At 37.2% G+C, this 72,089-nt stretch overlaps 2 protein-coding genes across 2 annotated transcripts; both read left to right on the plus strand.

Annotated features, from left to right (window-relative positions):
• The first annotated feature begins 9,642 nt into the window (after nucleotides 1-9,642).
• On the plus strand, nucleotides 9,643-13,016 carry LOC110685947 (protein trichome birefringence-like 40). The gene is made up of 4 exons (XM_021862507.1): nucleotides 9,643-10,225; nucleotides 11,273-11,447; nucleotides 11,549-11,733; nucleotides 12,365-13,016. The coding sequence occupies exons 1-4, from the start codon at nucleotides 9,804-9,806 to the stop codon at nucleotides 12,861-12,863; spliced, it is 1,281 nt and encodes a 426-aa protein (XP_021718199.1). The 5' UTR covers nucleotides 9,643-9,803; the 3' UTR covers nucleotides 12,864-13,016.
• Nucleotides 13,017-14,456: 1,440 nt separating this feature from the next.
• On the plus strand, nucleotides 14,457-35,530 carry LOC110686240 (protein trichome birefringence-like 40). Its single transcript, XM_021862863.1, has 4 exons — nucleotides 14,457-14,943; nucleotides 27,752-27,926; nucleotides 28,088-28,272; nucleotides 35,026-35,530. Exons 1-4 carry the CDS (start codon nucleotides 14,465-14,467, stop codon nucleotides 35,510-35,512), a joined length of 1,326 nt encoding a protein of 441 aa, XP_021718555.1. The 5' UTR covers nucleotides 14,457-14,464; the 3' UTR covers nucleotides 35,513-35,530.
• The last annotated feature ends 36,559 nt before the right edge of the window (nucleotides 35,531-72,089 follow it).

The raw sequence follows: 72,089 nt of genomic DNA on the forward strand, positions 1-72,089 counted from the left end.
CCCAGTTGGGAGTTAGTTTGCCAGACTCATTAGCCCTACCAACTACTTCCATTTTTCTAAGTACAAAGTCCCCTACTTTGAGTGGACGCCTGTGTACTTTTTTGTTGTATGATCTAGTCATTCTCAGGCGATAGATTTCATGGCGTAAGACAGCATTACCCCTCGTTTCAGGAAGTGAGTCTAATGCCAGGCGCATGGCTTCCCAGTTTGCCTCTTCGTCATATAGCATTACTCGAAGAGTCGGCTCGTAGTGTTCTTTTGGAAGAACAGCTTCCGCACCGTAAGTTAGGAGGAATGGAGTTTCTCCAGTCGCCCCTTTTTCAGTCGTCCTAATGGCCCAGAGAACATGTGGTAGTTCATCCGCCCATAGGCCGCCTGCTCGTTCAATCTTTTTCTTGAGACCGTCCGAGATGATTTTATTAAAGGCTTCTACCTGGCCGTTTGCTTGTGGTTGGCCGACAGATGCAAAGTAGTTTGCAATTCCTTGGTCACCCAACCAGCTTTTGAGAACAGGCGTCTCAAATTGGGGACCATTATCAAAAACCATTGACATGGGAACCGAGTGATGCCATTTTTCCAAATGAATGAAATTACATCTTTCGTCTTGATTCCCTTTACAGCCTCCGCCTCTATCCATTTAGTGAAGTAGTCAACGGAAACAAGTATGTACCTCCTTCCACCTGTAGCAGGCGTATATGGACCCAGAATGTCCATGCCCCACTTAGCAAACGGTAGTGGGCTATGAATGGTAGTGAGGTCAGTAGCCGGACGGTGAATTAGTTTGCCAAACCTTTGGCACTTGTCACATTTTTTCACCATCTCCATTGCATCTGCTTCCAAAGTAGGCCAAAAGTAGCCCTGCCGCCTTGCCCTTTGAGCAAGCGTCCTACCGCCTATATGAGAAACACAGTAACCAGAGTGAAGATCGTCTAGTATCTCACGTCCCTTTTCTGGAGTAACACACTTTAAGAAGGGTTGAAGGTACCCCCTTTTGTGAAGTTCTCCCTTTATCATTTCAAAACAGGTGGCTCGTTTTTTCAGTGCTGCCGCCTGTTGAGGATCATCCGGCAGTGTACCGTTTGTCAGATATGCCCTGATTGAATCCATCCAGGTTGAGCTTCTATCTAGGATTCCAATAGGGTTTTCCTCGATGCTTCTCTTCTCCATTACTTCCCAAAAAACAGTTCGAGGAGTATCAGAGGAGGCGGATGATGCTAATTTTGACAGTGCATCCGCCTGGTTGTTTTCTGATCTCGGCACTTGGATCAGATGGAAATCCTCAAGGGAGCCGACTGCTTGTCGGACTGCCTGTAAATACTTGATCATGGCCGGATGGGTTGCTTCATATTCGCCATTGTACTGACTCACTATCAATTGTGAATCGGAACAGGCGTCTATTTTTCTTGCCCCTGCCGCCTTGCACATGCGGATCCCGGCTAGTAAAGCTTCATATTCTGCCTCATTGTTTGAAGCCTGAAAACTGAAGCGTAGAGCATACTCGTACCTGTCGCCCTCTGGCGACTGACATATGACGCCTGCTCCACAACCATTTGAAGTAGAGCTTCCGTCCACATATACCTTCCATACTTGGTCTGGAACTTGAGAGTCAGGAGGACGAGTCATCTCTACAATAAAGTCAGCAAAGGCTTGCCCCTTCACTGCTTTTCTAGGCTCGAAAGTAACTTCGAGGCTCTGTATTTCTATGGCCCATTTGATCATTCGGCCTGACGACTCCATGATGGTAAGTGGCCGCTTGATAGGTTGGTCTGTATACACGACGACTGCATGTGCCAAAAAGTAGGGCTTCAATTTTTTAACAGCCATGAAGAGTGCAAGACCAAATTTCTCCACTAGGGGATACCTCAACTCGGCATTTTTCAGTACGTGACTGACAAAGTAGACCGGGAGCTAACAGCCGTCTCTTTCAGCAAGGAGAATAGCGCTTAACGCATGATCAGAGACGGCCAGGTACATGTAGAGTACTTCTTTGGGCAAAGGGCTGACCAGCCTCGGCAAGGAATGCAAGTGAACTTTCAATTTCTTGAAGTCGGCCTCAGCATCCGGCCCCCATTCAAACCTTGCCTTTTTCTTAATTGCCTGGAAAAAGTATAGGCATTTGTCGTATCACCGGCTTAGAAATCTTCCCAAGGCCGCCAGACAACCTGTTAACTTCTGAACCTCTCGGATGGTACGAGGCGACTGCATGTCAATGACCGCCTGCACCTTCTCAGGGTTCGCCTCTATTCCTCTCTGATTGGTAAGGAATCCGAGAAATTTCCCAGACTCAACTCCAAATACACATTTCTTGGGATTGAGCATGACATGGTGCCGCCTGAGTGTGGCGAAAGTTTCTCGGAGGTCCGACAGATGATCTTTCTGAAGTTTAGTCTTGACAATCATATCATCAATGTATGTCTCGACGTTTCTCCCAATCTGATCAAAGAACACAGTGTTTATCATTCGCTGGAAGGTAGCCGGGGCATTCTTAAGACCAAACGGCATGACCGTGTAACAGTATAACCCCTGATCAGTGACGAAGGTCGTCTTCTCCTGATCTTTCTTCCATAAAGGAATTTGATGGAAACCAGAATAGGCATCCATAAAGCTCATCAAAGCATGGTCGGCTGTTGAGTTGACCAGGTTATCAATTTTAGGCAGAGGGTAACTGTCTTTGGGGCACGCCTTGTTTAAGTCTGTGTAGTCTACACATATTCGCCAGGTGCCATTCGGCTTTTTAACAAGCACCACATTTGCAACCCAGTCTGGGAAGTAACATTGCCGAATGAACCCTGCATCAAGTAATTTTTTAACTTCGGCGGCTGCCGCCTGACTTCTTTCTTCGCCATGGTTCCGCTTCTTTTGCCGTACCAGCTTCTTTTTCGGATCCACGGCCAGTTTATGTACCGCCAGATCAGGACTAATGCCTGGCATTTCATGGACTTCGAATGCAAAGATGTCCTTGTATTCTTCCAATAGTTTGTGAAAGTCGTCACCTAGGACTCTCAGAGCAGTCGCCCCAACTTTGACTGTTCGGTCAGGACGTGAGTCGTCTAAGATCAGGTCCGCATGTTCACCAGCCGACTGAGGGCGGAACTCATCCGACTGTTCCTCTGCCAATGATTGCTATTTTCTTTCTTTTCTTGCGGCCCCTGTCTGGGATGCCTTTCTCTTCTTGCCGCCTGCTTCTTGAAGGTCTGTTTTTTCACCGCTTGACCCAGTGGCCATAATAGTGGGCTTGACATCCGAGAGATAGCACTCTCGGGCCATCCTCTGATCTCCCCTTAGGGAGCCGACTGTTACATTATCCCTCTCAAACTTGAGCAACATAAGAGATGGGATTATAACAGCCTTGGAATTATTCAGGGTTGGTCGACCCAGAATCATGTTGTAGGCCGAGAGTTCTTCTACTACCAGGAACCGGACTACCATGTGTCGTCCTTCCCCTTTTTCGCCCAGGAGGATGGGTAAATCCACTCGTCCCAGTGGGTGGACGACTCCTCCTCCAAACCCTACTAAAGGGTGGGAGGCCAGATGTATGCAATCAGTCTGATATTTTAGTTTCGACAGACATTTGCTACTGATGAGATCTGAGGAGCTTCCGGTATCTATGAGGATTCGGCCAACTCTCTGGTTGGCCACTTTACATTCAATAACAATAGGGTCGTCATGCGGCCCCCTTACCCCTCCTAGATCTTCTTCAGTGATGACAATCTCAGGAAATGAATATTTGGACGGCCGTTCTTGGTGAACGGAATTTACATCTAACCGCCTGATATTGTCTTTGTTGCCTCTAATAGTGGGGCCGCCTCCTGAGAAGCCGCCTGCAATGGTGTAGACGACTGCATCATCTGTATCGGAGCTGTCGGCCTGTTGATTCTTTTTGGCCGACTGCTTTTTTGAGGAAGTGTTCCCCGTAGATTTCTTGACATAAGTGTCAAGATCACCTTGCTCAGCCAAGCGGTCCAGATACCGCATGAGACTGATGCAGTCATTGGTGTGATGACCAACATCATCATGATAAGCACAGAATTTATCTTGGCTCCGGTTGTTTGCAGAACCCTTCATGGGGACCGGCTTCTCAATTGAGATCCGTCCCTTGATTTCTTTTAGGATAAACTGGTTATCTTTGTTAAACGCATACTTTGGGGAGTATGGTTTGAATTCTTTTTTCTTTTTCTGGGCCGGCTGTTTAGAGGAATCAGCCGCCCAGACCTCTTTTCTCTTCTCATCTTTGTTTGACGACTGTTTCTGTCGTCCTTCTCTTTTGTCGAACCTTTTCCCGTCCGACTGTTTTACCGTACAAAGATCAGTCGCCTGTATATAGGCTTCTGCTTCAATCAAGGCCTCTTGAAGAGTCGCCACCCTCTTTCGAACCAAATCAAATTTGAAGGTAGACCCGTCTTTGAGACCTCTGAAAAAGTCAGTATAGGCTACCTCATCCGGTAACCCTTGAATCTGTATTCTCATCAGGTTAAACCGCCTGATGTAAGAACGAAGCCCCTCCTTCTCGCCCTGCTGAATTGTTCCTAAATCAAGGGTCGTTTTCTTCGCAGGGATGTTCATAGCGAAGTTGGAGGTGAATAAGTAAGCAAGCGTCCTGAAGCTATTTACACAACCAGTCGGCAGGTTGCCGAACCATTGTTGTGCGATTCCTTTGAGAGTCGCTGGGAAACACTTGCACCAAGTGGGATCATCCAACCCTTGATGGTACATCAGGTTGGTGAATGCCATCAGATGGTCTTCTGGGTTAGTAGTGCCGTCATAGGCGCCTACTAGTACATTTTTCACTTTGGCCGGCCGAGCGGCTTCAGTAATTTCCTTGGAGAAGGCCGACGGCTGTTCACCAAGTCTAAGCAACCGGAGCTGCCAGTCCATAGGTTGGACGTTTTTTGCTGCAGGTCCACCAAACGGAGGTGGCTGCAAAAAATACTGTTGTTGCGGCACAAATGGTAAGTTTGGTACCGCCTGGTCGCTATGAAAGCCGGACTGACGGGAGGTGCCGCCTGACTGACTCTCATGATACGACTGAGTATGCCTCATCGAGGCATTTCGCAGACTGTCTTGAAAGTTTGAAGTAGAGGCCGACTCTGACAATCGGTCACTCTTCTTCTGCTCTAGCAGTAGCCGAGCGTCTGTGAATGTTTGCTTTGACCCGTCCGCCTGAATATGACGAACAGGTTTCCTATTTCCTGTAGGAAAACGGAATTTTGTGAAATCAAGGGCAGGTGGCTCCCGCTTCCTAGATTTAGGATGAGGAGTCGCCTCTCGCCCTTGAACTGGCTTCCTCTTCAGTGAAGTGGAGGGTTTCTTAGCCGACTGCTCCTTGACTGGAGCAGGCGGCTTCTTGTTGATCAATTCTTGAATCTCTCCCTTGAAGTCCCTCATGAAGGTCATGAGTTCGTTCCTTGTGATGGGAGCAGACCCATCAGTCGGCTGTTGCCGAACAGGCGGTGCGCCTGCTGGCTCACTTCCAGTTTGAAGATGTTCTCGTTCCCTCCTTTCGGTATGACGGGTACGTCGGGCCCTTAGGGTCCCGTCTGAAGCTGTGTGAGCTTCAACTTCAAATTCACTCTCGGTATCATGGTCCGACTGAACTTGAGGGTCGTCTAGGGGACGCCTCTCTTCAGGAGTCGGTACAGACTTGGATGCCATCTCAGAAGTACTCTCCCCACAGACGGCGCCAAATGTTTCGGGGTTTTCTTATGTCCTGCGGGAGAGTTACAATTCCGAGACTGGAACCGGACGCATGTACCTGCAAAATAACGGAGACTCCTGGTGGTGGGAGCTCCGCCTCCAACGGTCAAGTTAGTACTTGATTAAGGAGTAATTAATGCGGAAATTAAAGTAAATGGGTCTCTCTAGGTGAGAGTGTTTAATGTAGGTAATCTGCTTTGTTAGCCAGATCAGCCGGTTATTACTGTGTGTAATTACTGTGTTTTTTTCGTAATCCCCCTTAATGAGGATTAAGGGAGGTATTTATAACCTTGGGAAACGTGCCCATCCTAGGTTTAGGTTAACCTAGGGCCGATTGGGCTTCCCTCGGAAGTTGGGCCTGGGTGGCCGGTTTCTCCATTAGGCATGGAGTATGCCACATGTCATGACATAACAGGTCCAAGGTGGACGAATAAGCGCGTGCCACGTGGCAAGCCCTGACAGTTCCAAATGGGGGACACTTGGCAGGACCTGATTGGCCCACGTGGCGCATTCCGATTGGTGGGAGCAAAATCCCCTAATCAGAATTCTTACCTAAAAATATTGGTTACTTAGATAATTTAGAGTATAATAATTAATTAGAATTAAAAAGACCTGTTTCCCTGTGGAGTTCGACCCTACTTCCCTATCTACTGTAGTTAGTGATTTAGGTAATTATTTTTTTGATTAGGGGATACGACTTTACCCTGTCAGGGGGCCCAGATTATATCTCAGCTTCCCACTAATTTTTTGTAGGTTGTATGAGTTTTGGTTTTGAGATATAATAATAATAATAATAATAATAATAATAATAATAAAAAAGCGAGTTTAGAAGGAAAATTCCCTCCAAATTTTTTTTGGCTTTAATATACGATAATAGATAGATTCTACTCAAATAGAATAGTGTATGTACCCTATGTGTATTGTCCTTTTTGGTTTCTAGTTCCTTTCTCTTAGATTATGTTTTTTTTTTATTTCTAAATTTTGTTAAACATTTTTCTGGACAAAGTTAATTTTAAAATGAGCAATTAAGAAGACAATAACAAGAGGATCAAATCTCATGTACTATATCCGATCATATTATTTATAATGATTATACATTTTTTCTTTCTAGTTCATGTCAAATCGTTGTAAATAATATAAAACGGAGGTGGTACTTGACTTTTAATCAATCATTTGACGTTTGATGTTTGAGGTGTTAAATTTGTTTTCCCATTTTGTGGTCTTGGGCTTCTATTTTTTGTTTCATGACGTTTGATCTTGTGTCAAAGCCCAATAATATAGTGTATTAAAATTGAATATGATACAAACCCAAAAGAGAATTTCTAAACAAATCAATGGTGCATATTGCACTCAACCAAGGTGCTATTAGAAGACTTGTTTTGGGGATCTGAGAATGTATACTAGGGAACTTGGAGAAATGATTTTGACACACCTTAATTGATTTTGGCACACCCCTATGTGAGCACATTTTTTTATGTTCGTCTCACATAGGGCAAAAATCAATTAAGGATGTGCCAAAATCAATTTCCGGGAACTTGCTTTAATTTTCAACCAATTCTATTTCTTGGAAACCGTCTTATTGAGTTTAATATACTTTGTACTCTACTTAGAAGCACGTGTTACGCGATCGAAAGGAAAACAATGGTATTATCTGCATCTTCGGCAGTTGATTAACAAGACTATAAAATTATAAGTTATTACACGACTCTCTTACATCGTCAGAGACTAGAAAGTAAACGAAACAACCACTAGACACAACGTGAATCTAGCACATTCGGCTTAATGTTTCTTTACATTAATGAATAATTGGATCGCCCAACTTGGCCCTTGTATTGCAGTGGCCTGTTTAATGTTTATAGTGAGACTTTTCAGTATGTAGTTTTATAATATTTTTTTTTACGTAGTATGATCTTAATATTAATAATATGTAATTAAATAAATTGATGGTCAAATGTAAGTTTTGAAAACCATGTAAAATGAATACACTAGAGATGATCACGGGTTGTGCCTGTCTTTGGCAAAAAATAAGTAACCCATTTCAGGTCAATGGTTTGGGTCAGAAAATCATGCCCAAATCATACAAATTCTTCTATGGACCCTAGTCCATCTAAAATAGCTAGACCTCTATTGAAACACAACCTTATATAATGAAACACAACTTCATTCTCTTCTTCTTCCCACCATCTTTACAAAATTTTATTTCCTTTTTTTTTTTTTTTTGTTTTACAGAATCTCTCTCTCTCTCTCTCTGTTTAATATAATCTCTTTTTATTTCTTTATTGAATTTACTTCATTCTTTTTTTCTTTTTTTTTTCAAATTCCTATTTTCTCTCTCCTCTGTTCTTTGATTTTTCGTTTTTTCCATTAAACTTCTGCATTTAACGTGATGAAACAATTTCAAATTACCAAAGATATCAATCCAGGTTTGTTATTATGAACTTATTGTGATCCATATTAATTTATTTTTTTTGATTTTGAGATAATTTGTGGATGAAATAATTGTTTTAATATCAATTGAATTTGTGAAAGCTAATTTGATTAATTTCAATTCGTAATCGATTAACTGATTATTTTTACTGTTCTCATTAATTTGTATGTATTTTTTTGATTTTGAGATGAATTTGTAGATGAAATCATTGTTCTAATATCAATTGAATTTTTTGAAGTTAATTCGATCGATCGATTCGTATCTATTATGATCGATTACCTGATACTTTTGAACATTTAGTAAACAAAATTTGAACAATTACAAATTTTGAACTTTTTTTTACAAAAAAATCTAAACATTAAATTTTTTGAACATTTAGTGAAAATATCTGAACAATCTCAATGTACCACGCCTATACTTTTGAACATTCAGTAAAAAGATCTGAACAATTGCAAATTTTGAACATTTAGTAAAAAAATCCGAACATCGCAAAATTTGAACAATTAGTAATAAAATCTGAACAATCGCAATGACCATGCCTATACTTTAGAACATTTAGTAAAAAAATCTAAACCTCGCAAATTTTGAACATTTAGTAAAAATATCTAAACAATCTCAATGTATACCTGTACTGTTAAACATTTCGTAAAAAAATCTAAACAATTGCAAATTTTGAACATTTTGTAAAAAAATCCGAACACTGCACCACGTTCATACTTTTGAATATTTGGTAATAAAATCTGAACAATCGCCTGTGGTCTAGCTATCTTTGATGGATCAGGGTGCACAGTAGACTTATTGCCCAAATCAACTAATTTGGGTAAAAAATAGCGGGAAAAAATTATAACTAAAATGTAAATTTGTGTTACCCAAGACCTATATAAAATAAAATCTAGTTGGGCTTCACCTGTTTCAAATGGGCCCAAACAGTCTGCCTAAATTGAATTTTTTTTTGAGATCGGGTCAACTTTCATCAGGTCTAGAATGACATTATAATGAGGCGGTGAGGGTGGGAGTACTTGTATATGCCTCAAAGCTATTAAGCTGTTGGTTTGTAATTTGGGATACGAAGTTGAGTAAATTTTTTTTGAATTTTGATGATGACACATAAGTTTTAATAAATTTCCAAGATGTGCAAGTTAGGCATATTAAATGTACATAATATGAATCAAAAAAAATAAACATGTGAACCAGTTACAAAAATGAAACAAGTCAAATTGTTTGCTGCAAGTTTACTAGAAACAATTAATTTTTGATAAGATTTCCACGAAATGCTCCAATTACTAAAATTTTAGTCTTAATTCTTACTCTACAAATTGGACCTACCCCTAAACTTTTCAACACTTACCAAAGCAATTTGAGAAGTGGAGTGAATCTACGGAATTCTTCACATGAAACTAAAATTACACGTTAAAACACTGAAATAATTAGAGTTGTGAGTTGAAACTAAGACCACGATGACAACAAGTAGGAAATAATCTAGCAGTGATTCCGCTTAGAGATTTGAGCTAATTAAAGTACACTGACTAGAAAACTTAGTACGTCGTATTATACCAATATACCACATCTTCATTTATTAGGCCTAAGTTGACCTTCATCATAATTTATAATGTAGCATATCAAATCTAAAGCATAAATGTGATTAACCAAGCAAAATACAATTTGGTTTATTTTCTAAGTCATGGAACAAAAACCTTCCATTGTTGACAAATGGAAATCTTTCTCACTTGGAGCCTTACTCGGCTTCCTCGTCTTCTTCATCTACCTCGACAAAGTCCATCAAGACATAAGTTTCTTAGCGGCGAAACAAGCCATGGTAGATTTGGTTCCTTTTAAATTACTAAATCCATCTACTAGTGTTATCAAGCCTAATATGTCATCGGATGTTTTTCTCAATGACATTGATAAATCGACGAAAAAAGTTGGAAAGAAGTGCAACATGTTTGATGGGAGATGGGTTTATAAGCCAAAGGAGAGCCGTTCTAGTTATGATTCAATCAAGTGTCCATTCGTCGAGGAAAAGATGAGCTGCCAAGAGAATGGAAGGCCTGAGTCAGAGTATGAGAAATGGATATGGGAAGCTCGAGATTGTGATATACCAACGTAAGTGCATAGGTAGTTTACATTTTATATTTCTTTTGTACAAAATTGTTATGGAGTTTTGACCTAATTAAACCATACAAACATTTTGAATTACACCCCATTATATTAATTGAGCTCAATGTCATTTTAAATTGTTCCAATTACGGTCTCTAGCAGTCTAGCTTTGATCATCGATGAATTTATTCAAGTACAAAAAAAAAAAAAAAAAAAAAAAAACCAAAAAACCAAAAAAAAACAGCAGACATTATACGCTTGGTAACAGATATTACAATGATCTTCACATTACAAATCAATTTCATATTTAGGTTAAAAAATTATGACTTGTCACAAACTCACAAATTACATACCTTCATACATCGCAATTAAAAACGAAAAAATAGAAAGCTGATGCATGCATGCGGAGAATTTTTTTTTACAACATGTTTATTTTTCACCTGATTTAAGCAATCTATGTGAATTGATTAAGATCTAGTGATTTGATTAACCGTTTTTTCTCCCCATATTCCTATTTTATATACTAATAACTAATTAAATTATGTGAAAAAATAAAATTGATAAACAAAATCAAGTCCAATTCTAATGGTTAACCTTTTTGGTTTGCTCTATTGTAATAATGTAACATAATCATTTTCCTGTCAAAAAAAAAAAAATGTAACATAATCATTTACAATAAATTATTATTAGGTACCTTTGTTTTGATGATCAAAAGAGAGAGATCAATTAATTAAACAACATTTCGCAAAAAAAAAAAAAAAAAAAAAAAAAAAAAAAAAAAAAAAAAAATTAATAATAATTATAATTATAATAATAATAAAACACCAATTAGTCAGTACTATGTGTAAGTGGATCGGATACACATATACATGTGGAAATTGCTACAACATTGCGTTTATTGCTTACATTCTAGATCTCAGAGATGTATTAATCCGAAAATAATGGTTTATTTACTGAACACACTTGAATACTAAATCTTGTGAATAAATTATTGAACATCACTTGATTAATTATGATCAATTTTACTTAAATTATGTTCATTTCATCCTTTAGGTTTAATGGAACTGACATGCTAGAAAGGCTAAGAAATAAGAGGATGATCCTAGCTGGCGATTCGCTAAACCGAAACATGTGGGAGTCTCTTGCTTGCCTTCTGTTCACTTCCATTCCTTCGAATGCAGCTCAGGTCAAAGAAATAAAAGGCTACCAAAAATTATGGAAAGCCAAGGTATAATAATTATTAGTGTAGAAATAAAACAATGCCAAACTAGAAATTTTATTTAACAAATTAATATGGTTATCTAATTATAATATATGGTTTTATTGCAGGATTATAACTTTACATTAGAATTTTATTGGAGCCCATTTCTTGTTGAATTGAACAGTAAACATGAAAGTGGCAAAAAAGTTCTAGTGCTGGATAAGCTTTCTTCTGACTCGGAAAAATGGAAAGGGGCGGATATTATGGTATTTAACTCCGGTCATTGGTGGGATTTACGTGGAAAAATGAGAGCGTAAGTTTTAATTACTTTTCTCTAATTTATTGAAAAACATTTCATGCATTATTCTCAAGTATTGTTTAGAATCAACATTATAGTAACATTATATCAAGTATATACATAAAAATGGCTAAGTGATATATGTGCTAAACTTTGACCTTTGCTTGTTTTCTTGGTTATTTATTTATTTTTATCTGATCTAGATTTTTTTTTTATCTAATCTAGTTAATATTTTAAATAGCATATAAAAAGAAATTTGTGATAAAGAGTGTAAAAAGTCAAAATATTGGGACTATACCCTGAAGTGGAGTGAATCTTATATTATTTTAGCTAGTTGACGACAATAAGTTAAATAGTAAAACCTTAATTTTTTCTTATATTGCTTAGATAAATATTGGAATTTGACTAATAAGAAAGTGATATGAAATACTAGACGAGATTTGTACCTACTTTATTGGATTCCAAAGCTTATCATAATTAAACTTGAAAACATGACACCTAACAGCTAAACTTATCATAATTAATTAATCAAAAGAAATCTGTGTACTCCATATTATGTATCCTAAGAGTATATATATGTAAGCATGTAACTGAAGCATGTAGTAATAATATCAACACGTACGTCCTTACATATTTTGTTTTTCAGGTGGGAGATGTTCGAATTTGAGGGTAAAGTAACAGAGGATATGCCTATAGATGTTGCGTACGAACATGGCTTGAAAACATGGGCGACATGGATAGAGAAAAACGTAGATCCCAAGAAAACAAAAGTCGTGTTTAGAAGCAATTCTCCTTGGCACCAATATGATCAATGGTGCTACAATAAAACTCAACCTATGTTGGACGAACCATATAAACAACTCTTTACAAAATCGTTGGTTAATGTCGTCGAGAGACAAATAAAAGGGATGAGAAAGCCACAAGTGATCTACTTGAATATTACCAAGCTTTCAGAATACAGAATTGATGCACATCCGTCTATGTACAGGTACAAGGACTGGAATACACTTGCCCAAAAATATGGAAATAATCTTAATAACTATGTTGATTGTAGTCATTGGTGTCTTCCCGGTGTTCCAGATACTTGGAATAGGTTGTTGTATGCTTCTCTTTTCTTTGATATTTTAGCAAATTCACCTAGTTAAGGAGTTCTTCATTAGGGATTATTACATCCAAATTTATGTCACCTACCATTATTGTATGTAGTATTTGTAAACAATGCCTAATCTATCACTATATTTATGGACTTTGAAGGACTTGTGTATTGTGACAGGAGGACCCAACAAATATTCATCCTATTTGGAGTTCAATTTAACTCTTTGTTGATAATGTAACATGTTTATTTAGGCCAATAAATGATAGAAGTGCAACGAATCAACAAATACAAAACAGACTATAGCATAAAAAGGTTGGCTCCATTGATATATCTTAAACTTTATACGGGGAGACATCTAAGTGAATAGCGCGAGCACCATATATAGCACGCCAATAAAGCATTCATTGAAGACTCGGTGTGACACACAAGACTTTACAATAATCTCTCTACTTTATTCTCCTTCAGTATTTGCTTCCAAAGTTCCAATACACATTGGTTAGCTCAATTTTTTAGCAATTGGACAATGTTTTCCTTAGCTTGGTTAACCCCCAAGGGCAGTTGACAATAATATTTTAGGATCACACATAGCCTGAAACAATCAAAGAAATCCTCTATACCTAGAACTACTTCAATCTCCAAAATTATAGTAATTTTTTATTATACAACGAAAAAATTCCGATTTATTATCCAGAGCAAAACGAAATACGAAGTAATTTAACTCTTATGGTTTCAAAAAAAAAACTCTTATTTTAACCACAGACCAGGAAAATATTGGACCACCAGTCCGATTTGGTCCTATAGTGCACACCAGTTGATTAATGTTTGCGAAATTTACTTTGGGTTTTTGGTGCCTACCTCTTATGGTGCGAAATTTACCCGTTGTGCATGGGATACAATATAATTTAACCGTTTTTTCAAAGTTTGGTAGATAAGTTAAAAAAACGTAGATTCAGTTTTGATTCAAATTTGGTTCCGTTTCATATTGTATCATGCACAACGGTAGACACGTGGGCTACAATTGTAATGAAATTTTAACCTTCTTCAAAATTTGTGAGTAGCTAGATCTTAAATTATGGGTTTGATGAGTTAGGAGGTTACCCATAACCTGATTGAAACTGAACTAAAACAATTGACCCGTTTGCTACATATGGTATTTGCAAAAGCATTTGCTAAATTAGTACTCGTATTAATTTAATGAATAATAAGTACTAGTAATGACTATTTTCTATTTAAATTTCCAATATATGCCTCAAAAATTGATGAATTGACTTAACTCTTACTCCAAGTTTTGGACTATTTGTTCATCAATACAATTACCGAAGCTATTTGTGATTTGGAGTTGAAACTACGGTATTCTTCACTCGATTACACATGCACGTATTGTATTACAATATAACATGCACGAAGCCAACAAGTAGGGAGTTTTCACGTATAGATTGCACTTAGAGATTTGAGCTATTTATGGTACTGACTTGGAAACATTACTATTTCATATTTTACTATTTATTCACATCGCCTTTTAATACTTAAATAAGTCTATAAAGTTGACCATATGTTTGTTATAAAATATTCTAAAAATAACCGTAATATATACTCGTAGTAAATAAAATCCAACCAAAGTATAAGTGTTACCTTTTTTTATTTTCTGTTATGGAGCAAAAACCCTCCATTGTTGAGAAATGGAAACCCTTCTTACTAGGATTCTTACTCGGATTCCTCGTCTTCGTCTTCTATCTTGACAAAGTACATCAAGATATAAATTTTCTAGCTGCTAAAAAAGCTATGGTAGATTTAGTACCTTTTCAATTACTAAATAATCCATCTACTAGTGTTATTATAAAGCCTTTGAAACCATCTACTTCCATTGTTAATCCATCTACTAATGTTACTATAAAGCCTTTAAAAGCTTCTACTTCCATTGCTGACAACATTGAGAAATCGACGAAAAAAGAAAGAAGGAAGTGCAATATGTTTGAGGGGAAATGGGTCTATAAGGCAGAGGAAGGTCCTCGCTACGATTCATTCAAATGTCCATTTATTAACGAGAAGTTTAGCTGCCAAGCTAACGGGAGGCTTGATTCTAAGTATGAGAAGTGGAGATGGGAAGCTCGAGATTGTGATATACCAGTGTAAGTATGTAGTTTTCATTCAATTGTTTTAAATATGCATGACATAATTCCTAATTAGCTAGCAAATTGTATTATTGCACCTGTAGAGCACAATTGTAGAACTAACAATTGTAGTTCCTATATATGTTGAACACAATTGTAGAACACAATTGTAGAACTAACAATCTACAATAATGACACATAAGGTAATTAGGTAAATGGTGGTAATGGAAACTAATTAGTAAAATGAACTCTTGTGTCATTACCATACTAAATATCTAAGCAAGATCACTCATAGGATAGTTTCATTGATTTATTGACATAAGTTTAATTTTGTTATCGTCCATTGCTACTCTAAGGCCAGGGATGCTATTGCAATAATTTCAAACCTTTTGATGAGTTCAAGAGATTAAATATTACTCTCTTTGTCTTATTCTTTTGCCCCTTTTGACTTTACACGGTCATTGAGACACGCCTTAAAATGCTATATTGTTAGGAAAGATATTATCATATCTTTAGGATATATTATTTGATTATGCAAGATATATTTCTAGTTTATCTTAGGAAAGGTTTGTTAGTTTCCTAAGCTTGATAGGTTTTGATATGATCTCTTGCTTGGAGCCCAAGGGGCAAGACTTGTATAAATATCCATGTTGGTCGAATGTTTTGATCAAGAAATACAATTCTAAATTCTTCTAATTCTCTTAATATTATCATGGTATCCGAGCTAAGGTAATAACAAAATTAAAATTTTTTTTAGACCACCATGGCCGAAACACCACCACCACCACCTCCTAAAATCGAGTCTAACTCGCCCTATTACCTTGGACCTCAAGATCGTCCGGGTGATTTTATAACTTCTCAAAGACTTAAACTTGACGATTACAATGAATGGTCTCACGCAATCTATATTGCATTATCTTCTAGACGCAAATTTGGTTTTCTTGATGGCACAATCACGAGCTATGCTCCTCCTTGCACAAAGGATGATTGGGTTACGATACATTGTATGCTCGTATCGTGGCTTATGAACATCATTGACCCTGAAGTTCGTTCTATGCTTTCGAACTATGACAATGCTAAAAAGCTATGGGATGATTTGCAAGAACGCTTTGGACTTGTGAATGGCCCTCGTATACAACAAATAAAATCAGAAATCAGGCGGTGTGAGCAGCCGAAATCCATGCCTGTTGCGGTTTATTTTAGCAAATTATCGGTCTTATGGGATGAGCTTGATAAACATAAACCTCTAATCAATTGCAAGTGCGGCAAGTGTACATGTGATAAAGGAAAGCAGCATATTGCACGGCGCGACGGTGACCGACTCCAGCAATTCTTGCTCGGGTTGTATTCGAATTTCTATGCCGCCTTGCGCTCCACTCTTCTTTCTCAAGATCCCCTGCCTTCATTAAACAGAGTGTTTCAAACGATCGCTCAAGAAGAACGTGTTACAGGAATTGCCAACCATAAAGAAGAACCCCCTGAGATGGTCGGCTTTGCAGTCCGGATGGAGAATAAACCGAAGCCACGCCTTTCGCGTGCGGAGAAGGCAACCCTCGTATGCACCTATTGCCAGCAGAAGGGTCACGATGCAAGCACTTGTTTTGCGAGACATGGTGTGCCCGAGTGGTATACCGAGAGATATGGGTCGAAGGAGCCCAACAAACGACCTGTGGGACGCAGCAATAATACCTCTGATCGAGGACAGACACACAAATTAAAGCCAATGCCACGCCTCCTACGACTGCCTCTGTTTATCCACCAGCCGCTGCACAAATCCCACCACTCTCGGCCGAACAGTGGCAGGCAGTCATGGCTGTCATGGGGAACACCCAACCCCCACCCCATCGTGTGAATGGTAAGTGGATTATTGACACCGGATGTTCTCATCATGTCACCGGAAATCTTTCATGCTTGACCGATGTGCGTGAAGTGTCTCCTTGTAATGTGGGCCTTCCGGATGGACAGAATGTTATTGCCATGAAGGAGGGAGTTGTCAAACTCACTGACAAAATCACTCTTTCTAATGTTCTTTTTGTGCCTAAATTAAATTTTAACTTAATTTCGGTTTCACAATTGTGCTTTACTAGCTCTTGTGAAGTCATAACTAACTCTCTCACATGTACTATACAGGACCAACGCACGAGGGAGGTGATTGGCACGGGTGATCTAAGGGATGGACTATACTATTTTTGGGAGGAGGCATCCATAGCGGCCGTTTCTATTGAAGACTCGTCCAATTTGAAGCTTTGGCATAGACGATTGGGACACCCTTCCGAGAAAGTTGTAAAGCTCCTTCCTTTTCTTAGCAACTCTAGGGGTCATTTAAATAAAGATTGTGAAGTGTGTCATAGATCTAAACACACTAGGGACAAATTTCCTTTAAGTGAAAATAAAGCTTCTCGTATTTTTGAAATTGTTCATTGTGATTTATGGGGGTCGTACAAAGAACCCTCTTCTTGTGGTGCACACTATTTTTTGACTTTGGTTGATGATTATTCTCGTGTCATATGAATATATTTATTGAATGATAAAACGGAGGTGCTTAAGATGTATATGTCCTTTATAGCCATGATTGATAGACAATTTTCTCAGAAAATTAAAATAGTCCGTAGTGATAACGACACTGAATTCTTTTGCTTGAAAAATTATTTTTTGGCTCAAGGCATTATTTTTCAAACATCTTGTGTGGGAACCCCTCAACAAAACGGGAGAGTAGAGAGAAAACACCAACACATTCTCAATGTTGCTCGTGCCCTTAGATTTCAGGGGGGTTACCAATTTATTTTTGGGGAGAATGTGCTCTTGTGGCGGCTCATCTAATTAATAGAACACCAACTGTCCTTCTAAACAATAAAACTCCATATGAAATCTTATTTGGCACCCCACCATTGTTTAGTGAGTTGCGGGTTTTTGGGTCCTTGTGTTTTGCTCATAATCAAAGGGCAAAAAGTGACAAATTTGCGAGTCGTAGTCGAAAGTGTGTATTTGTTGGGTACCCTTTTGGTAAAAAGGGATGGTATTTATATGACTTAGACAAAAAGGAGTTCTTTGTCTCAAGGGATGTTCGTTTCTTTGAGGATGTGCATCCATACTTGGATGCCGACGGTACAAATATTGATGTTTCAACACCTAACATGGATGCTAGTGTTGACTTGGGAGGGGACTTGGATGCTACATACATACTCGATGAAGACCAAGCCACCCTCGACGAACAAAGGCAGCAGCAGCCGCCTGTGGTTACGGTGCCGCCACATCCGGCTGTGGCTGCTGTTCCGACCCCCGAAGCTACGGGCCAAGAGGACCCGACATCAGCAGCCACGACCCCTGATGACATGGGGCGTGGTCGTCGACAAAAATTTGTGTCGACTAGACTCAAAGGATTTGTGACTCATGCTCAGGTTACCCGAAATATTCCATCTTCTTCACCTGCTCCAGTTGCTCCACCTCCCTCAGGTATGCCGTATCCTATAGCACATTATGTTAGTTGTGATAAGTTTTCTACGAAACATCGAAATTTTGTTGCAGCTATAACAACAGGTAAAGAGCCTCGTTCCTTCAAAGAGGCAATGTGTGATGAAGATTGGAAGCAAGCAATGAGGGAAGAAATGAGTGCTCTTGAAAGCAATGGCACGTGGACTTTGGAAAATTTGCCTCCCGGGAAGAAGGCCCTTGGTAGTCAATGGTTGTACAAAATTAAGTACAAACCTGATGGTAGCATTGAGCGTTTAAAATCTCGATTGGTTGTCTTCGGTAATCATCAAATCGAAGGTATTGATTATGATGAAACATTTGCTCCCGTGGTCAAGATGACGACTGTTCGTGCTTTCCTTGCTATAGCTGCTTCGAAAAATTGGGAACTACATCAAATGGATGTGCATAATGCTTTCCTTCATGGTGATTTGACTGAGGAAGTTTATATGAAACTCCCACCAGGTTTTACTACAGATGAACCAGGTCTTGTTTGTCACCTTCGCAAGTCTCTATATGGTCTCAAACAAGTTCCGCGGTGTTGGTTTGCCAAGCTCACTACCGCTTTGAAAAAATATGGTTTTGTACAATCATACCCGGATTACTCTCTCTTTACATATACCAAGGGGTCTATTCATCTCAACGTTCTTGTTTATGTTGATGATTTAATTGTGTCCGGCAATAATTCAAATGCTATAAAATTGTTCAAGCATTATTTGAGCACTTGTTTTCACATGAAGGATTTGGGTGTACTAAAATATTTTCTTGTCATTGAAGTGGCTAGGAGTAGTAAAGGGCTATTTTTAAGTCAACGCAAGTATGCCCTTGACATCATATCAGAGACGGGTCTTCTTGGGGCCAAGCCTGCTCACACGCCAATGGAGCAAAATCATAGATTGGCGCATGCTAAAGGGCCTCTACTGACGGATCTGGGTGCCTATCGATGCCTTGTTGGGCGCTTGGTTTATTTGGGTGTCACTCGACCAGACTTGACTTATTCGGTCCATGTATTATCTCAATTCATGAAGGCTCCTCAACAAGAGCATTGGGATGCCGCTTTAAGGGTGGTTCGATATCTTAAGTGTACTCCAAGTCAAGGTATCTTACTTAGCTCGGATAGTGAGCTCTTGTTACAAGGTTGGTGCGACTCCGACTGGGCAGCGTGCCCTCTCACTCGCCGCTCTCTGTCGGGGTGGTTGGTGTTCCTAGGCAAGTCACCGATTGCGTGGAAAACAAAGCAGGCCACGGTTGCCACTTCTTCTGCCGAGGCTGAGTATCGTTCTATGTATGGCATTACTTGTGAAATTAAATGGTTGATAGGCTTACTTCTAAGCTTGGGGATCCAACATTCCCGAGCAGTCCCTATTTATTGTGACAGTCAAGCAGCAATACACATTGCTCAAAATCCCGTGTTTTACGAACGCACAAAACATATTGAAGTGGATTGCCACTTTGTTAGAGATGTCGTGCAAGAAGGACTTATTGCTACTACTCATGTTCGCACCAATGAACAATTGGCTGACATATTTACGAAAGCCTTGGCTCGTCCTCAATTTGACTACCTTCTTAGCAAGTTGGGCACATTCGATCCTAGTGCTCCAACTTGAGGGGGGTGTTAGGAAAGATATTATCATATCTTTAGGATATATTATTTGATTATGCAAGATATATTTCTAGTTTATCTTAGGAAAGGTTTGTTAGTTTCCTAAGCTTGATAGGTTTTGATATGATCTCTTGCTTGGAGCCCAAGGGGCAAGACTTGTATAAATATCCATGTTGGTCGAATGTTTTGATCAAGAAATACAATTCTAAATTCTTCTAATTCTCTTAATATTATCATATATCTTCATTTCTATAAACGTATAAATTTTAAAATTAAATACTAATAAAATATACAATTAAATGAATCCAACAAAATCCACATAACTATATCATCTCTTATAACTAGATTATTGTGAAGTTGTGGTAAACAGTTGACCCAAACATTGGTTATGAATATAAAAAATATAGGGTCAGAGGGAGTACAAGTTAGCACTGCAAGTGGTATTTTCTTTGCACATTAGTACATTATAAAAACAATCATGGGGTTCTAACCAAAAACATTATCTAATTATTAAAAATTGTTTTTTTTTTTTTTTTTTTTTTTTTTTTTTTTTTTACCATATACCTCTGAGTTTTTTGTTTATTAACCATATACCCCTGAAAATTTTAAAATTCACCATATACCCGCGAGTTGTTACAAAATATACCACATAGCCCTAATAACAACAAGATGAATGGAATTTGGTTAATTATACATCGAAACCACCTTCAATCTTTCTCCCTCATCCCCGAAACCACTCCTCTCCTTTCTCCAACCCTCGAAACCACTCCTCTCCTTTCTCCAACCTCTGAAACCACTCCAAATCTCCATAATCACATCCTTGTGATTGATTTTGAGGTGTTGAGGCTGAGAAAAGGAAATTTGAGGTGGTTTGGAGGTGAAAAAAGGAATGTGGGTGGTTTTGGAGATAGGGTAATGTATTTAAATTAAGGTGGTTTTAGGTTATAATTAACCCTAATGACTGGCGAAAATGAAAATCATTAGTCATCAAGGGTATATGATGTATTTTTGTGAAAACTCGAGGGTATATGATGAATTTACAAAAGCTCAAGGGTATATAATGAATAAATAAAAAATACTCGGGAGTATACGGTGAAACAAAACTATATGGTTAATTATAGCCCTAAAATTCGTTTTATACTTTAACACTATAGACAACCTCTTCACATTAAATCCCTTTGAACGTGTTTTGTGGAGGCACAATCAGCCTCCTTAGACATATCAAACTAACCAATATACCTGATTTTCCAAATTTATCACCCGAAATTGATCAACAAGTTGAACCAATTTGAACTTACTCGAGATAAACCTTCCAACCCGTAAATAAATGTTTTTATTAATAAGTACTCCCTGAATTTTTCTTAAGCATCCTGACTTAATTTCACAACATTCATCTGCACTAGTGCACCACTATGCCGATTGTTGGTGTATCATAATATTAAACATGGTCAAGTGGGTAGTCAAATCTTCTCAACGTATATTTTGAACATCAACTTTTCACTTTTTATAATCTAGACAACATATTTATAATTAAGGAAAATTTGAAAATTACCCTCTACTATTGTTTTTATTTTAGCAATTACCACATATTATTATTTATTTTAAATTACCACCTACTTTTTTTTTTAAACATCAAAAATTCCCACATGGTTGGCTCTCAACCACTTTATGTCGTCATGTTGGCCCACATAATACCTGTTAAGATCTTCAACCTCGAGCTTGAGGTTCATCAATGGCGCAAAAAAACAGAGAGAATTGAGAGGTTTCTAGAGAGAGAAAATGAGAAGAAATTGGGGAAAAATATATTGAATGAATAATTGAGAAGCAGCTTACAGAAGCGTATTAATACCATAATTAATTAGCTACAACAGCTACAAGAATCTAGTAATAAATGAAATAACAGAATTAGTTGAGCTGGCAGTCTTCATAACTAACTTTCACTAATTGCTGACGAAGAGCTCTGAGTGGCTGAAGGAGATAACTCAACATCCCCCCTCAAACTAGGCACTGCATCAGACATGCCTAGTTTGGACTTCAAAGAGTTGTACTAAGAGGAAGACAGCACTTTGTTAAAAATATCTACAAGCTGAGATTTAGAAGGTAAATACACAATTTCAATGAGTCCTTCAAGAACCATGTCACGAGTAAAATGCACATCTATCTCAATGTGATTAGTGCGTTCAAGCTGCACTAGATTTTTAGCAATGTGAATGGCACTTTTATTATCACAGTGCTAAGTCACAGGCTGTAAATCAGAAAGACCAAGCTCTTCTAGCAAACAAACAAGCCAAGCTACCTCCCCTGCGGCATTAGACATGGCTCTGTACTTAGACTCTGATGAGCTCTTGGACACCACAGCTTGTTTCTTAGATTTCCAACTAATAGGAGATCTACCCAAGAGTAAAAAATAGCCAGAAATTGATCTTCTGGAGTCTTGACAAGCACCCCAGTCAGAATCAGTGAAAGCTTGGAGAGTAAGCTTAGCATCAGCGTACATAATTATCCCCTGACCAATGGTGCCTCCAACATATCTCAAGACATGCTGGAGAGCAGCAAAATGAGGAATTCTGGGAGCTTGCATGAACTGGCTCAAGTGCTACACTGTGAAAGCCAGATTAGGTCTGGTGCTAGTCAAGAAGTTTAATTTTCCAACCAGACATCTATAGAGAACAGAATCTTCAAATAATTCACCATCAGTTGCACTGAGTTTCATGTTCAGAGGAAGAGGAGTGACAGTAGGATGACAGTCAGACAAGCCACAGTCAAGCAAAAGCTCTTTAGTAAACTTTTTCTGAGTCAAGCATACCCTATAAGACAAATATCCAACTTCAATCCCCAAGATATAGCTTAAAACACCCAGATCTTTAATGTTAAACACCTTGTCCAAGTGCATTCTCAAGTATGTAATCCCATCAATATCATCACCAGTTGGATGATATCATCCACATAAACTGCAGCAACTATGTAAGAAGACCACTCCTCTTTCTAAGAAAAAGGGAATAATCATTTTTAGACTGAGAAAATCCCAAAACATGTAGCTCAGCAACAAGTCTAGCATACCACTGTCTGGATGCTTGTTTCAAGCCATATAAAGACTTTAGAAGTCTGCATACCTTCCCTTCTGCACCAAAAAAAATCCTTATGTAGGTTTCATATAAACTTCCTCATGCAAATCTCCACGGAGAAATGCATTATTGACATCTAATTGGAACAAAGTCCACCTTCTGCTGGCAGCTAGAGCAATAACACATCTCACAGTTGAAAGCTTCACAATAGGGCTAAAAGTTTCAGTGTAATCCTCACCAAATTTCTGAGTGAAACCCTTGGCCACAAATCTAGCTTTAAATCTTTCAATGGTGCCATCATACTTACGCTTGATTTTAAGGACCCACTTGCAGCCTATGGTCTTCTTACCAACAGGAAAATTAACAAGAACCTAGGTCTTGCTGACCTCTAGAGCCATAAGCTCCTTCTGCATAGCCTCAATCCATCTAGGATCCTTAACATCTTCTTGATAAGAAACAAGCTCAATAAAGGACTCCAATTGTGTAACAATAGCTTGATGAGGGATAGGCAAGTCAGAAAAACTAACCAGATTGCACCAGTGATGGGAAACTGCATTACAGTAGTACCCCTCCATCCAAGAAGGTGGCTTCCTTGTCCTATCTGATCTCTGTAACTGAGGTGGATCAGAGAGAACAAGAATAGAAGAAGAAGAAGAAGAAGAAGAAGAAGAAGAAGAAGAAGAAGAAGAAGAAGAAGAAGAAGAAGAAGAAGAAGAAGAAGAAGAAGAAGAAGGCTGAGAAGGTGATGAAGTATTTGGTGGTGTGGGTATGGGTCTGGTGGTGTGGGTATGAATATTTCTGGAAAGTTATATCATGAAAAGGTATAAAATATGTAACTGTAGGAAGAAAGAAGGATAAAGGAGAAGTAGAGTGGGTTTTAGAAATATGAAAAGGGAAGTGTTGTTCTTTGAAAACAACATCTCTGGATGTATGAATGGTTAGGGTTTCAAGATTCAGAACTTTGTAGCCTTTTTGACCAGGAGAGTAGCCAACAAAGACATGAGATGTAGCCTTAGGATCAAGCTTGCTTCTACCTTGCTTGGTTGTTGAAACAGAACACAAACAACCAAAAACTCTTAAATAGCTCAAATCAGGTGGTTTCCCAAAAAACATCTCATAAGGACTCTTATTATTTAGAACAGACAATGACATTTCTATTAATAAGATGTGTAGCACACAGAACATACTCATTCCAGAAAGAATTAGGCAACTTAGACTGAAAATAAAGTGCCCTAGATGTCTCCAATAAATGCCTATGTTTCCTCTCAACATCCCCATTCTGTTGAGAGGTGTCAGGACAACTTCTTTGATGCTGAATCCCTCTTTGAACCAGAAAAGATTTCATCTCACCCTCACAAAGTTCTTGAGTATTGTCAGACCTTACATTCTTAACAGTAAAACTAAACTGATTTTTAATGTAAGTGACAAAATTAGAGAAGACAGTAACAACATCTGATTTGTATTTCATGAAAAATACCCAAGTCATCCTCTAAAAGTCATCCACAATAGTAAGAAACAATCTACAACGAGTATGTGTTTCTTCTGTATAGGGTCCCCAAACATCAATATGTAACAACTGAAATGTTACAGTAGTTTTAATGGAACTAGAATGAAAAGGCATTCTACTTTGCCTAGCAATACGGAAAATCTGACAAAAACAAGTACTCAAAGAAGGCTTATTGCTAGAAGTGAGGAAAGTGGAGACATACCCAAGTTGAGAAATAGGGAAATGGCCCATCCTCAACTGCCACAGCTTAGTGTGACTTTCTTGCTGTGAAGAAGGAACAACAACAGCAAGCACCTTATTCTGAGAGTTGATCAAGGATTCTTCAAGGTAGTATAACCCATTCTTCAGCTTACCAAGAACACGTGTCTTCATTGAAGATGCCTGAAGAACACATGTATCATCAGTAAAAATAGCATTACAGTTCAGATCATGACATATCTTAGGGACAAATATGAGATTTAACTTAAAATCAGCTACATATAATACATCCTGTAGCACAATATCATTTCCTTGATTCACATTTCCTTTATGAGAATGATCACTTTCCTCCCATCTGGAATGGCTATGTGCTTATCAGCTTCAGTGAACTCATACCAGGAAATAAAAGCATCCTTATCATGATATATGTGATGAGAAGCACCACCGTGTATTATCCAATTAGAGAATTTATTGGATAACAAACAAGCTTTACCTACAACATTTGCAGATTTGGCACTAGCCTCTCCTGTATGATCATTTATCAACTTCTGCTGTGCCATATGATCAAGAAACCGCTGAGCAAACCCTGATGGAATCACCAAGTTTCCACTATCATCAGTTGAGAAATTATGTCTATCTTTCTGAACATATGCCGCTACTCTTTTGTTCTTGTCAAACTTGTGATCAGGATAGTAGCCATTTAGCTTAAAACACCTTTGCATGATGTGTCCAGGCATTTTGCAATGATCACAATAGTAGTTGACTGTTCTTCTTTGTTCAAAATTCTGTCCTGCTCCACCAAAATTCTATCTAGGTCTGCCAAAATTCTGTCTAGTTCCTCCAAAATTCTGTCTCTGATTAGAATCTTGACCTTGATTAGAAGAATTAGCACCATTCTGATGAGGGAAAGAAGACCTATTATTATGTACCTCCCTTTAGTTACAGCCAAAGCAACTGCTTCATCAGAAATATACATAGAACCTGCTTTTGATCCTTTGAACAACTGTTTGTGCTTCTCTTCTTGCGTTATCAATCTGTATGCATGTAATAGAACTGGCAGTGGCTGTATTAGCAGTATATTGCCCCTAACAACCTCAAATCCATCATTCAACTTCATCAGAAATTGTACTAGTCTTTTGTCCTGCTGAGACTTAACCAAACGCTGAGCAATGGTGCAAGTACAATTAGCACAATGATAGTAAGGCAATGGATCAACATTATCTAACTAATCCCATAATCTCTTAATTTTTGTGTAAAAAGCTGAGATATCATCTTAACCTTGCTTAATTTCAGTGATAGCCTGTTCTAAAGCAAATAGAACAGTTCCAGAAGAAGCTTCATACCTCTCCTCAAGATTCTGCCAAATCTCTCTAGCTGAGCTAAAGTAAAGTACACTTCTAGCTAGGTTTTGATCAAAAAACTCCTAAAATCCATGAAATGATCATACTATTGCACCTCTCCCAAGCCTTAAACAAATTCGAATTAGGTAGAGGTTTCTCAATTGATCCATCAACAAATCCTAATTTATTCTTAGCAGATAAGCTAATCAACATCGATCACTTCCAATCTCCATATCCATTTCCATCGAATTTATCAGAGACTAGTTTCATTCCAAGATTGTCAGACGGATGCAAGTGATAAGGTGAACTAGGATCTTGAGAAGGTTTGAGAATAGGCATTTTATTTTCCATTGTTTTTGTCTTTTTAACAATTGAAAAAGTAAGAAATCAGCAGAAAAATTGCACAAGAAACTCAGGTAACTTAAAATTGAAGCACAAAAGACGAACAATACGATGATCTGAAAAACGAAGAACTAACCGAAAACTGGAGAAATCAGAAATTAAATAGCAAAGAACTTTGAGCGAACAAATGAACAACGAACAACCTCAATTGAAGCGCAAGAATTAGGATCAAATGATCGAACACCTGGTTTGCTCGGATACCATGTTAAGATAATGAACCTCAAGCTCGAGGTTGAAGATCTTAACAATACCTTCCCTCCTTCCCCCCCCCCCCCATTTCTTATTTCTCACTCGATACTTGTTCAATTTTTTGTTGAAAGAAATCGAAAACATTGCGAATCACTTCTCAAAACCAAAATTAAGAAACAAGAATTGTTGTTGCTGCAACATGACAATGATTCCACGAATAAGTAACGAGTGAAAATAAGAAATGGGAAGGAAAATGGGAGGGAATGTATTATGTGGGACCCTCACATGACGTCATAAGGTAGTTGAGAGCCAACTAGGTGGGAACTTTTGGTGTTTTAGAAAAAAGTAGGTGGTAATTTCCCAAAAAAAAAAATAATAGTAGGTGGTAATTGCTAAAATGGAAACAATAATAGGTGGTAATTGTCAAAATTTCCTATAATTAATGATATTTTTGTTCAAAGTTCCGCGTTGATATATGTGTTGGTCACACATTGGTAATTAAAAATTCACCAAAGAGGATATCTTAATAATAAGCATCTAAGCATCTTAGCGATGTAACTAAAAAGGACTCCACCCTTTCCAATAAATCAAACTTGAAACTGAACCCAATAAAAATCATGCGATCCAAAAAAATCCTATCAGTAATCAATTTGAATGACCCAATAATTGTCGGCCCACCTTGAGGTTTCCTCTATTATCAACTAAATAAATATTCCACTTTGAAAGGATCATTCCATGCATGAAATTTGAAATCGTTATCATTTTTTCACTGTGACTCTTATATTTAATTGAAGCATCGATTAAAAAATGAAGCTGATGGTTAGATCCAAGATTAGTTTTACCTACCTCTATCATATAATAATTCCGTTGTGCTTGTTCTCTATTATGTTCTTTGATTATTTAATTGTACCATAATGAGGTATTTAGGTAGATTAGATTGCAAGATCAAATGAACACCAAATTGGATACAAGTATACAACATAGCCTCGATTGTACTTAACATGCATGGTATATTTCTAACCTTAATAGTTTCTTATGTGCACTTTATTCTTAGGTTTAATGGAACCAAGATGCTAGAAAGGCTGAGGAACAAGAGGATGATACTCGTAGGGGATTCGCTGAATCGAAATATGTGGGAGTCTCTTGCTTGCCTTCTCTTCACTTCAGATCCTTCATACATAGCCAAAGCCGACGAACACCGACGCTACACAAACACCTGGAAAGCTAAGGTACGAATCAAAACCATATGAAATGAAATGGCTAATTCTATAGTAATTTCATTCAAAATTAAAGATATATATTGTTCTTGTCAAAAAAAAAAAAAAAAAAAAAAAAGATAGATATTGTTAAAAATTTCTTTTATAATAGTATAAGATGATTGTTTTTGCAGGAATATAACTTCACTCTAGAATTTTATTGGAGTGCATTTTTGGTTGACATTAACAAAAACCATGAAAGTGGTAAAAAGGTACTAATCCTTGACAAGCTTTCAGAAAATTTTGAGAGGTGCAAAGGAGCAGATATTATGGTATTCAACTCAGGCCATTGGTGGGAACCAAAAGGAAAATCAAGAGCGTAAGTTTAATTTGCTATACTTATGTTGTCAATTTTACAATCACATGTCTTATATGTGGCTAGCCACATGGTGTGACCACTCCATATAATCACATAGTATAAGGCAATTAATTAAGTAATAGGGGTTATATTAACGTATGTAAGTTACTTAAATGAGAAAAAATAAGTTACTCTCTTAAATAAGTGGAATTATTCATTTATTTTTTAAAACAAAAGAATATGGATTAATCGGATGAACAAATGGGGTTACTTATTTTTAAATATTTTTTTTTAAGAAATATTTTTAAATTACTTGATTTCACTCGTATAATGAATTTGGGTTACTTTTATGAACAACATGTGATTACTCTTACTTTTGTGGACAACATGTGATTACTCTTATGAAAAAAGTGACGTTACTCAATCATACATATAAGTGAAGATTGTTCTAATAAATCAATGTGGACATACCTTGTGGCTAGCCACATACAAGACTTACCTTTTTACAATAATTTAATTGACAACCTTAGTTTTCATTCATAATCTTAATATTTATCTTAATAATAAGTAAATGATTATACCTAGACATTGGGGCACAACTTTTGGAGAAGGAGCTAATTAGCTTAAAGTGGAAAATGATTGGTGCATTTTGTTCACGTATTTCTAAATTAATACCAGGAGGTGTTTGGCAAGTGGAAATTGAGGGTGGGATTGAGAATTTTAATTCAAATTGAAAAAATAAGCTTTGTTTGTTTGGTGGGAATGGTAATAAAAAAGGGTTAGGGAATGGGATTATTTATGGGTGAATTCCCACCATCTTATTACCTAGGAAGGGTAGGTAATAAATGGATAGGAATGAGAATAAGGGGAAAATGACATTTTTACCTTTAATGAAAAGAATGAAATAATAATCTTCGTAAGGGTATTTTTGTAAAATTGTTATTTATTCCCTACATATTCTCACCCACTATCCAAACAAGGTATTGAAATATTTTTATGTAGTCCCATCAATTAATTCCCAATCCCATTATCACATTTTAATCCCCAAACTCCCATTCTCACAATCCAAACACCCCGCCAATGTATTATATGTGGAGTGTGAGATAGAAAAAAGAAGAACAAAACTTGTATTCAATCTGTTGAAATACGAACAATATATAACATATATAGTGCAAAATAAACTAAGCTAAAAGTAAGGAATACCGGTAAGACCTACTATTAATGACTCCTAACACGATCACTCGGGATGGAGAGCGTATTCCTATAGATTAGAAGTGAACAAACCACAAACAATCTGAAGCAAATAATCTAATAACTTTTCTTACATGTGGTTTAGCTAAATAAATTTTTACATAATATGAAATCGTTTTGGGAACGCTAGGTATCCTTGAAATATAGAGTATTTAACATGACATATATTAAAAGTAGAGAAATTCTCATTGGTAGCCGTCAACTTTTGCTTATTTTCATTGGTAGCCACTTTGTATGAATTATCTTTGGTAGCCTTCAACTTTTAAAATGTTACTTCCGTTTGCTTATTTGGTTAAATATTGTTAATTAGCCGTTAAGTTTAACTGAGGTTAGTTTTATAAAAATTAAAAAAAAAAAATTAACTAAGGTTAATTATATTATAATTTGATTAAAAAAAAAAGAACACCCTCCCGCAACCAGTCCAGCCACCCCTTCTCCTCTCCCCTCCGCTGCCGGCAACGACCCACCCTTCCCCGCTGCCTCCCTTGCTCCCTCACGCACCAAACCTAAAACACCAGCCAACAACCGGGCAACTCCTCACAACCGTCACATTGTAGCTGCCGAACAACCAACCACCGTTGCACCAACCTGCAGCCAACAGCACCAAACCGCCGCAGTACCGAGCAACACCGCAAGCTCCAATTATAGCCCAATCAATCCCACCCAGCAATCGAATCAAATATCACAACCATGCCCCAGGGGCGGAGCCACGGTGGGTTCAAGTGGGTTCATTGAACCCACTGATTTTTTGAAAAAAATTAAAAACTTTTTTTTTTTAAAAAAAAAAAATCAAAATAGGTTTAAATAGAATATTTGTGTATTATATGGCAACAAGTAAAGTTGTAGCCCAGTGGTTATTTTTACCTCTCATCATACAATGATACAAGAGTTTGTGGGTTCAGGGTTCGAAACCCATAACTCACACTTTTATTTTTTCATTTTGTTTCCTTTCATCCTGCTTCCCCTAATCCCCTGCTTCCAGCTTTCCTCTTCCTCATTCCCCCAAATTGCAAAACCCTAACTTCTTCCTCCTTCTCTTAATCTCTTCCCGTTCTTCCTCCTTGGCTCCTTCTCTTCCCGTTCTTCCTCCTTGGCTCCTTCTCTTCCCATTCTTCCTCCTTGGCTCCTTCTCTTCCCGGCGCACGGGCGCAGCACCGCAGAAGTCCGCAGCAGCCACTCAGGCACTCAGCCAGCACCGCAGCACGGCAGGTCGGCAGTAGGCCAGTAGTCGCTAGTCAGCCACTCAGCTGACCACCGTAGCTCCGCCCCTGAGTGGCGCCGTGGCGGAGCAGACCCACCGTATGTAGGGGTAAGTGAATTTGGGGATTTTTTGCTAATATACATATGCTAAATTGCTAATATAGTAATATACATATACATATGCTAATACTTGAAAATTGAAATTCATATGCTAAATTGCTAATATACATATACATATGCTATTATGCTAATACTTGAAATTCATATGCTAAATTGCTAATATACATTACAAATTGCAGAATTTTTTGTAAATTGCTGAAATTTGGTTATAATTATCTTATATTTCAAGTATAAATATTCTCTTGAAAAATTGTAAGAGTGTTAAATTGGCTTGACTTTGTTAATTACCTCTGAAAAGTTGTAAGAATGTTGAATGGGCTAGACTTTGTTAATTACCTCGTAGCATAAAAACATTCTCTTGAAAAGTTTCAACATATGGCCTCACCTTGCTCAATATCTTATCGTAAACATTCTAACTATTTGTTGATCAAGAATAATAAACAATCTAATTTCTACCTTCTAATTAGCTAGAGTGGTTGATGTTATTGCTTGGATTGGTATGATTTTATTTAGATGATTATAATTAGTCTTGTACCGACTAAGAATTAAACGTGATAATACAACTCCTCTACATAAGGTAGAGCTATAGAGGTATAAGTACACTTCTATAAGAGCCAGGAGAAGTCACAGCATTAGCCCGGCTATTCTGCCTTCTAGTTTTCATAATTTCATATGCTATTTCGTTCATTCATTGATTTCCTTCTGCATTTATCATGTGTGTGCTGTGTGCAGCAGACTAGTTTTCATTATTGTATTTTTATTCCTTTGTTAATTATGATTTCAAATTTCGGAAGTTTCGAACCCACAGTTCGAAAATCCTGGTGACGCCACTGCCATGCCCTCACCACAATCGAACCACCATGGAGAACATGGATTACGCTTCAAAGGAAAATTGTTATTCGATGATTACAAAAATCATCTTACCTCACAAACTATTTCAATGGAAGACAAAAGGCTCAAAAGTCGTTTCGATGGAGAACTCAGAAAGTCAAAGTAAGCTATAATGAGGCTTAGATCTACCTTTCATCAAACAATCTGGGGGAGAATTCTAAGAGATAAAAATAATTAATTAGCAAAGGGAGGAGAGAAAGAGGAACAGTACGGGGGTGGAGGAGGAGGAAAGATGAAAATATTTTTTTTTAATATTAGAAAAATTTGTCAAAAAAAACCTTTTAAATTCACCATTTTACGAAAAAAAAAACCTTTTAAAAGTTTTTTGGCTAAACGAAACTCGATTTTTAACATTTTGGCAAAAGAAAACCCTAATGTAGAGTTTTTTTGTTGAAGAAAATCAAGTGCCTCTAATCCACTTAATTAACTTCTAATTTATTCTAATTATCCTTTTAACACTCACTTAACCATTTTATAATTAATTTAATTTATAAAAATAAAAAAAACAACAAAAACCACCACCACCCATCACCTTCCTCCCTTTACCCCTCCCCTTGCAGCAGCCCTCTCCTTTTCCCCTTCCCTTGCAACAACTCTCCTCCCCTACGCCACCTACAATCCCTCATCCTCGGCGAACCACCTCCACCGTTGGTCGACTCCCCTTCCCCCTTTACCTCCGGCCTGCTGCAACCCTCCACCTCCCCCTCCTTTCGAACATCTACCTCTCATTTCTCCCACAAACACTCTCAAACACACTACCAAAATTTGCTATAGAAGCTTCAAATAAAGTTCTCCCACACATTCAATGTATTTTAGCTTCAATTTTATCTTATAATATGCTTGAATTTTGTAATTTTTAATTTGTTCGTAAACCCTAGAAAAATCAATTTGGGGGTTTCTAATTTTTTGCATCTTGTTTGCAATTGATGCTTGTTTTGGTTTTGATTATGTATGTATATGTTGCTAGGATAATTTAGAAGCAAATTGCAATAAATTTCAGCCAAATTAGAGCCAAATATTGAAAATTAGAGCCAAATATTGATGAGGTAAGGGATGGTTGGCCGACGGTAAAGGGAGGTCGTCGGGGGTGGGGGATCTGGGTGGGGGGTCCGATGGGGGAGGGGGTGGTTGGGAGGTGGCGGTTGGCTAGTGGTTGAGAATTGGGAGGTGGTGGTTGGCTAGTGGTTGGGAGGTGGTGGTGTTTTTATAAATTAAATTTAATTGTTAAATAAAAAGGTGGGTTAGAGAATGATTTAAAGAAAGAAAAAAAAAATTAGAGACTAATTAAAAGATTTTTTTTGACAAATTTTCCTTAATATTAATTTTAAAGATTAAACAATTAAAATGACTCTAAATCAAAGTTAACTTTTATTTTAACGTTTTTATCCATATAAGGTTACGGAAGTAACATTTTAAAAGTTAAAGGCTACCAAATATAATTCATATACAAAGTGGCTACCAATGAAAATAAGCAAAAGTTGATGGTTACCAATGAGAATTTAACCCATTACATTTTGGAGATCACCCCCTCTGGCTCTCTGTGATCAGAACAGGACCTTCCACTGAGGTTATTCGGAGTCTGGCCCTCCGTAAATTATTGTAATTAATTAGTTGATGAACTAAAATAACCTATATTTACTAATAAAATTTTTGGATATAATGATACTTTTGAGGAAGAGGTTAAATATTTAAATTCCGGCCCTACTAATGTTTTCGGCCAAGATCCGCCACTGTCTGTGATGCGTTTAATATAAAACAGATAGAATATTTAAGGAAATTTTGTGAAAGCCTACCTATTACAGTCCATAATTTGCGAGAAACTACCTATTAAAAAAATGTTATAATTGACTACATGATTTTTGAAAAATGTTGTAATTTACTCCCTTATACCGGAATATGAAGTTTGACCAAAATTCTCCGACGTTGACTTGATCATGTGACATTTAATGATTCTTTTCATTCCTCCCTTTTTTCCCCAAAATTGCCCACCACAACTACGACCAACCTCCATTACCAATCTCCAATTGATGCCCTGCTCCACCGCATACACCAAGAAGCACCCACAACACAAACCGCAACCCTAGCCATCTCTGTTCTCTCGCCCATAACACGACAACAGCAGCAACTACTGCCACCACTCACCACCAGCAATTAACTCCATCTCACATCACAGCCACAACTACTCCCACTCATCCGCCATCCCGCAATAATCGCACGTCCATTGCAGCACACCCATCTCAACCTCTCGCCACCAAACGCTGCTGCTCACCACCCCAACAGCCACAAAATCATTATTAGGCCAAAAAATTAGAGCAAAGCAAGAAGTTTAGTGTTCAATCTCATGGAAACGAATTTTTTGGGAACAAAATCAACAATTGTTAAAGGGTTTCAATCAAAATCATTATACAAAACTAAATTAAAGAAGAAATACCTCAATCGCGCACTACAGAGGGAGAGATTGCCTCATACTTCAAACTCAAATTGGGGGGTTTTGGGAAACAATGGTGAAATTAGGGGTTATAGTGGGAAAATTTTTGGGGGAAATTTGGGAAGAATAGCGTCTTTAAATGTCACGTGAGTTTCACATGACCAAGTCAATGTCGGAGAATTTTGGTCAAATTTCATATTCTGGCCTAAGGTAGTAATTACAACATTTTTCAAAAATCAGGTAGTCAATTACAATATTTTTTTTAATAGGTAGTTTCTCGCAAATTATGGACTATAATAGGTAGTTTTTCATAGAATTTCCAATATATAAATTAATAGAGTATCTAAATTAGGGTCTGTTCACATTTACTTAATTTCAGTTTAGTTCAGTTCAGTTCAGTTCAGCTCCAATCAGTCGAGTTCAGCTCAAATCAGTTCAGTTCAGCTTCTAATCTCCCTCTCTCATAAAATATTCATTTCAGCTCAGTTCAGTTCAGTTCAGTTCAGCTCCAATCAGTTCAGTTCAGTTAAATTCAGCTTAGTTCAATAAATGTGAATAGACCCTTAATCTTGACTTTTAGTTATCATATCAGTTTGAACTTGTTTGATACCTTTAATTGCATTAATAATCTTGGCCGTTAATTGCATTAATAGAGTATCTAAATTAATATTTGGGCCAAATTGATCAGTGGGTTTATGTAAGGGGAGCGAGTGTGAAAATGCACTTAATCAGGTAACAAGGCCAAGATTATAAAATACATTTACATACTCTATTAAACTCGATGAAGTATAAAATTGTGTTTAGCATAGATCTTTGAATGGACTTACATTAATGTTAAATTCACAATTTATCTTGCAATATTATTCATATATATGTGTTTACAGGTGGGAGGTGTTCGAGTACAAGGGAAAATTGAAAAAGAAAATGCCAATTGAATTAGCATATGAACGAGGCTTGAAAACGTGGGCAACATGGATAAAGAAAAACGTTGATCCAAACAAAACAACTGTGTTCTTCAATGGATATTCACCCGTGCACCGACTTAGAAAACATGATCAATGGTGCTTTAATAAAACACAGCCTATAAGGGATGATTCCTTTGTGTCGGGCTTCCCAAAATCCATGGTAGACGCCGTTGAGGGAGTTATAAAAGGGATGAGTAAACCTCAAGTGAAATACTTGAACACTACCAAGCTTTCGGAACATCGAATTGACGCTCATCCATCTTTGTACATTACTAAAGATGAGAAAAATAGCAATAGTTATGCTGATTGTAGTCATTGGTGCCTTCCTGGTGTTCCAGATACTTGGAATAGGTTATTATATGCTTCTCTTTTATTTGATATATTAGAAAAAAGTCCAAGCAACTAAAAAACAATTTTATTTCAATGTTTTTTTTGTTGATTTTGTTAGGTAATTTTATATGAATGTCACAATATTAACAATTCATGTCATTGTCACTAATGGTTTTTGAACTTGCTAGATGAAGAAAACCAGCTCAAATACGCAAGTATATATGTATTTTTTATGTATAGCGCCTCTGTATTTCTCTGCTTTGTACAACATATTCTTGTTGTCTTTTTTGTCTTTTGTGCAGCCTAGTTGTAAGTCTGTTAGTGGCTTGCTTGTTGTATATATTGTAACCTTTTATATTTGCTAATCCCAAGTTGGATTGAGCACCGTTTTACTGAAATATCAGAGAAAACATTCTCTAAATTATTCCTTGAGAGAAAGGAAAACTCAACCTAAAAATCGAAGCTTTAGAAGAAATCTGAACAAAATATTCAGTTTTCTACATGGTATAAGAGCTACTAGGTTAAAATCTTCCTGAAATCTCAAATTTTTCTCCTTTTTCCTCGATCAGTTTCCTTTTTTAATCTTCCAAAATGCCAGAAAATGAATCTTCTGATTCTCTGATGAACTATCAAGACCCTTTGTTCCTGTCACATTATGATAATCATGCTTCTTCCTTGACACTAATGTTATATGATGGAAGTAACTTCATGATTTGGAGCAGAAACGTGAAGCTAGCTCTAGGGGCTAAGAACAAGAAAGCTTTCATTGAGGGTAAGATACCAATACCAGCAAGTGGTCACAAAGATTACAACAAATGGGAAAGGCATGATGAGGTTGTAGGAGGTTTGAGCTTGGTTCAAACTTCCAAACAGCTATGGGATGAGTTGAGTGAGAGATATTCAGAGAGCAATATACCTCTCTTGTATCAGCTCAAGAAGGACCTTAGAAAACTCGAGTAAGGAGACATGTCTATGGGAGATTATTACTATAAGATGAAGAAATTTTGGGATGAAATATACAACATTGAAGCAATACTAGAGTGTACCTGTGGGATTGTAGCAAAATGCACATGTAGCATGTACAAGAAAATGTTGTCCATGGTTGAGACAAATAGGGTGATTCAGTTCTTAATGGGATTGAACAGAGGATACCATAATGTTAGAGAGAACATTCTCAATATGGATCCTTTGCCTAGTGTCAACAAAGCTTTTCACATGGTGCAACAAACTGGGAAGCAGAAGAAAGTGTCAGGTAATAAGCAGGATATTGCAGAGGCTTCAACTTTTTAATTTCAAAAGGAAGCAAGGCAATATGTTTCATCCAAGAAGAGTGACAACAGGTACCAGAGAAAGGAAACGAGAAAACCAAAACAAGATGTGACTTATGATCACTGCAAGAAAAAAGGGCATGATAGGTCTGGGTGCTTTAAGATCTATGGGTTTCCTGATTGGTACAAAGGGAAGAGGACAACAACTAATATAATGTTGGCAAGCTGGAAGCAGAAATGGACTCACCTTTGGATGAAGAAGAGTATGACACTGGAAGTGGGTCTATGAGTAAACTTGATGCAGGAATGATTTCAGCTGTGGTCAAGGAAGTAATGAGGGATTTTTAGGAGAAGTAAGGAGCAGGGAGCAATCATGGAAAAGGGAATGCTATGAGAAACTTTGCAGGTATAATCTCCTACTCAAATTTTGCTAGTTTTCAGGAAAACTTTGATTACAACTCCTGGATTATTGACTCTGGGGCTTCAGACCATACGACTAGAAACAAGGATCTGTTTCATAGCTTGAGAAACTTACCTAAACTTGTTAAAGTGGTCTTACCAGATGGAACAATAAAGAAGGTGGTTCATATAGGAACTGTGAAATTAGGAAAAACAATTGTTTTGTACGATGTCTTATATCTGCCAGAATTCAAGAACAACTTATTATCCTTATGTAAGATAATAAGATGCAGTAACATCAAAGTAATTTTTGATGAAAATGGGTGTGTGTTTCAGGACCCTACTAATGGAGAAAGCTTAGCTTTTGGGGAGGTTACTAATGATCTGTACAAGTTCACTTTAAGTAAGCATTTGAGGAGTAAATCATCAACAAGAAGGACTGTCTTAACAACAAGCTTGGTAAATAATTCTGAAATTTTATTTTGTTATAATACAGTTTCTCTAGATGTTATGCATGCTAGGCTTGGGCATGGATCTTTGTCAAAAATGAAACACTTGGATTTTTGTAATTGCTAATCTGTCAAGAGGTTTGCTGTACTGTGATACTTGTTTAGTATCTAAACATCATAAACTTACCCTTCCTGCTAGTAATAGTATAACATCTGCAATCTTTGATCTCTTGCATGTTGACTTATGGGGTCCATGTAGAACTCTAAATATAGATGGATCAACATACTTTTTGACCATTGTAGATGATTATAGTTTTGGGTGCATCTATTAAAAAAAAAAAAAGAAATTGTGAGAGATGTGTTATAAAAATTCCTTGCATACACTGAGAACCAATTTGGTTCTTGAGTAAAGATTATTCGGTCTGATAATGGGACTGAGATAGTCCAATCAGAATGTAGCTAAATCTTTGCTAGAAAGGAAATAGCACATCAAACAAGCATACCTGGTATCCCACAACAAAATGGGAGGGTAGAGAGAAAGCATAGACACCTTATTGCAACATCAAGAGCTTTGAGAATTCATGTAGGGTTGCTTAATAGATTTTGGGGAGAATGTGTCTTGGCAGCAACTCACAACAACCACTACAAGAAAACAAGCTAATTCCGACGCAATTTTTTCGTCGAAAACACCCTGTTTTCCGTCGGAAAACCCGATTTCGACGGAAATTCCGTCGTAACTGGTTATCGGAAAAGTTGTTGTCGGAAAAACACCTTTTTTCCGACAAAATTCAGTCCATTGGAAGTGATTTTCAAGCTCGTCAAAGTCCATCAGAAAATTCCGACGGACTTGAATTCCGTCGTAAATTTCCGACGGAATTTCCATAAGAAAATGCTTTAAAAAAAACAAAAAAAAAAAGCACACCGCCACCCCGTACCATCGCAAGCCGTCGCCCCACACCACCTACACACACCTCACACAACCAGCCAAACCCCCACCAAGTCACAAGACCCACACCCAACCCCACCATCCGTATCACCAGCCCACACTAGCCCGTTGCACCACCCACACCAGAACCCTACCCACCTTCCACCTAACCAGATCCACCACCCCACTACCCACGTACAACCACCACCGCTACAACCACCTAACCAGATTACCCCACCACCCACCTAAAATCACCACCGCCACCCCCGAAAATCATCACAACCCAAAAATAACAAAAAAAAAAAGGAAAAAAAAATTCAAATCCAAACGCAACCCCCAAATGCGATCTCTCCGTCTAACAGCCACCACCCTCCACCACAATAAATTGTAAAAAAAAAACCAATAAAACAACAAAATAAAGTCAAAATTGAAAAAAAAAAAAAAAAACAGAAATACATACCTTAATTAACTTCATATAACCTCGAAATTGGGTTTAAGAGGTCAAATTCGACCATGAAAACTCTAGATCTAGAGTTTTCATGGTCGAATTTGACCAAAAAACCTTTAATTTCAGCCTGAGAAGAGAGCAAAAGGGCAAAATAAGACAACCCCTAACCTTCGTTGTTGTTGATGTCAGTGATTACTTGTTGATGTCGTTGTTAATGTTGTCGTGGTGGTGGTTAAAGAGGGGAAAGTGGAGGGGAAAAAGAGAGGAGATAGAAACAGAGAGAAGGAGACAAAGGAGAATAAGAGAAAAGGTGAATGAGAGAGGAGAAGAGGAGAGAGGAGATCGAGAGAAGAAGAGGAGATACAGAGAGAAGGAGATAGAGAGAGAAGAGGAGAAAGGAGAGAAGAGGGAGAAGACGAAAGACCAAGATAGGGAGAAGAGGCGGATTGCCTTTAGAATTTAATAGAGGTAATGTGTTTTATTTAAAAAAAAAATTTCGACGGAATATTTCGTCGAAAATTTTCGACGGACTATGAATCCGTCGGAAAAAGTTCATTTCCGACAAAAAATCCGTTGGAAAAAGCTACATTTCTGACGTATTTTTATTCCTTCGGAAATTTTCGACGGAATTTGGACGGAATTGATGAATTCGTCGGAAATTTTCGACAGAATAAAAATCCGTTAGAAATTTAGCTTTTTCCGACGGAATATTGGGTCTGTCAGAAGCAGTCCGTTGCAATTAGCCTGTTTTCTAGTAGTGAACAAGGTGCCAAGTGATGTCATAGGGTGGAAAACACCTTTTGAAAGATTATGGAAAAGGAAACCTGATTACAAGCACCTCAGAACTATAGGTTGTCTTTGTTATGCTAGTGAAGCAAAGAAAAATAATGATAAGTTTGTAGCGAAGGGAATTAGAGCTATCCTGATTGGATATTTCGTAGCTTAGAAGCATTACAAGTTTTATGATTTGCAGAAAAGGAAAGCTTTTAACAACATACATGTGAAGCTTAAGGAGTAAATCTTTCCTTATTTGCACCTTAAAAATGATCTAAGTGAAAATAAAGGGATTTACAACAACATTCCCTTAGTCAATGAAGACATCCAGGCAGGTGGATCTAGATGAAGATGGAGATATGGAGGATGAATAAGTACAGGAAGAAACAGCTGAAAATGTGTTTTCTTAAGAAGAAAAGCAACCAAAAACTGAAGAAAATTTGCAGGAATTCCTGCAGGAAACAGATCAGTTGACCCTTGCAATCTAGAAATCTTCTGGGGACAAAAAGGTTCCAAGAAAATTTAAGAACTTTGAGGTTGATTTACCAAGCAATACAACTGACCATGATGATCAGTCCCCCTCCTTTAGTGCTCATAAGCTCACTGAGAGTGAGTTCTATGATAGCAGTGACTTCATTATTTCTCTTAATAATGTGATGAAGGTTGTTAAACCAACAAATTACTCTCAAGCTTCAGCCAACAAAGAGTGGAAAGAGGCCATGGAGGAAGAATTGAGTGCCCTAGATAGCAACATAACTTGGAAATTTTCAGACCTTCCTACAAATAAAAAAGCATTGGATTCAAAATGGGTGTACAAGGTAAAATTTGATAGAAATGGGAAAGTTGTCAGGTTAAAGGAAAGATTAGTGGCAAGTGGAGACAAATAGTTGAAGGGAAAGGATTACAAACATACTTTCTCTCTATTTGCAAAGTTTGCAACTATAAGACTTCTTATTGGTCTGGCAACTTCTAAAACTGGAAGCTATATCAACTTGACATCAATAATGCCTTTCTACATGGCTTCATTGATGAAGATTTTTACTTAAAACCACCACAAGGATATAAGAAATCTCCTGCTAGGATAGTTTGTAAGCTTAAAAAGTGCTTATATGGGCTTAAACAAGCTTCGACACAGTGGAATAAGGAGCTTACAAAGTTTCTAAAAGAAAGAGAATTCAGTCAGTCTACTAGAGATTACAACATGCTCTCTAGGGTGAAATCAGGGAAGCAGACCGTTGTATTGGTCTATGTAGATGATCTCCTTATCATAGGTGATGATGAAGATTATATTGTTCTGTTTAAGAAACAATTGGATAAGGAATTCACCATAAAGGACTTGGGTGAAATGAGATACTTCCTTGGATTGGAAGTTTCTAATACTTGCGAAGGAATTATCTTGAACCAGAGAAAGTATGTACTTGATGTGCTGGATTTTATTGGTTTGAGTAGGTGTAAGCTAAGTCTGTTACAACACCCTTTCCTAAGCATGTAAAATTATCAACGCATGAAAGGACAATTATGAGTGATCTTGAGAGATAAATGAGTTTGATACGAAAGCTGCTTTACCTTAATCTCAGCAGGCCTAATATTTCATTCTTTGTACAACATCTAAGTCAATTCATGAGTTTTCCAAGAGAGACACAGTGGAATGCAGCTTTACATGATGTGAAGTATTTAAAGGGAACTTTAGATTGGGGTCTCTTTTATCCCAATAACTTTGGTTTAAGAGTAATTGCATATAGTGATGTTGATAACGGATCATGTCTATTCAGTGGAAAGTCTTTAATAGGTTACTGTGTCTTTCTTGGAGGATGTTTAGTGTCCTTGAAGAGTAAGAAACAAGCAACAGTTTCAAAGTCTTCTTGTGAATCTGAATATAGAAGTATGTCAAAGACTACAAGTAAACTTGTTTAGGTAGATGGAATTTTTGAGGACCTAGGATTTGTCATTCCTAAGCCAATTCCTTTATACTGTGACAACAAGTCTGCTCTACATATAGCTTAGAATCCTGTTTTTTACGAACGTACCAAGCTTCACTCTAAGGATTGTCACTATGTTCGAGAACGCCTTGAAGAAGGTTTTCTGTCAACAGCTTTTGTGAGGTCAACCCTTCAATTAGCAGATATCATCACTACTAAAATCCGGCTAAATTGCGACCGTTTTTCTACGACCTTCTGAAAAACGGTCGCAAAATTCATATTTTGCGACCGTTTTTTATGCGGTCGCAATATTACGATTACTTTGACAACGGTCGCAAATTTGCGACCGTTTTTAGCCGTATAGACGGTCGTAGGGCTGTTTTAACAATTAAAAATAATTCCAAATTAAAATAAATTGTTTGCGACCGTCAAAGAAACGGTCGTAAATGTCAAAATCTGCAACCGTCTCTGACGGTCGTAAATGACATAATCTGCGACCGTCAAAGAGACGGTCGTAAATGTCAAAATCTGCGACCGTCTCTGACGGTCATAAATGACATAATCTGCGACCGTCAAAGAGACGGTCGTAAATGTCAAAATCTGCGACCGTCTCTGACGGTCATAAATGACATAATCTGCGACCGTCAAAGAGACGGTCGTAAATAATCATAATCTGCGACCGGCAAAGACGGTAGTAAATGTCATAATCTGCGACCGTCAAAGAGACGATCGTAAATGATCATAATCTGCGACCAGGAAACCGGTCGTAAAAGACCCTTTTTTAATTAAAAAAATATGGTATAAAAGCATACCTTATTCACATACCCTTACTACATCACCCTCCGATCATTCTGCAGCCGCTCCTTCTCTCTTTTATCTTTCTCTCTCCTCTCTCTCTTCTCATAGTTGTTTCTGTCTCCTCCTTCGCTCATTCTTTCCTTCTCGCCATTCCTCTTCTCGTCCTTCATTCCTCCTCCCCTCCTTCATTCCTCCTTCATTATTAATTGACTTTTATTTCCGGAAATCAGACACACTTCAAAGAAATAGATCGAAAACACTACAAGAAAAAAGGCTTTTCGTAGCGATTATTTCGTAGCGATTGTTCATTCGCTACAATATGCAAGTATGTTTGTGAAATAATTAAGGAATTCGTATCATTTTACAATCGCCATGGTTTTCCCATATAAAATCGATACGGAAAACATAATAATACATATCCACGCTATTTTTACACATTTATATAATTTTGAGAAATCGTATCATTTACAATCGCCACTAAATCCTAAAAATTGATACGAAAAGCCTTTTCAACACTAGATATATAAATATTGTTTGACAAAGAATACATAATATATGTCATAGCTTATTGGTGAAACATTTAATATAAGAGTTTGAGGTTGCATGGTCGAATCTTGTAAAGATCATACACATGTTTTTTTTTTGGAAGAAAATGAGTTAAACATTTATAGCGATTGTAATCGCTACAATAATCACCACGATTGGATGTAGTTTTCGCATCGATTATTGAGGCCAACCCCAGTGATATTGAAAACCACTACTAAAGGCTAAGGCAACGGGGGATATTGTATCGAATGACCATTCGTTGGGAAAACTTTTTGTTGCAATTACAATCGATACTAAAGGTTAAAATAATCGCTACGAAAAGGTTATTTTCTTGTAGTGAAATAATCCAAACATTCAACCGACGCCAAGCGTCACCACCATGACCTCCATCGTCAAGCTTTAGCCCACCACCACTATCTCCACCGTCACAATCTTATGGCTAAGCAAGTTGATGGTTTTTAAGGTCAAATTCGACCATGAAAAGTCTAGATCTAGACTTTTCATTGTCGAATTTGGCCTTATTAACCCAAATTTGAGGTGAAATTCGAAGTCAACTCAAGGTTTAAGGTATGTTATCATGTTTATACTTGTTTGTCTGAGTTTTTATTTGAATTTTTTTTTTGTTCGAATTTTAGTATTCGAATGTTAATTTTTGTTCATTTTAGGATTCATTTTCGTTTTCATTTTTTTGTTAATGTTTGGGTTTGATATTTGTTATTTTTGTTAATTTTACTATGTATGTTTGATTTTCGTTTTGATTTTTGGGTTGATTTTTGTTAATTTTATTTCGAATTTGATTTTTTTGGTTGATTATGGTTTGATAATTGTTTTATTTTCGATTTTGTGGTTAATTACTTTGAATTTTCTCTGGTTTTTTTATTAATTCGAAATTCCATGTTTTATTCATTGGAATTTTGTCTTTTTTTCGTTTGTATTTTTGTTTGGATTTTTTGGCTTTTTTGGGTTTGATTTTATCTTTGTTTTGGGTTGATTTTTACTAGTTTTCGTGGTGGTTGGGGTTTTCATGGTGGCTGGGGTTTCCGTGGTGGCTGGTTGGGGTTTTCGTGGTGATTGGGTGGTGTTTTAAGGTGTGCAGTGTGAAGGGTAAAGGTGGTTTGGCTGGGAAGGGGCAGTGGGTGGAGTTGGATGTGAGAAGTGGTGGGGGCGTGGCTGTGAAGAGCAGGGGTGGTGCGTAATTTCTTTTTTTTTGGTTTTTTTTTCAACTTTTAGCGACGGCCAAAAGAGGTCGCTAATTTCCGAAATTGCGACCTTTTTTTTTACCGGTCGCAATTATTAATATTTGCGACCGTTTCCCTTGCGGTCGTTGAAAATAACAAAAACGGTCGCAATAAATCTGCGACCGTCAAACAGTCGTAATAATTTTTTTTGCGACCAAGGAAATAACGACCACCCCTTTACGAGCGTTGAAGGTCGCAATTATGAATTGCTACCGTTTTTGCTATTTTTTGCGATCGATAAAGGCGGTCGCAAAAACCATAATTTTTAGTAGTGCATGACTAAGTCCCTTCTCCAAGTCCAACTTGAGGAGGGAATGAAGAAAACCAGCTCAAATACTTAAGTATATATGTATTTTTTATGTATAGTGCCTCTGTATTTCTCTGCTTTGTACAACATATTCTTGCTGTCTTTTTTGTCTTTTTTGCAGCCTAGTTGTAAGCCTGTTAGTGGCTTGCTTATTGTATATATTGTAACCTTGCTAATCCCAAGTTGGATTGAGCGCCGTTTTACTAAAATATAAGAGAAAACATTCTCCAAATTATTCCATGAGAGAAAGGCAACTCAACCTAAAAATCGAAGCTTTAGATGAAATAGAACAAAATATTCAGTTTTCTACACTAGCATTAGTGATCTTTTTTCTCTCTCTCATATATGAGTGTTGACCTAATTACAACCTAATTAATATGGGTTAATAATATAATATGTGAAGAGATTTCATATGCATAAGAATATCCATATTCTTATTATGTGGTCTTAAGAATATGAATTGTGTACTATTGATATAAAAACTAAAAAGTACGAGAAATGGGTAATATTGAAAGGAATGGTGTCCTTCAAACAAGTGTACTATTCCGTTAGTGGGTTCAGAATTATTAGAAAGCTAATATATTCAGTAAGGTCAAGTGATCAGAATGCCTGGGTGGAGGCCGCTTCCGATCAGTAATATTAATGCATAATTAATATTACAGCTTAATCTTGACTGAACCCTTTGGGTCACACCCTAGCAACTAACGAACCGAAGCGACAAATTAATTATGAATTAATTAATAAGTCAACCGAGTAATTAATATTTAGACGTCGGGAATTCGAGCTTAGAGCGTCAAAACCGAACGTCGGAAGTCGAGTCGAAAATAATAAAAGACAAGACATGAAAATAATAATAAATCAAAGACCAAAATACCCATAGCATCGGAATGCCCCGAGCAAACCGAGTGCTAAGGGCGTGGGGGCAAGCATCGCAAGACTAGGCACAACCTAGTGCTTGCTAGTGCTGCCTTGTGCGCGCATTGGCTAGCAGCCATGCCGCAACAAGCCGCAGCAGCTAGCACGCAATGCGCGCCAGCCGCAACAGCTAGCAGCGTCATGGTCGGGCCATTCCGCGCATGCTAGCACTGTTGGACCTGCTGGGCAGCCACGGCAAGACAGTCCACCTTGGGTGCCTTGGTGCCCAAGGTGGGTGCCACGTGGCGCGAAGTGAGAGAAGTTTGAGGGGGTGTGTTGGCGTGTATTGGGAGAGGGAGTGGGGAGCAAATTTGGTCCCCCCCTCCTCCAAATGGTCCTTACCTAACCTCTCACATGAGCTTGCCACTTGTTGATTTATTACTAGTTTGATTATTAATTTTATTCTAGCTTTAAAATAAAATCGGAAAATCAACTTCTCCCACATTGATGGGAGAGCTTTTCACTCTCTAGCTTTTCCCTATAAATACCCAAGTTGGGGTATTGGGAAAATCACTTGAGTGAGAGTTGAAAAAGGCATCACCATTGTGAAAACCTTTGAACTCATTAATCACTCTGGTTTTTGGTCGGGCCTTGCTTACCCCAAGGCATTGGACCATTTTCGGTGGTCGAGTTGTGGGTTGACTATCGTTGGAGGTCGTCGTGTTTTCGAGGCTTGCTTTCGAAGTAAGAGCCCCTTCCGTTTGGGCGAAGTACGCTACCTCCAAAGGTAATTATCTTGTCTTAATCTTGTGATTAATTTTTTTATGTTTATGGTTTTATTTATAGCGAGTGCGGCCTTGTTTTTGGGTTTGTTTCCGCGGTGAGTTGGACTCACCAAACCCCAACAGCGGTATCGGAGCCTCGCTTGTGTATTTTTAAAATCGTAATATTTTTCAAGGTGTTTTGTGGCTAAACTTTTCTGGTTTTGAGTTGCTAATTAGATTAGTAGCTCGTTTTATTTATTTTAACCTCGTATTAAAGCTGTCATCAGCCCCGAACCCAGATTTTGACCAAAAAATAGTGAATTTTGGGTGGAAAAGGCGTTCTAGAAATGGTTTAACCCTTTAAGGACTCGGTTTTTAGCTAAAAAAACGACCAGAAATGCACTTTTCGAGGGATTTTTCGTTTTGACGAAAAATTTTAGGTCTTTCTAACCTTGAAAATTAATTGCATATTTATGGTGGTTAATCAATTGGTTTAATACATATTTTATATGCAATTTTAAACCTCTTTAGGCATGATTACTTAGTGGTAATTTGTGTTTGAAAGCTTGGTTTTATTTTTCACATAATTGAAAACTAATTGCATTAGATGTGAAATTGTTGTTCTTTGAGGCTTCTAAGTACTAAAGATTCAATCTTTAATTATGTTAAGTGATTGAAACTTTAAGTTACTAAATTCCATGAATTTTTGTTGAACTTTGTTGATTTAATCATTTTTTAGTTGATTGGAATCATAAAGTTTGAAACTTTGTGATAGAAATTTGTTTATCTTCATAATGGAAGATATAATTTTTCAAGGATTCACAAGTTGTAAAGTTGGAATCTTTATTGAACTTATGTTCATTTTTCCAACTCCCTTTTATTTTGTCAAAAACTCAAGATTAATTTAAATTAATTAAATTAATAGTGAGAAGTTTCTCTCTTAATTTTGTTGCACCAAAATGGTTCTTGGGATTTATTTTGGCTAGATGCACTTTGAAAATGTTATTTTAAGTTAGACTTGTTTAATTTTTCATTTTTCTTAATGAATTAGTTCTAAAATTAATTTAGAAATAATTATAATGTCACGGAAATTTTAGGATCAAAGTCCTGTAGCTATGGCACGCAAATCAAGGAGTGAGCACCCTTGGCTAGCCAGGCTGCATAGCAGCCCGCATGTGGCTGCCTTGATGGTGCGTGCAGCCAAGCCGTGGCTAGGTGCACACAGCCACATAGTAGTAGCATCACAACAGCAGCACGCTGCCTTGATGGTGCGTGTGTGCGTGCTGTGGTGCGTGGTGCAAGGGCCGCTATGGCGTGGGTGTGGTGCACGAGCATGGTGTGCTTGGGCTTGGTGCATACGTCGTGTAAAGGGGAATATGCATAGACGTTGCTTGCAAAGCAATGTAGTGCAATGAGTTCGTACAAAATGGCCATCAAGGGATACGTTATTGATGTGTGAAAGTTCGCTGATGTCGGCGGTGTAACGCTTAGCGACATCGGGCCCACTCCCACGTTCATTGAGAATCAAACGGTTGTGCGGGCTGTGAGCACTCCATGTCTTAGTGCTAGACACTTAGACATTTTGGACTACGTAATTTTTGCTTAAATTATCGTTTTAATTATTTTATTTATCTAATTTGGTTTTAATTATTTTAATAAATTTTGGAGGCTGAGCGACATTGACAAAATTTATTTTGACAAATTTTGGGTTTTACTGGCTTAATTAATTGGATTAATTGAGTTGGATGCGGAATTTAGTGGGAGCTTCAAATATTAATTGGGCTTACTTACGTAACCAGTTAAAACAACTTTGACTAGTTTTATTTAGGCGTGTTAATTAGATTAACCACCTAGATTAGTTACTAGTTCTCGCGCGTTTATGCATTGTTACTTGTTTACCATTGTAAAATGCATGGGCCATTCACAAATAGTGAATGGATGAATGGAATGTATATTCTCTCACAGGTTTTATGAAATGGCAACTAGTGGGGCCCAATTAGGATAGAAAATACGGACTGTGATCCGTGATGTATTTTTGTAAATCTAAATACGGTATGCGAACTGTTGAGTATTTTTTGTACCTTAATATTTAGATTATTCCTAATCGTAGATACTAGTAGTTGCAATTATTTTTGGTCAAGTCTTGGAAGACGAAGCCATGAAGTTGCAAATGAAGACCTTTTGAAGATTTGAATATCTCAAGGGGTCATGCTACTTGCCAAATACATCTCTAGTTATATATATATATATATATATATATATATATATATATATATATATATATATATATATATATTAGATGCATATATATATTAGATGCATATTTAGGATTTCGAATGTTGTGATGATTAATTAAGTTCACTTAAATCAACCAACATAGAAACCCTAGGTCCCTAAATATTGAGTAAACTTGCCATTCCAAAACAATACTTACCAACCGAACAAGGGTAGTGGTGGGCTACGCCAAAGCGAGGCATCACTACTTCTCCTAGGAACGTAAGACATACCGGGTATGCAAGTTGGTTTTGGTTGTACTCAATGATATGAGTGATGGAGTCCTAACATGTCGTGGCAAAGTGAATAAATTGTTGAGAGAGCATTAGATGCGACGATTTATATAACCAAGAGTGGCTTGTAGCCATTAGCAAAGCGTTGCTTACCTTGCGAGATTGAGTGCTAAGAAAAGCCAAAGCATGCTTAGCCACTCTTTGTTTCCATGGATCTTGGGATCGACTTATTCTCGCAATTGGGGACAAATTTAATGCGTGGATAAGACGTTTAATAAGATTGAAAATTTGCATGAATACTTTTAATTTTCAAACTTATTATATTATTTACTTGATAAATGGTTATACTTTGCACTTATATTTGTAGAATTCCAAATCAAATTGTATTGTTTTCCATGATTAGTAAAGGAAATCTTTGAGAATGGTTCTCAAAGAAAAGTAAAGCATTTCCAAAATACTATTCTCATAAATGACTTTTATAACAAAGTTTGAAAGGACGGTTGGACATCATGTATTCAAAATACTAGGTAGTTTTGATAAAACATGAAGTATTAAGTTGCAAACTCAAATTGTCAATATTGACAACCAACATATCTTTTCGCTTAATACATAGATGAGTAGAACTCATTGATGTATTAATTCAAGCGCGAATTAAAGGAAAAGATGGAACTTTTTTTACGGCGCATTAGATGCTTAATTATGCTTAACAAAGTATAAATGTCAAAGAGTTAAATAAATGGTTCTTAAAGATTATGAGACAAAGTATGATAAGAAATATAGGAAACGAGGAACGAAGAAAAGGAATAAGATTCCATTTCAACCCATGAGTTCATGTTATTGTAGTTAACTTAGCAATTTGTTATCTTCACAAGTATCGGATACTGCTTGAGTGTTCCACTTTGAAAGTGACCTCAAACTATTGAAGATAAGATAAGTTATCGACTTACAAGCTTAGAATGAAGCAAGTGGTGCTACATCAGTTGTAAGGTCATATGCTTTGTTTAAAGAACTTTAAGATAAGGCTGGAACAAATAAATGGTTATTGTGTTCCATAATCAGCAATTGATCCGTTTACACACGGAAATACTCACATTCAAAGAAATGAGCAATATTTGCAAATTTATTTGAATGGCATGGTTGTCTAAACCATTAGTCAAGAATGCTTGATTACAAACAAACATTTTCGTAACATGATAAACTGGCAAAATCTCAAATTCATGGGCATGATTTGCGTTCCAAACATCTTTAGCGATGTCACATTGACAAGAACATACTCAAGGCTCTATTAGATAGGCTCTTGATAGTTGATCGATTCGGAATCGTTCAAAGACAAGCAAGTCTTACTTGTTGAAACCGACAAAGTAAAGATCTATTGTTCTTAGTATAGACAATTGACTCGGAAATAAAGCTAAAGATGATTCATTTACTTCAACGTTTCACAAAGAATTTGAAAGAATGTGGCTATATTCATCAAATGTGAACAAACTTGACCTTGAATAGTTCAAGAGTTCAATGAAGTACATAATCGACTTGGCAAGATATCAAAACGTCTAGATTAGATCGAGCGATGTTTGCTTGAGCCAAGCATGACCATCACAAAGTTATGAAATTAAATTTTCATAAATAACTCCACAAAGAACATAGTGTGACTTCACGGAGACCTCGATGCCATTTAAAAATGACTCGAACAATGATGGATCACATTCCTTCCTATGTAAAGTTCTTAAGATTTACATGAAGGACTAATGTTACACTAAACAAAATGTCGAAGCTAAGAAAGGACGTCATATTCAATTATGGATAGAATTATCTTCTAAATGACTTTTCAAGTATATGTCTAAAACTCTTAGCCACAGTGGCAGTTCACTGGCTCAGTGGGAGCTAAGTGACTCAGTGGGAGCTAAGTAACTGAGTGGGAGCTCATCGGCTTAGCAAGAGCTAGGTGGTTGAGTGGGAGCTTAATGGCTCATTAAAGGCTAAGATAGCTCAAGTGGGAGCTAATTGTTTGTTTTACAACAAATTTTACCCATAGACAATATACATGTCTCTTTGTAAGCATTCAAGTGAGACCATGGGCATTACCTCCACAACCTAATTGAGAATATAGTGTTTGTTGCTCTAAGTGGTGTCTTTCTGGAAAGTAACATGTTTCCAAAATGACAAGTGGGAGGAAAATGAACTCGATGATCATCGAGCTTAGCAACAAACTAGAACTGATAATCTCAGAAGACCTTAAAAGGACTTTGTGAGAATGCTTGATCAAGAATACTCAAAAGGACTTTACAAGTGCCTTAAAAGAGAATTCATTACTCACAAAGAATCAAAAATGCTGGAGTAAGATCAACATAATAAAAGGGCTTTTAAAGCGCCTTGAAACTCAGTGGTTAATGCAATTGCCCCGTATAGGTATAGAGTTCACCAAAGGCTTGAATTGAATCCTATATCTATTAATTTAGAAATAAACCTAAGACTTAGAATCATACTATTTACTATTAGATAGTAAAGGAATAATGTATTGTAAGATAGCTACGACAAAACCAAATTCCGAATAATGGTTAGAGGCCATAAAAATCCGAGATAGACTCCATGCTTGATAATCATGTTTGAAACTTGATTAATTTGCATAAAGGGTGAAAGAACCATTAATTACAAATAAGTTTTCAAGGAGAAAACTAACAAATGTGGAAATGTATATGCATACATAGTTAGATTGGATGAAAAGGATACAATTAAATTCACGGAGTTGATTTTAATAAAAACTTATTCACCAATCAGAATGCTAAAGTCTTTTCGTGATTGTTTTAGAAAAATTGCTCATATGAAATATGGAAAAATAGATACCAAAACAACCTTCCTAAAATAGGATTTTGGAAGTGACTATGAAAATAGTCTAAGGGTTTTGAAAATCTAAATAAATGCTAGATTTAAAAGCAAGCTCAAGGAATCCGTCATGGGATTAATGGAAGCATTGCATATAGGAATTGGAACATGTTTTCTCATAAAGTTAATAAGAGGATTGACTTATGGAGAAACATAAAAAATCTTATGAATAAGAAGTTTAGTGGGAGCAAAAGTAAATTATATAAAGGTCCAATAAAACGTCTACGAACTCTGTTGTGAAATAACTATCAAATGCTAAATGCTTACATTTGAAAGTATTTTCGACAATGGACCAAGCAAAAGACGATACTTAGTACATGTTGGTATTAAGAACTATTTTATAGACTTATTAAAATGTTTGAACGTGTAAAGGATTTTACCGTGTTAAACATGAATTGAAGGACTTTGAAAGACTTTCGACCCGTATGTATAAAACTAAGTAAATGTTTGAACTAAGTATAAGCTAGGCTAAATACTAAGTCAAACATGAAAGACTCAAATAGATACTTTCAACCATGTAACACAGCAAATAATTTAGCAAAGACTCAGTGAAACTGAATGAGCTAAAATGACAAATTGATGGAATAAGATTGAGAATAACTCTGCAATTTAATCCATCATGTACGTTGTGATATGGAATCGTCGCAGGACTTACTTGCTTAGAGCATGTGAAGTATGTATGAAGCACCAATCAACCTGAATCTATGTATTAGATCGTTAGATTATGGCAAAGAACATCCAAAGTACTTGGATAAGTAACAGGATGAGTTCTTGATCTGTGGAAACAAATACAATTTGAGAATTGGTGTTGCAAGCACAAGCCTTAACAAGGATTAGATCCTTAACAAGGAAGTCGTTTATAAGCACGAGCTTAAAATGAGTCGTGGCTTGAGGATGGTAACATGGACATGGATCCATGTGTAATGTGCATGAATTTAAGGAAAATTTCCATAATCACAAGTGATTAGGGTATCCGAAATCATTGTGAGCCGTTTGGAATGAAACCCAAGAAAAGCATCATCAGGTTGTCTACTAAAATATATGTTGAGAATATTGTTGCCTTAATGTCGATAATAAAGAAGATGTTCTATGGAAAGTTTGTTGCTGAACGTTAATGATTGTAGGTTGTCAAGTTGAAGGTCTCAATCATGAAAATGAGTGGGAGCCATCACTTGGACAATAAATCCTAAATCACATATAATCCATGACACTCTCAAATTTTATTATCTTATTATAAAATTGATCAGTAATGAAGATGCTTAGATTAGCAAAGTAGTTATAACTAAACCTATGCAATAAGTGAACGACAACATTCACAATTGCATGAAATAAATCAAGCATATTAGAAATGGGTGTTAGTTCTATAGATGTTTTATAAAGAGTGATACTCTTAAAAAATTTGGAAAAACCATTTATCATAAGATGAACCATTCAGGTTTTGGAGTAATTTAAAATTTCATGCAATTTTTATCACTCCGTTTGCTATTTAATTGTGGTTTATTAAATAATGAGTCCATTCGATTCTTGGAATATTGAAAATAGGGTATCAAGACCAGTCTTGGTAAGGAAACACCTAATAAGTGAACATTGAATATTATAATCGAAAATTATCCCTAATCAAGGTCATTTAAACGATGGACAATTAATGACCAAATTAGATTAGTGTGTAGTCTGATTTATAGCACTGTTTCTTATGCTACGAGGACATGATTGTCGTAAATCATTTGCACATGTATTGGTTTAGAACCATACTGGATCGACCTATGAGAATAATTTAAGAGATTAAAAATCGTCATAAGTGTACTTCTCATTATGGCTATCAGAACCTATTTCCTCGACCATGAGTACTGTGAGATCTCTTGTTTGAGTACTAGTCCGCTTTGATGTTGTCAAACGTCTGCCTTAATAGGGGATTATAAAGGCAACACTAGGGCGGCTAGGTCCTCTCAGTAAGAGGATCTACATTACAAGACTAGGAATGTCCCCCTACTAAAATAGGGAAGATGTCTTTGTTGTATAGAAGGCCCCTCGTAGAGAGAGACAATGAAAATGCATGGCCGTGCTCGGATGGATTTTAGAAATCATCTGTTTATTGACAGTCGAACTCGGAATCGAGAAAAACTTCTGGACGTAATAAGGATGACAAAATAATCTTACCTTATAGTTTATGAAGAGACATTAAGCGACATACGAAAAAGGTTGTACACTAAATACACACTTGTCCGGAAGGACAAGTGGGAGATTGAAAGGAATGGTGTCCTTCGAACAAGTGTACTATTCTGTTAGTGGGTTCATAATTATTAGAAAGTTAATATATTCAGTAAGGTCAAGTGATTGGAATGCCTGGGTAGAGGCCGCTTCCGATCAGTAATATTACAACTTAATCTTGACTGAACCCTTCGAGTCACACCCAAGCAACTAACGAACCAAAGCGACAAATTAATTATGAATTAATTAATAAGTTAACCGAGTAATTAATATTTAGACGTCGGGAATTCGAGCTTAGAGTGTCAAAACCGAACGTCGGAAGTTGAGTTGGAAAATAATAAAAGACGAGACATGAAAATAATAATAAATCAACAAAGACCAAAATACCCCTAGCATCGGAATACCCCGAGCAAACCGAGTGCTAGGGGCATGGTGGCTAGCATCACAAGACTAGGCACAACCTAGTGCGTGCTAGGGCTGCTGGTGCTGCCTTGTGCGCGCATTGGCTAGCAGCCATGCCGTAGGAGCATGGTCGGGCCATTGCGAGCATGCTAGCGCTGCTGGGTAGCCCACCTTGGGTGCCTTGGTGCCCAAGGGTGGGTGCCACGTGGCGCGAAGTGAGAGAAGTTTGAGGGGGTGTGTTGGCCTGTTTTGGGAGAGGGAGGGGGGAGCAAGTTTGGTCCCCCCTCCTCCAAATGGTCCTCACCTGACCTCTCACATGAGTTTGTCACTTGTTGATTTATAACTAGTTTGATTATTAATTTAATTTTAGCTTTAAAACAAAATGGGAAAATCAAATTCTCCCACATTGATGGGAGAGCTTTTCACTCTCTAGCTTTTGCCTATAAATACCCAAGTTGGGGTATTGGGAAAATCACTTGAGTGAGAGTTGAAAAAGGCATCACCATTGTGAAAACCTTTGAACTCATTAATCACTCGGGTTTTTGGTCGGGCCTTGCTAACCCCAAGGCATTGGACCGTTTTCGATGGTCGAGTTGTGGGTGGACTATCTTTGGAGGTCGTCGTGTTTTTGAGGCTTGCTTTCGAAGTAAGAGCCCCTTCCTTTTGGGCGAAGCACGCTTCAAAGGTAATTATCTTGTCTTAATCTTGTGATTAATTTATTTATGTTTATGGTTTTATTTATTGCGAATGCGGTCTTGTTTTTGGGTTTGTTTCCGTAGTGAGTTGGACTTACCAAACCCCAACAAATATGTATGGTGACATACTGACACGTACTGATAATTGATCTTCATTATTATTGACTTATAACCTGGATTTCATTTATACGGAGAATTAAAATTTAATTACAAAACGGATTTTATTGAAGATTATTCCCTCGATTTTTTTATAAAGTGCATAATATATATAGATTTGACTGGCATGTAGATTTAGATTGGTGAGTTGAATAAGGTAAGACATGGTGTAAAAAATCAAGGTTTGTTGGAAACTATAATAATACAGAGTGGACCTTGAGTCCGAATCTATAGTCATGTTATTACTCGGTAGTCGGTCTAAGTTAACAATTTTAACCAAGGTGGGGTTCTTTCTCACACGGTTGTCTAATTCAAGGGTCTGCTCGTGTTCATGAGAATCACGCTTTAAAGGTATATAACCACTAACCACACTTATGTGTTTATACGTTTAGTCGTTTTAATTATAAAGATGGGTTCAGGACGGGTTTTGATTTCCGCACGATGATTAGGTCATCGTAAAACCCAACAATCCTGACACTCGAATTGACACCTCTAAATTTAATGTTATATTGTTTTGCACCTTGTTACCACCTTATTGGATAAAGCTTGATAAGAGACATCAAAGTATCAAACCTAATATAGCAAGGATCTTATAAGCACCGCCTTATTGGATAAAGCCAAAAAGATTTTTCCAAAGTTTTTCAGCTAATTTTTTTCTCAATTTGGGGATCCACCACTTTATCATTATTGATAATCATTCCACTCATGTAAGATTATATAAACTTACGTCATTCATCTTGTTCATATATAGATGATTTGTATAAACTAAGTTCACGTTATTCAACTTGTCGACAATAATTAGTGGGATTCTACAAATGGTAAGGGGAGCAAGTTGTTGATTACGTTGTTTCAAAAAAAAAAAAAAAAAAAAAGTTGTTGATTACGTAACTTGCACTTAAAGATGAATAAAAATGTAATCTTAATTAATGGAATCACGCAATTCTACCAATAATAGCAAGGGGGCAGCCGGGCAGGTGCTTGAATCGTTAAAACCTTAATCTTAATTACAATGATACTCTCAAAACAAATGTTGTAATACGTTATTTTATTAGGAACAGGAAAGATACAATTAAAGGGATGTGGTTTCTAGTTAAGACTGTATCTTCACCTACCTTATTCTTATTACTTATTCTAATACAATATTTAATTATTTTGTATCTATAAGGTCTTGGTCTAGTAGTTAACCACATGAGATCTATATACATAGTATTGCAATTTATAATTTGTAATTTGTAATGCCTCTATGAATTATATATAAACTAGTTTTTGGCCCGTTTAATAAATGAGTTGTTACTTGGGTTAATTATTTTCATATGTAGGTATGCTTTTATACAAAATAATTGTTTCATTTCTAAAACTTACAAGAAAAATAGAGTGAGGGTAAAACTGTGAAAGAAAATGAAGGAATTTAGTTAGATATATACATGAAGATTGTGGGATATGAAATGACATATCAAATTATATTTAAAGTTTAGGAGATGAAAAGACAATTTTTATTATAATTCATATGTTTGTGTAATGTGTACAAATTAATTGAACTTTATTTTATTATGGTGAAAATGAAACACTTCATTTTCTTACTTGAATTTGCAAGTTGTTGAATGCATAAAGACTTAAACATAAATATTAAGGGAGGTGACATGTGGCATGTGCAGTATTAAGTGACTTGTGATGCCATGTGTCATATGAAAAATTGTGATTTGTGTTTTTAAATACTAAGTATAGATTAAACACCAAATACATCTTCTCCGTTAACATGTGGGAATACTTGTAAACCAACCTGTATAATTTGTATGAACACATAGTCAAACCACTCACGTTCCAGCATGAATCATGCTGTAAAATGGAAAGTTTTCAAACCACTCTCGTTCCAGCATGAATCATGATGTAAAATGGAAAGTTTTCTGTCAAGGTTTAAGTTTAACACAGTTGGGTCACTTTAGGCTAGTCACGAAGGGCCCATGGCAAAGAAAGCCATCGGAGATCCATCAGCCCTTAGGTAACATGGGCGGATGTCAGGGGCGAAGGGACATGGGGCTGGTGGAGGTCCGGCCTCCCCGACCCAAATCTGTGATATATAATTTTTATTACTAGCCCCCATAAAAAAAAAATTATATATATTGTTGAAATAGTATAAATTAGGCATTTCAATTCTTGTCACATTGGTTAAACCTTGAAACTCTTACCCAAGAGACCCGGGATCAAGTCCTTCCTTAACATGTATTTTTTTTATTTTTTATTTTTTTTATTTTTTTAATTTTTTTTTTTATTTTTTTTTTTAAAGACAAATCCTTTAACATGTATTCTTACAATTTACAACCACATGATTATTAATGTGGGTTGTTCTTGGCCCGATGGTATGGCCCAAATAAACCTAGCTAAAAACAACTAGTATTTTTTTTTTAAATAAAAGTGGGAGTTCAAGTTCAACAAAGTACGGAGTTCTTTCCTTCAAAAAAAAAAAAGTAAGAAGTTCTTCGTCCAGGTTTTTTTTTTTTTTTTTTTTTTTTTTTGAATTTGTAATTTCATTAAATTAATAGATTCTTTAATGTGATTTATATGATTACTATGATTTGTAGTTTTACTTGTTTATTTCATTAAATAATCTTCTATAATTAGAAAAATTTGGATTCAAAAAGTAATTTGAATGATGATAATGAGCAAAACGCAAATTTTGATGGGGCAAAAAAATCTAGTACTTCATTTCGTAAGTAAGATTAAACTAATTTTTTTTTTCACCTAATTTTCACTTTTGTAAAGTCTAACAAATTTAGATAAGTTAAGTTCCTAAAAAAAAATAAGTTTTCATAATAAGGATCACCCAATTCATGTATAAATTATAACTGAAATAGGTTTTGATAAGAATCGCCCAATTCACGTATAAATTATAACGGTTTTGATAAGGGTCACCAACTACCAAAGTATAATTACAACTAAAATAAATTTTGAAAAGTTCAAATAGGTCCAGATAGGTTCAAATAAGTTCAAATAGGCAAAAATTAGGTGAATATAATACATGCTTAGTACATTTAATTTTTTTGAATCGAAGTGTTGTTTAACAAGTCTGGCACCCGGGACTTAAAAATCCTGGCTTCGCCCCTGGCGGATGTATTACCCACTAAAGTGTTACCTATTATCTATAATAACTCTTTTACTACTTCATGTACCACTTTTTGGTTGTTACTTAAGGTTAGTTATGTACTAGTGTCCAGTAAACACCCAAATGACAGAAACACAATAATGGTTCCATGGGGACTCGTTGCCATGGTCCCATCGACGGTGTGGTTGAGAGGTTACTAGGGTCTTCTTAGAGTGCCCCGCCTGTGCGGGACCGGACCGACGAGTTGCTGGGCAAGCCTAACACGATAGGAGGAAGGTTGTACTCGGGATGAGGTGCGGCCTTGCCACGCGGCTGATGTGAGGTTGTAGCCTAAAGTGTTACTATAAATCCTCTAATGTAACACTTTTTTATATCATTAGTATCATTTTTAAAGTTTCACTTTTTCTTTCTTATGTAACACTTATTTATCTTAAGTAACATTTTTCAATAATATAGTAACACTTTATCCAACATTATGTATCACTTTTGCGAACTAATGTACTACCTTGTTGATTATTAGGTACCATTTTTCAATCATCTTTTTACATACAGTAACACTTTATTGGACATTATGTATCATTTTTGAAATCTATTGTAACACCTTGTTAATTAATAGGTAACATATTATTATTATTATTATTATTATTATTATTATTGTTGTTATTGTTGTTATTGTTATTATTGTTATCACTGTTATTATTGTTGTTATTATTGTTATTATTATTATGATGAAACTTGAATATAAACATTTTTTTGTTTTAAAATAACTTGAATCTATACATAATATACCTATTATAACTTGTACATTAACATTTGCAAAAAACATAAATAAATAAATAAAATACAATTGGAGTATTCACATCAACAAGAGCAGTGGCTCCTACATAACCCAAGTAGCAACAACAGCAGATGCTCTAGCAAGGCAGAGTGTGAAGCAGCAGCCCAACAGAGCAGAATGTGTAGAAGTAGTGGCAACATTGTCAGCATTAGGAGGCAAGCAACAGGGCAGTAGAAAAACCTCACTACCGGCAAGCAACAGGGCAGTAGAAATACCTCACTAAGTAGTGAGGTGACGAGGTGTAAAACTGTTTTCCTGCATCTAAATAAATTGAACGTTATATCATAAAAGGGATTTAGAAAAATAAAAGTCACTAAAATTCTAACAAGAATTATGTCTGCTAGAATTAATCATTATACAAATTTACTCCTACATGGTTGGTATCAAAACTTTGTATCCAACAAATTAATCTAGTATCAGATCATAACATATAAGTCACATTTTTTAAGAGGAGAATAATTATCATATAAGTTATTTATATCATTTCTAGTAAGAATAATTGTATTCCAACATATTTGCCATGTGGAGATTTGATAAATCTATTCTAGCCTATTTAAGAAAATGAGAAGCTAATCGTGGAAGTTTCATAGCTTGAGCATCTAAACACTAAATAACAAAATGTATACATGAAGGCTTTACATGAAAATATTGTAGAAGAATGAAAACATGTACTTACCGTGCTCCTTCTAGAGATCACAATTTTAATCCTTTACAATCTCAATCCCTGTCTTCGTTTATCCATCATAGATGATCAATAGCCTTGGTAGGGCTTCACCCTATGACAAACTGCAACAAGCAACAAGAAATCATTTATAATATGCTATCACGAATCTAGAGATCAACACAAGACCATCACACTAACTTTCGAGGCCTTCATCTACACCTTCAGCCTACTAATTAAGAATGAAATAGATAATTAAAATTTACCACAAAAACAATGTTCAAGTTTGATTAGTAGAATGCAGTTCAACTTTGTCAAATTGTCACATGTAATCTCTAAGGACTGTAAAGGAAATGAATAAAAGAAAATGCTAAAATTGATATATTAACAATCTCAGATTCCATGAATAGCTGATACCAGAACCTAATCACAGTTTCAAGATAGTGAAACTTCACTATAATAGCTCATACACAGCATCCTTACTCCAGCAAACAGAATCAAAGTTACTAAAGCAAGTAAAGCAACGATAAGAAATCGCATATATACGGCATACCCGGATCACACTTTTTAAAAATTACTATATCAGATCAACACATGATAAGCAATAAGCAAGTCCCATAATACAACCCATCCATACTTCAACTACATTAATTTCTTGATCAGTATAAAAGCCTCCATTTGCAACAAGTATAAACTTACTAAATAAAGGAATACCAAACCAAATCAGATCGATAACACCTAAATCAAAATTTCAGTTTCGATATTGTTATATTTCATTACTTTACTACTTTAGTCTAACTTTCACAATCTTATTTACAATAATTTTGAAAGACCGAGATAACATACATCAGATTAACAACACGGCCATTTATTAAACTCTCCATACAAATACATGGAAAACTAACATCTATCATCTAATGAAGGCAAGAAAACTAGACTTTCAAAAGGTAGACCCTTTTCCTTTCTAAATTTAACACATCCTACTAAGCTTATCAAGTTTAAGAATTCAAAACTAGTTTCAATTCTACACGACAATTTAGCATAAAAAACCAACTACCCAAGAATCAAAATAGATCAAACAATCAAATTTCACAATTTAGTCAATAATCTAACATATCAAAACTTTCACACAAAATCACCATAAACTAAAAATGAATGAAATTAGAAAATTTTATACTTTTCTCATAAAAATATAATAGAGAATATCAAAAATCAGATCCATTCAATTATTACCAGGACCAATAGTAGGAGGTTGATGAAAAGATTGAAATCGCAGAATCATACTAATTCCCAGACTGCATCAACATTCCATTCCCACCATTTCTAAACTGATTATATTATAATGATTATTACAATTATGATTTTGATTTGATTATGAGTATAATATTATTATACTAATTTCGCTCAAAACAATTATAATTCCCCATCCTTGCTCCTTAGAACTCTTAATTGCTCAAAACATATCAATCCCAGAATGTGGTGATGAAGATCTAGTTACACCGCCGCCTCACTTGGTTCACCAATCTGCTGGGATGAAATCAAAGGCTGACCTCTGATTGCTTGAGATTCATCATCAATTGGTAATGGCTAGTCAACAGAAGAAATCGACTGAATTAGTTTCTAGTGTCTCCCCGGTTACTGTTCCATTGAATCCTGCTAGTGTTTCAAGCCCGATTACTGTTCCGGTGGATCCTGTTCATTCTGTGAGCTCGATTATGACTGGGAATCAAGGTAATCAATCATTTGAAGGTCCTGATGCCTTGCATGCTGGAGTTGAAGTGAAATGGGATGGGAAGCTTACTGCTAAAGGAGTTCCTTTGTCCTTTGTTGCTCCGAAGGTTCAAGATGGTAAAAGAATTTCCCAATTGTAGGAATCTGAGCTGAATGCAGGTAATTTGAAATGGAAGAATGCTATTGTGTTTTATGTTGTTGGATATTGCCCTACTATTGCTGTTGTTCATAGATTTATAGCTGAGAACTGGAGTAGTATAGGGAAACCTGAAATATATTGGCATGATGATGGTTACTTTGTTATTAATTAGAAATCTGAGGATGATATGAAAATGATTTTATGCTCTGGACCTCATCTGTTTTCTGGTAAGCCAGCTATAATTAAAGCTTGGAGTTCCAAGTTTGATTTTCAGGCTGAAGTTTTAAGAACTGTTCCCTTATGGGTCTAGTGCCCTAATCTTCCTTTAAATTGTTGGGATGTGGATACTCTTAGTAGAATTGGTAGTCTGTTGGGAGTACCTATCTGTGCAGATGAGTGTACTACTAGACAGATGAAGGTTTCTTTTGCTAGAGTGTTAATTGAGGTTGATATAACCAAAGAATTGCCCAGTTCTGTTCTGATTGAAAGCCCTAGTGGAGAGATAGTTGAATTAAAGGTTGTTTTTGAGTGGAAGCCGCCTTTCTGTAAGAAGTGTAACAAGGCAGGTCATGATTGTGCTGCTGTTAAAAGTGGTAAGAAAACTCAAACTCAGAAACAAAAACCAGTAAATAAGCCAACAACTCCGGAAAAGGTATGGGTGCCTAAGCGGAAACAATCTGTCCCTGCTGAAGCTCCACTTGCCCCTGAGCATGTTCAAGCAACTCCAACTGTAGCTCCTAGTAGCCTTAATTCTGATGATGGCTGGAGAGTTGTGGGAAGAAAGAACAAAAGTAGCCACAATGTTAGAAATTCTCAGCCAATTACACATTCTAGTGCCTTTTTGGCTCTTAATGATGATGATGGTGGGTTTTTCATCAATACTGGCGGGGGTCAGTCAATACCCCCTCCTATTCCATGATTTTCTGCTCCTGGAATGTCAGGGGTTTGAATGACCCTGGCAGGGTAGCTAATGTTAATAGGCTACTTAGAAATCATTCAATTGAGGTCATTGGTTTACTTGAGACTAAGGTGAAGCAAGGAAAATTTAAGATTCTTCAGAAGAAGTTTGGGCCATCTTGGTCTTGGGTTGATAATTATTGTTGTTCTCAGAAAGGTAGAATCTTGTTTGAATGGAATCCTGATATTCTCAATCTTGATGTTTTAACTGTCCATGAACAGTTTATTCATTGTGCAGTTAGACATAGAGATGCTACAGCTCCAATTCTTTGCACTTTTGTTTATGGTCTTCATTCTATTCATGATAGGAAAGCTTTATGGACTGGGATTCAGAATTTTGGTTTGCAGCAGAGTCCTTGGATTTGTGTTGGGGACTTCAATTCTGTTTTGTGTTCTGATGATAGAATCAATGGCAATCCTGTCTCTGATTATGAGGTGAGAGACTTTCAAGGGTTTGTAGATATTATGGAATTTTGTGAGATTAAGAGCAAAGGTCCTTTTTATTCTTGGTCTGACAAAGCTCATGAAAGGCCTAGGACCTGCACTAGAGTTGATAGAGGTTTGGTCAACCAGAAGTGGTTGGATATGTATGGGCATGTTGAGGCTCTTTACCTTAATCCTGCTCTTTATGACCATAGTCCTGTTTTGATTGAGCTATCTTCTGCTCCTCCTTCTCAAGGTAGGCCCTTCAGATTTTTGAATTGTATAGCAAAGCATGATCAGTTTCAGGATACTGTCAGGGATGCTTGGGGTGACCTTGTATCTGAAAATGCAATATGCTTAGAGTCTGGAATAAACTTAAAAATGTTAAAAGCAAAATTAAGGGTTTGCACTTGAAGCACTTTGCTAAAACTGCTGAAAGGCTTGAAGTTGCCCTTGTGGATTTGGATAACATTCAGAATGTTATGACTGGAAATGATGATAGTCTTGATCTTGAAATTAAAGAGACTGAAGCTATTGCTCAGGTCAAGTATTGGACTGGAATCCAAGAAAGTATTTATAAGCAGAAACCTAGAGTGGAATGGGTGAAACTGGGTGATGCTAATAATCATTACTTCTTCTCTATGATGAAACAAAGGCACTCTAGAAATAGAATTGATTCAATCTATAATGAGCAGGATGTGCTTCTTAGAGATGCTAAGCAAGTGGCTGCTGAAGTCTGCAAGTTTTATAAGAAGCTTCTGGGTGAGAAAGTTGCCTGGTTACCTGCTGTAGATCTGGTGACTATGAAAAAAGGGAAACAGTTAAGCTTTGCTTCTCAGCAACTCTTGATTGCTCCTATCACTCATGCTGAGATTGACATTGCCTTAAAAGGTATTGATGACTCAAAATCCCCTGGAATAGATGGTTTCAATGCTTACTTCTTAAAACAAGTTTGGAATGATGTAAAATCAGATGTTTATGCTGGGTGCAGGAGTTCTTTGATACTGGGGTTATGCAAAGGCAATGAAATTGTACTACCATTACTCTGGTCCCTAAAGTTCCAAATCCTTCATATGTGAAAGAGTTCAGACCCATTGCTTGTTGTACTGTGTTGTATAAACTAGTCTCTAAAGTAATAACAGCAAGGCTAGCTCAAGTCATTGGAGAGGTTGTTGATGAAGCTCAGGCAGGGTTTATTCCTAGGAAGCATATTAGGGACAATATTTTGTTGTCTACTGAGTTAATTAAGGGGTATTCCCATAGATTTATTACCCCAAGGTGTATTCTCAAAATACATTTGAAAAAGGCTTATGATTCTCTTGAATGGAGCTTCTTAAGGGTTGTTATGGAAGAGATGAGCTTCCATAAGCAGTTTATTGATTGGGTTATGGGATGTATTACTTCTGTCTCCTTCTCAATTCTCTTAAATGGGTTTCCTAGTATTCCTTTTTATGCAAAGAAAGGGTTAAGGCAAGGAGACCCTAAGTCTCCTTTCCTTTTTGCTATTGGGATGGAATATCTTACAAGGTGCTTACATGATTTGAAGTCTACCCCTGACTTTAATTATCATCCCAGATGTGAGAAATTGGGTATCACTCATCTAATGTTTGCAGATGATTTACTGATGTTTGCTAGAGTTGATATCATCTCTGTTCAGTTGCTTTTTCAAGTTTTCCAAAAGTTTTCTAAGGCTTATGGATTGTCTGCTAATTTGGATAAGAGTGAGGTGTTCTTTGGTGGTGTAAATGAAGGTGAGCAACAGGTTTTAAGAGATGCTCTTGGGGTATCCCAAGGCACTCTTCCGTTTAGGTACCTTGGTGTGCCTTTGTCTTCAAAGAAACTCACTATCAACCAGTGTAGGCCCTTGGTGGAGAGAGTTACTGCTAGAATCACAAGTTGGGTAGCTAGGCATCTTTCTTATGCAGGAAGGATACAATTGCTGAAAGGGGTCCTTTTTGGGATCCAAACTTATTGGGCTCAAATTTTTATTCTTCCAAAGAAAATTCTTAAAGAAATTGAAGCTAGGTTTAGAGCTTTTCTTTGGACAGGAACAACTAATTTTTCAAGGAAAGCCCTTGTGGCTTGGGATACAGTCTGTTTGCCTAGGGTGAGTGGAGGGTGGAATGTCCTTTCTCTTCCAATTTGGAACAAAGCAGCTGTGACTAAGTTGCTTTGGGATTTATCTCATAAAGTTGACAATTTGTGGGTGAAGTGGGTGCATATCTACTACTTTAAAGGTAGGGATTGTTGGGACTTTCCTGTTCCTAAGAAGTGCTCTTGGGTGCTTAGGAAAATCCTGCAGTGTAGAGAGGTTTTAGATAGTGTGGGGGGGTGGGGTAGCTTTGTTCAAGATAATATAATGAAGATCAAGAAGCTGTATGCCCTGCTTAGACCCTAGAGACAGAAAGTTGAGTGGAGAAGACTGGTCTGCAATAATAGAGCTACTCCTAAAAGTGTGTTCATTTTGTGGCTTGCTCTTTGGAATAGGTTGGTGACAAAGGATAGGTTACTGACTTGGAATATCCATTGTGATCCTGTTTGTTTTCTGTGTTTGCAGCAAGCTGAAATAGTTCAGCATTTGTTCTTTGAATGTGCTTATGCTCAGAGAGTGTGGAAAGCTGTGTTAAAGGTTCTTCATTATAATAGGCAAATTTTGCAATTTGCTGAGGAAATCAAGTGGTTGATGAAGAATTGCAGAGCTCAGAAAGGGTTGCTGATTATGGCTTTCGCTGAGACAGTTTACAACATTTGGATTCAAAGGAACTCTGTTGTTTTCAATGGAGTCTGTAAACCCGCTGAGGTTGTTGTTCGAGATATTGTTTTTAATATGGCTTGCAGATGTAATGAGACAGACTGTGCTTTGCTTATTAATTAATGTTTTATCTGTTGTTGTTTATGGTGTATAGCTTGTTTGTTCAGTCCTGCTATAGGTTATAGCTGAGTCTGAAAAGGGCTTTTGTTCTTTTTGCTGTCTTGTTCCCTGTTCTCTTTCACCCTTTCTGGAAGGTGGTTTGAGATTGGGGACAAGCTCAGGTTCTGTCTCTAGGGTGAACCCTTCCTAGAAGGTGGCATCTTAGTTTCAGGACCTGATTTGGGGAAGGTTGACTGTTTCAGGCTTTGTAGTTTGGGGTTTGCAACTTAGCTCTTTGTAAGTTGTATTTATTTTTCTTATTTGGTAATAAAATGTTATTTACCAAAAAAAAAAGGAAAAAAAAAAGACAAAATCCCCAAATTCACAGAACCGTCATTTATTTGTATCATAAAATAAAAATTAAAAACAACAAATAAAAAAACAAAATCCCCAAAATCAATACAAATCATAAATTAAAACAAATGAATGAATAACCCTAAATTGAAAAAAAGCAGAAAACTTACAATTAGAGGTGCTAATGGCGCAGTTTTACAAGGGGCAACGGAGGTGATGGTGCGGCTTTTGTATGGTGGCTGGGCTGCGTCATCTTGAGCCAAGTGGTGGAAAAAATTCTTCACCTTTGTTGTTAGGAAAGACTAAGAAAGAGAAAATTAGAGGAGATGAGAAATTATGGTTGGAGGGAGGAGAGAGTATATTGGTGGCGGAGGTTGGTTGTTGTGGTGGCAGCGTTTGTTAGCAATAAAATTGGTGGTGGTGGTGGTTGTAGTGGGAAGGGAAGTGATTGTGAGGAGGAGAGACCGAGAAAGAAAACTAGTGTTGGTGGTTTGAGAGGTGAGGAACAATATGAACTTGGGTTAGGAATTCTCCGTTTAAATCAAGATTGAATTTTTTATTTTTTACTTTTTTCTACTAATAAATATTAATATCAAAGTATTATATTTCAAAAAAAAAAATCAAAGTGTTAAAATAAAGTGTTACTTAATATGAAAGTGTTACAATATAGTGTTACTTAATATCTAAGTGTTACAATGTAGTGTTACTTAATATCAAAGTGTTACAAACAAGTGTTACATAATGTCAAAGTGTTACAATAGTGTTACTTATAAATTAGTTAAGTTTCTAGCCTTGAAAGTGATACCGTATAATGTTACCTTAGGTCATTTTTGTTCTAGTGGGAATCATTGTACCAAATCAATATAAGGCTCTTTAGGGGGCAGGTGCTCACTCATGAGTTGGTGGCCAACCTTGGGTGGCTTCGTGGCCATGAACCAGGGGCATAGCCTTGGACATACGATTTCCTATGGGGGCTATGGCATGATGGGATTTGACTAAGGGATTGGCTTGAGCTACGGCTCGATTGAAAGCGATGTACTATGGCTAGAACTTGATGGCTAAGGATTGCGAGGCTCCGGGAGTCTAAGCATAACTTAGTATGTGGTTGGCATATGATGTGAGCCCTATTTACAGGGATCATGAATTAGGTAGTTACTTGACGGTTACTTGGATTGCTTAGTGGAGGACGTGGGTGACGGTTACCTCATCTAGTGGGGATCATGAGAAATGGTTACCACGGAGTGGTAACCTTTCAGCAGTTGAGATGCACGGCGATGACGTGACATCCATCCCTTGAAATTAGGAGGTATGGGTAGTGGGGGAAGTGGGCAGTTATAGTAACCACCCACGAAGCCCACTACCCCCACTAAAGTGGAAAGCATGCATGCATGACACCTTTACAAAGTGGCAGTTACTTGATAGTGGTTAATTACCATGTAGTAGGCAGTTAACAAAGTAGTGGGAAGTTATTCCTATTTGGCCAAGACGTGGCCAGCCCTTGATTAGTATAGGTAGAGGACTTTCCCCCATTCGTTTGGCATTGACTCATTCGGGCTCTTTGCCTTGTATTGTACTCTCGTTCTCAAAGTAATAAGATGTTGTCTTGTGTTTGCCTTTGTTTTCTTGTCTTGCTTTGTTTATCGTAGTAGGCTGGTCTAGACTTGGTCTAGACGCCATCAAGGGAACCTCCTTGGTCCCTAACTTAGAAAAAAAGTTAGTCCTTAAATTTTCCCGTGACAATTTGGTCCGACCTGCCGGAAAGCAAAGTACCTTCCCTTTGCCATGGCTCGAAGAAAGTCAACTAAGATTACCGAAGTCCCGACCAAGTAGACGGCTCAAAGTAAGAAGCCCCAGATTTGAGCGACGTTGGTGACACTCACACTCCTCCTGCTTCCCCTCCCTTCTCTCCATTAGAAGAAGGAGAAGAACCACCACACTCTACAAACTGGAAGCATGTGAATCGCCGTGTGGTGGAGGTGAATGCTGAGTCGCCTTTGATGAAGGAACGAATGGGCTCCATTGAGGAATCCTTGGAATCCACTAGGAAGATGCAAGTCGAGATGCCGGGAAAGATGGACAACATCGCTATCAACCATAGGGGTCCATCTCCTCACGCTGAGTCTAGTGGGGAGGTCGAAGACCTTAGTAGGGAAATTGAAAACCTACGAAATAGGAGGGATGATTCCTTCAAAGTGAAGGCCCCTGATCCTAAACCCTTCTTGGGTGATAGGAATGCTAAGGATGTGGAGAACTTTTTGTGGGACATCGAGCACTACTTCAGAGTCGCTCATGTTCTGGACCATGACAAGGTCTCGGTTGCCACTATGTACCTTGCTGGTGACGCGAAGCTTTGGTGGAGATCCCGCGTGGAGCTTGTTCGTGGCGCCGGGAGGAACCCCATTCAAGAATGGGATGTGCTAAAAAGGGAACTCAAGGGTCAATTCCTTCCCTACAATGCCTCTTGGAATGCTCGTGAAGCTTTGAAGAATCTTCACCAATCTGTGTTCGTTCGTGACTATGTGAAAGAGTTCAGTTCGGTGATGTTGGACATCAAATACATGTCCGAGGAAAATAAGCTTTTTAATTTTGTTTCTGGTTTAAAAACTTGAGCTCAAACTAAATTGCGTAGGCAAAACATTAGGACTTTGTCCGCTTCCTTTGCCGTTGCTGATGCTCCTGTTAATCTTAAGCCAGGGAGCACTACTATTGCAACCTCTTCAGGAACAAACATCAAACAAAAACATTGGAGTGGTTCCGGAAAGGGAAAGAATAGCGGCCAATGCCAAGGTACACTAGTAGAAAATAGCAAATCCCCACCGGTTCAAAACCCCCCTATGACACCGATTTTAAACCGTTGGGCATTTGGGGGGTGGCAATATTCGATTGAATAGCCACCGGTTCAAAACCGGTGGCAAAAATAAGTATTGCCACCGGTTAACTGGTGGCAATAACCCTTCCATCTTTATTATTTTTTGGTATTATATATAAATACCACCGGTTAACTGGTGGCATTGTTTTTTTTTTGGTGTTCTACCCGGTTCACCCTTTGGGCTAATCCGGATTCGGGGATCAGTTTTGGGTGGTTAGGTTCCAGTCCCCTCCCAATTGTTGTTGCGGGGGATCGAACACAGGTCCTCCCAATTGTTAACCGGTGGCATTGTACATGTAAATATTTTTTTTTTGTTTGGTTCTGCTTTTTCCAGTTGAAATATAATCCAACAATTCAATGTAATTATGTAAGAAACACAACATCGAAATCAACCAAAATATAATAAAAAATATAATTATCGTTAAATTGTTATTGTACAATACCAAAATAAAAAAAAATTACAACATCAAAAAAAATTAATAAAGAAATAAAATTACAACATAAAAAAAATAACTTCTAAAACAATATTCCAAAATCAACATCTTGATTCTTTTTTTTTTGACACAAACATCTTGATTCTTCGTGGAGTCCTGCATCAATTAAAACACAAAAATTAATAAAACTCAAGAACTCAAAATAAAAAAAGGCATTATCTACCCAGAAAACTCAAAATAATAATAAATTAAATTAAAAATAAACCCATAAATCCCCAAAAAAAAACCAGAAAAATCAAAATAAAATAAAAAAACCTAAAAAACGCATGCAATTTCACCAGAACACTCATATAATTTTAAAAATCGAAACACCAAGATTAAAATTAATAAAAACTCACTAAAAAACACGAAAAAAGTTAAAATAATAACATAAAAAAAACCAGAACACTCATGGAATTTTGAATTAAACATAAACCCGGAAACCCTTGAATAATCAAATTAAACCCAGAAACATAGACCCATAAACACTCATCAATTAAACCCAAAAAATTCCAAAATCAATTAAACATAGAAATTACAAAATCAATTAAACCCAGAAACCCTAACCTCGAAAAATCAAACCCAAAAATTGCAAAAAAAGAGCGAAAATTGTTGTTGATGATGTAGATATGTCGGTGTTGTTGATGTTGGTGTTGCTGGTGTGGTGCTTGCGTAGTTATTTCGTGGATAATTGGTTTTTTTCCGGGTGGAGTTGGGTGGTTTTGGTGGTTCACGGTGGCTGGGTAGTGGGGATTTTATGGAGGACGAAGGAGGCGAACGGAGGAGAGAGGACGAAGGAGAGAGAAGGAGAGATGAGAAAGTGATGAGAAGTCGAAGAGGACGAAGGAGGAGAGAAAAGGGAGAGAAGGAGAGCGGAGGAGAGAGAAGGAGAAATAAGAAAGATCTGTGGATTGGTTTATTTATAAAGGGTTTTTATATTTAAAAAAAACTATTGCCACCGGTTTGAACTGGTGGGATTAATATTTTCCCCACCGGTTCAAACTGAACCGGTGGCAAAAACCTTCCCTCAAAAACCCGCCTATTTCCCCCCATATTTTTCCCACCGGTTGTGAAAAACCGGTTTTTCTTAAGGCGGTGCCAATCTTCATTTTTCACCAAGTGGTAAGAACAAGAAACTTGACGGTAAGGCTAAAGTTGTTGTATCCAATACTAAAGATGCAGGAAACAAGCCTGTCAATGGCGATTGCTACAATTGCAGAGGCCCGCACTTTGCTAGAGATTGTCCTAAGAAAGGGAAACTCGGAGCAATGGGTACGAAAGAACCTATAGCGGAGGATGATGAGGTCCCCATCCGCGTCAACCCTATAGGCCTATTGAATGCTGTGAGAGCCACAACCAATGACCCTTACGGAGGGCTTATGTATGTTGATGTACATGTCAATGGACACGACATTAAGGCTATGGTTGACACAGGTGCCACTCATAAATTTGTGAGTGAAGGAGGTGCAAAAAAGCTCGACCTTCCCTTGTCCGGTTGCACTAGTCGCATGAAAGCCATGAACTCCGATGCCTTAGTGGCAAAAGGGAGGTTGTGCGGTGTTAATGTACAAGTGGGTAGTTGGAAAAGGAAGACTGACTTGATTGTTGTTACCCTTGACGATTTTGAACTCATTCTGGGAAACAAGTTCATTCATAAGGCTAAAGCATCGGTGATGCCCCACCTTGGTAGAATGCTCATTGGAGATGAGGATGGGCCATGCTTTGTGAAGGGTGTGCCTAGTCCCTCCCACCCGAATCGTGTACGACATGATTTCAAGCACAACCTTGAGTTTTGCTCTGACTTGCAAGTGAGGAGTGCGGTCGCCAAGGGCCAGCCCACTTTCCTAGCTGCACTTGTGGAGATTAGCCCTGACAAGAGTGTCGAGGTGCCGGATGAAGTTGCTGGGGTCCTTGATGAGTTCAAGGATGTGATGCCCCTTGAACTTCCCAAGAATCTCCCTTCAAGGCATGCTATTGATCACAAGATCGATCTAGAGCTAGGTGCCCTGCCTCTTACTCGTGCCCCCAACTGGATGAGCCCGGGGGAGCTTGCTGAATTGAGGACCATTTGAACGACCTTCTTGCCGCAAGTTTTACTCAACCCTTAAAAGCTCCTTTTGATGCCCCCGTTTTATTTCAACGGAAATCTGACGGAGCTTTACGTATGTGTATTGATTACAGGGCACTAAATAAGGTGACGATCAAGAACAAGTATCCAATTCCGAGGGTTGATGACTTGTTTGATCGGTTGGCACAAGCAACTTAGTTTACCAAGCTGAATTTGTGATCCGGGTACTAGCAAGTGAGAATCTCGGAAGGGGATGAGGCCAAAACGACGTGTGTTACTCGTTATGGTTCATTTGAATTTCTAGTTATGTCGTTGGGGCTTACTAATGCCCCGGCAAACTTCTATAATCTCATGAACGATGTTTTTTATGAATTTCTAGATCAGTTTTTGTTGTCTATTTGGATGATATTGTGATTTATAGAAAATCTTTATTTGAGCATTGCAATCACTTACATTTAGTTCTCCAACGTCTCAAAGATCATAAACTCTTTGTCAAAAAGGAGGGGAATTTTCCCAAAAGGAAATCATGTTCCTATGCCACAAAATCGCTAAAGGCCAAGTAAGGATGGATGAGCGGAAAGTGAAAGCTATCCATGCCTGGCAACCCATAAAAAGCGTATCCGACCTAAGATCCTTCTTGGGGCTTGCTAA

This window comes from Chenopodium quinoa, unplaced genomic scaffold (genome assembly GCF_001683475.1).
Source record: "Chenopodium quinoa cultivar QQ74 unplaced genomic scaffold, ASM168347v1, whole genome shotgun sequence".
NCBI classification, from domain to species: domain Eukaryota; kingdom Viridiplantae; phylum Streptophyta; class Magnoliopsida; order Caryophyllales; family Amaranthaceae; genus Chenopodium; species Chenopodium quinoa.

Bases quoted from the DNA above. Each gene is read 5' to 3' on its own strand.
- LOC110685947 (XM_021862507.1), top strand. From the start codon at position 9,804: ATGGAACAAAAACCTTCCATTGTTGACAAATGGAAATCTTTCTCACTT. The intron at 10,226-11,272 runs GTAAGTGCATAG...TTCATCCTTTAG, and splicing joins CGAGATTGTGATATACCAAC to GTTTAATGGAACTGACATGC. The intron at 11,734-12,364 runs GTAAGTTTTAAT...TTTGTTTTTCAG, and splicing joins TTACGTGGAAAAATGAGAGC to GTGGGAGATGTTCGAATTTG.
- LOC110686240 (XM_021862863.1), top strand. From the start codon at position 14,465: ATGGAGCAAAAACCCTCCATTGTTGAGAAATGGAAACCCTTCTTACTA. The intron at 14,944-27,751 runs GTAAGTATGTAG...CTTTATTCTTAG, and splicing joins CGAGATTGTGATATACCAGT to GTTTAATGGAACCAAGATGC. The intron at 27,927-28,087 runs GTACGAATCAAA...TTGTTTTTGCAG, and splicing joins CAAACACCTGGAAAGCTAAG to GAATATAACTTCACTCTAGA.